The sequence below is a fragment of the Symsagittifera roscoffensis genome, chromosome 8, assembly GCF_963678635.1.
Source record: "Symsagittifera roscoffensis chromosome 8, txSymRosc1.1, whole genome shotgun sequence".
Classification (NCBI taxonomy): Eukaryota; Metazoa; Xenacoelomorpha; order Acoela; family Convolutidae; genus Symsagittifera; species Symsagittifera roscoffensis.
Window position 1 is genome coordinate 42,951,264 of NC_087069.1, and position 72,089 is coordinate 43,023,352.

Consider the following 72,089-nt stretch of genomic DNA (forward strand, 5'->3'; position numbering starts at 1 on the left):
GCAAAAAGTATTAAGAAAACAAATTAAAAACATTTACACCTTTATAGTTCTTGTTTTTATCAGACAGGAATTCTAGGAAAACATGCCAAGAATTTGAAATTATACTTAGCAACTGAACAAAACTTACGAAGCAAAAACAAGGCTGACAATCTTTGAGCAGACACCAGTTGAGCCGAAAAGAAAAAATATTATGTGCGTAACTTTTGAAACCTTCAAGTGCCCCTGAAACTACCCAGCAAAAACTAGTACCCAGCCAGTAATTAAAATTGAATTTTTTCATGTCAGCTGAAGAGCATGTCAGGTGACGAGCAATGTGCATGTCATGAGACTCAAACAATTTTGTTAAACTATTAGTGAACTAGAAAAAAGTCTTCATTCCGATTTGATAACGCTTGCAATTTGCAAGAGCGTAAATATCAATCAGAATTCTTTTTTTTCCACTTTTGATGAGTGTGGAATACATAATTTCTGCTAGTAAAGTGTAATCTAGAGAAAAAACTAAGTCACTCGCTTTTGTGAAAAAAAATGAAGTATGCTAAGCTACGAATATTCGATATCAAGTTTTACTATTTTAAACAACTGGTATGCTTTTGCTCGACCACAGTAAAAACATTGCATTGATTGCCTAAGCAGTTATTGGGTTAAATCAGAGTTATTTCGAATGAGTGCCGGTTTGCGCTCAAGCAAAGTAGATATGATTTATGTGACGAGTAATGAAGAGTACTGAACAGATGAGTTTCAATCAAATCCAAAAATTATATTCATAACTTGAAGAGTGAAAATGAAAAACTGAAATCACTAACCGATTTTTTGTCCCGATTGCATAGCAAGGCATATCCAAAACTCAGAAGAATTTACCAAACAGAAAACAATTGTGGTTCAAGTGTTTGATTTATGAAAAGTGTCTTATGTAATCTCTGCTTCTTTTTTGATCAAAGTATGACTTGGATGATTTGTTTTTCGAACAATCCAAAAAATTATAAAAATTTTTAGCAAAAAAAATTGTGATCATTTTATAAGAGATATTGGACAAACTAAATTCGAATTGCAACTGATCCAAGATTTGATTTTCAAATAAAAGGTACTTTTATATATTTATATCTGCCGTTCTGCCTGAAGTATGTCTTTAAGCTTCACTTACTGTACAGAAAAATTACATAGTGCTCAAAGAGTTAATCATGAAAAAAAAAAATAAATTAATTGAGAGAAGAAACAAGCTATTTCCAATTTAGAGCAGCAAAACACGAGAAACTATTAGAAAAAATATAAGAAGTGAATACAAACTGCACCATGTTGAAATGTGCACCAAAACGAAACAATTGACCAGAAGTTTTAACGATTCGACCGTATTAAATTTTTTCATGATCAGTGCATGCCAAACTGTTCCTCAAGGTGTTCACAAAAAAGCAAATGCATGATAAGAACTTTGATAAATTACTTAAATTGCCCTATCAGTAATTTTCTGCCTTGCAGTTCAAAAAGCAAACAATTAGGTAATTTTTCAAAATAGGCTTCGAAACAAATGCAGCTCAATTGCATCAAATGGACCACAATTGAAAAATTAATATTCGCGCAAGTTCATAATGTTATGCTTAAAAAAATTTGCTACATTAACTAGCTTCTTCTAAAGACTGAGAGTTGTTCAAATTGCTTTTAGAGAGTTTTGTTCATTGATTTTTATGAACGTTCTTGAAATTTTGTGTGTGACAAAATAGGACAATTCTTTTATTTTTTCTCGAAATTCTTACCCGTATGCAAGCTTCTTCACTTTGTTTAAAATAATCTAGAATGCTTTGAGAATTTTCATTGAAAATCTCAAGATTGAAAAAACAACAACACACACTTAAATATTAACTTTTTTCAGTCAATGAGAAATTATATTTTGCAAATCGGTGTCCGGATTGCTAAATCTTACATGTATTATATTGCAAGGTTCGGTTAACTAAAAGAACATTGAATAAAAACGTTGAAGCGGTTGAAACGTTTTTCTTTTTAATAATTACTGGTACCTTATGATAAAAATGTGTTGTTATCTTGATAAGATAATTTCTAATATGTTTCGTTTAAAAATTTCTTCTTCAAACTATTTTTTTAACTTTATTGCTTACCCGCACCGAATTTTCATGGGTAATAATCGTTTATTATGGATTTTCGTTGACTAAAAAGTTGTCAATATAATCGCTTATCATGTCAAATTTAGACCAGGTAATAGAATTTTTATCGATTATAATCGATTATTATGGAAAAATTTAAATCCATTATAATCCATTATTATCGATTGAAATACATTTTTGTTTTCATTATAATGGATTATTTTTTGTACATAAAAACCATGAAAATTGACTAAATTTTGTAAATAATGACTCTAATTTCTGCAACTTTCTGCAAATCTCGAACAAACACGTTCATCGAGGGGCGACCAATATAAATTAATTTTCCAAAAAGTTTTTGACTAGCTCCTCAGCTGGTCAAAAAACAGCATTTTTGACCAGCTCCTCACGTTAACCCCCTTCCCCACCAACGTACCGCCAACCCACGACGTACCCCCCTCACGTAGCCCATCCCCCAACGTACCCCCCCCCCCCCCCCAACCTACCCTCCCTTTTTGTAACTTTTCATAACTCTATTGAAAATGAGAAAAAAGTGAAATTCAGCGAGAGAATAAAATAACTAACTTAAGTTTAACAAAATTATGAAAAAATGAAAACAACAAGATTTGAATAAATAGATTATAATCCATTATAATCGATTATAATCGATTATATTGGGATTTTATTGCTTAAAAATTATTATCATTATAATCCACTTTCGATCGATTATAATCGATTATTTTTGTAATTTTGTAGAGACTGACAATAAAAATCCGATATAATCGATTATTATCCATGAAACCTCAGTGCGGGTAATGAGAGTTCTTGAACTATTATTGGCTTCTATGACTTTTTTCCCACACACTACCCCCATACTAATCTCTTCAAGGTGATCAAATACGCAGCTCAAAGTGTTCTCTGATTTGATGTCTCCATTCAGTTTTCCAAAATTAATCATTAACAGACGAGGATTTAGTGCAGCGCTCGAAATACTTACTTCTTAACTTAAAAAAGACGAGAAAAAAATTGAAAAAACTTTTTTAAATATCTCAACAATGAGTGCAACCCACACAGAAAGAAGCTCTGACGCCAATTTTTAAACCAATGATAGCTTAGTTTTTGCAAGATGTCCTAATTGTTAGATCTTACAGATATTCAAAGTTAAAACATTCCACAAAAGTGGGTTAACTTCACATACACTTATTGAAAGCATTAAAATTGAAAATAAGTCCTCGCTGTGAATTTTCAGCGTTCAAAAAAGAAGGAGTATCGTGAAGAAAGAATTTAACCAGCGTATTTGAGAAGATGCAAGCAAAGAAGCTTTGCGTTTTTGACTTTGGTAAGTCTATGAAAAGTTGAAGAACTAGCTGGTTTCCTGTACTTTTTGTTTTCAATATAAAACTTTTAGTTCCCTGTAATCGAAGTAGTGTGTGTTGATCAAAATGTGTTTTCAGCATTGATTAGTTAACTTACAAGTTGTTTTGTGTAAAAAAAATTTTGTATGAATTATTGTTCATTGATTGATTATGTGAGTTCTTGAACTATTTATGCTCACAGAGGATTAGTTTATGATCTTTTTTCACAATATCTATCCCCTTCCCCGACCTCCGGTACATCAACTATTCTACCCAAACTCTTTAGCCATGCAGCTCAAGGGTATTCTGAATTTGTGTATGCAATCAATCTTGCCAGCAAACGATCGCCAGGAGACTGAGAAATTTCAATTAATTTCAATTCTACGTTACGACCAGGTACAATGGGTTTCCTATACAAAATCTGAAAGCCATCATTTTTTAAATCAGTCAATTTTTTTATTTGAAACTCATTAGTTCGAACTTTTAAAAAAAAATTTCCAAGTTTTTGATTAGATTTGGCAATTTTCAGATCTGAAAAAACAATAAAAACTAAATTTCATATCTTATTAAGATATAACCTCGATTTCATTTAAGCCTGAAACAGATCAAAACACCGTCTGGTCAGGTGAAAATATTAAAGAGTATTTCACATTAATAACAGGTTCGAGCTTTATAGGGAAAGCTTTACAAATGAAGTAACAAAAGATGATACAACAATTGATACCTGCCAGTTGTCACTCTCCAGTGGTGCTAAAACAGTTGACCGTCTGAGTTGTTTTTACATTAAGTTAAATGTTCTGCCATTATTTATTTCGGAATTTACTTTGTTCGAGAATCGCTTTCAACATGGCGCAGTCAGCAGCGAACGGCGTTGGAGTGGAAACAATCCGTTGGGGATGACGGCCTTCTGATCAAGCAAATGCGCGGAACCTCCTATGTTGTGGGAAAATTGGATTAATCAACTCACGTGGAGTGTAATCGCTAAGCAGGCTTTTAACCTGACGTCTTTCTGTTTTGCAAACACGTTGGCGACCGCGCAAATAACAGCGCTGCCACCGGAGGTGCTTGGGAAAAACGGGTCTAAACTAATTTCTAATCTGTATGTATGCCTGGGAGAACGTGTTCAAGACCAGCTCCACAACCGGAAACCGTGCTTGATTCTAGAAACTACTAGGTACCCTCGGATACCGAATTTGATGAAATATTCAAAAATCAGAGATTACCAACTGTTGCCGCGTGAACAGCGGGAAGGGGAATCACTCGAACAATATCATTACGTTTTAAGTGGGTTCGCGGCCGCCCATGCCATCTCGGTACGCTGGAACGTCGGATTTAACGGGATGACTTTTTAGTGATTATGATTAATGAGGAGGCGCAAAAAGAATTATGCAGGTCTATCAAATTGCCAGACGAAAAATCCAAAAGTGCGCTATGGTACGAAAGGGGAGACAAACATACAAAAAATTACAAATTAACCTTACAAATAAAAGCCGAACCAATTAGTTCTATCCGAGAGCGATTCCGAAGGCCTTTATAAGGGGTTCATTCCGGGGAAATGCAAGGGGCGGTTCGGAGAGGCGCTGTTTTAACTGCGACCAGGCGAACTTTACAACGGACCATATTTCGAAGTTCGAAACGCAACATGCAGCTTCTGCAAAAAGACAGGACATTACGAGCAGACATGTCGCGGAAACAGAGGCGCAAACCGTGAACGCGTTGGGACTTATTCATGGCGAGACGTGAATGGAGGACGAATTTGCGGAGCACGATGACGCTTCATCCCAACACGACACCTCGGTAGGATGGGTAAAAATCCACCAACTCCAATCCCATAAATGGGTTTCGGATAGCTCCGAAGACTATGTGGTCGAGTCGATTCGAAAAAAAGGAGAAAAACGAATTTAAAGAAGCGGCGGTGCTATTGCCATTAAAAGTTAATGGAAGAAAAACGACGACGGCGTGGATTGATAGTGAGTCGCCGATCTTCATCTTTACTATCGGGGAGCTGCAGAAACCGATGGGGAAAGCGGGCATCAAATAATTGTTTTGGGGGCCGAATGACGACCAAAGCCGCGCTTACGGAAACAATACGTTAAAAAAATCGTGGGGAAGATGAGGGCGACGTTGACGTCAAAGAGATGGTCGGCAGAGACGTACATCGAAATGATCGGGGGTTGCAGGCCATTATTTATTGAGCGGGATCTGATATTATCACAACTGGGTCCTCAACTGATGCAAGCCGCCGAGGGAGACGTCATGAATATCCAAGGGTCTGCGGAGCACCAACAGGTTAAACAATTGGACGAATGGCAACTGCATTTCACTATTCAATTTCATAATTTGTTTAATTGGCTTGGGCGAACCCGCACCAACAAAAACACGCGGATTTCTTCAAAGCCGTAATTGCGGTGCAACAGAAGGGTAGACGCGTTTCGATTATGCTTCAAAATAAAATAGGTAAGGAAATTTAAAAGCTGCTGAGCCAAGGGAACATCGAACAATTTGAAGACTGTTCGGATAAATACTTTGTATCGCTGATCATTATCACAGTAAAAAGACAGGTCGGTAAAATTAGCACTTGAATCAAGGAAGCTATTAAAGTAGTTACATAAGAACAAGTAACAATGCCGAACGAGGAAGAACTAATGAAATGATAGGACAAAAAATTAGCGAGCAAAAATTGGGTACGGTCTATTTTACGACCATGGACTTAACATATGCCGATAAGTAATGATACGAGCAAGCATAGCAACTTTCCGATGGCGGGTGGAAAATCCACCGGTACGTATTGGTTCAACACTGGTTTCTACGCACTTACCACGATGCCTGCGGAATTCCAACGGGTAATGGATTCCATATTAAGCGAATTCCCAAAGGGTCAGGCGTTCATCAATGATAATCTGGTACTCTCGAAAGGCACTGAAATTGAAAAGATTGTCTTTGTTGGAAGAAAATTTGAAAATTGGATCAAAAGAATACGGCGCTTAAGCTCCCAAAATATGATTTTGCGAAGTTGGAATGCGAGTGGTTCAGGTATTAGTACGCTAGTTCAAAAAACGGATCCAATTGACAATTTGCAACCACCACGAACACTATTAAAATCTTTCATGGGTTCGATACACAGTTTGAGAGGGTTTGATACATTTTCGAATAATTGTCGGCGCTTGCAGAATCGTCGGCGCCGCTACGGCTGTTGCTAAGAAAGAAAAATGATTTTGCATGGTCGGCAGAAAGCCAACTCGCGTTTCACGCCATCAAAGCACAGGTGGCGATTACAGTTGAGTTACAGCACTTCAACGTAAACAAGGACACCTGTGTTGTGTGCGATGCGAGTCATAATTGACTAGGGGCGGTGCTTCAACAATTGAGCCCCCAGGGCTGGCGGCCGATATCGTTCGCCTCAAGATATTTGAATGCAGCGGAGAGGAAGTTTTCAACTAACGAAGTCGAAATGCTAGCAGTAGTATGGGGGCAGATTATTTCAGAAATGATATATTCGGGAAGACGTTTATGGTAAAAATCGACCATTACGCACTTGTTACCTTAATTAACGGAAACAGCAACAAAAAACGGTATTAAGTTGATAAACTCGTTGGTTCGATCATATATTTTCTTCGATTTCGTCATCAAGTGTATGCTGGGGACGAAAACCGGACCCACTGACTACCTTTCAAGACATCATATTGGCAAAGCCCAACGAATAAGTAGATATGATAACACATTTACATCGATTAATAAATTGCTTAGCTTTACTTCTGTAACATTTCGGCTTTACTTCTGTGAGATCAAAACCAGTGGCTGGAAATATGAGGTTCATCCCTATTTCAGCCCATTAGGTTGCAGCGGATGAGGGCTCACATGCATGAGGCGAACCACAAGCCAATCAAGACGCTTGTATTTGCATATTGGGGGACTTGAATGGGAAAACGACAAAAGAATTGGATTCATTATTGAGGTTGAGCTAAATAAGCCCTTAATATTTCAAATGTTCTAAATGAATACCTCCTTGAAGAAAATTAAGAAACTACTAGCTAAAAATCCAGAGATAGTGTCAAGCACTGAGAATTCATCAAAGATAGAGGTGGTGAACAAAAACCTAGAGGCCAGAACCAGAGGAAGGGTAGAGGTGAAAAGCAATACCGTTATTTCGATTCTTGCGAGATTTGCCAGAGAATTTTAACCGCCAGTGTACCCCGCAAACATCGTCACGAGTGTCATTCAACGAGACTGCAAAGTGGTCAAGAAACAGAAGTGCCTACCCGAGCTGTTCAGCCTCAAGTTTGTGGAGGTAAATTATACGGCGGACTCACAACTGCAAGCCCTCCGAGATATGCTGGTAAAGAAGTGACCGCTATTTGCCGAGAAAGTGAGAGCCATGGGTGGCTACCTGGGGCAGCCTACAACTTTCACGTGAGGGCCGGGTGCGTCTGGATAGACGAGGGGCTAGCCATTCCCATTTCCTTACGCCGACGCATCATAAATCAAATGCACAGCTACCATCACAAAAAGGCCAGTATGTTCGACACGGCGAGGGACATATGGTTCCCGTATATCCACTGGAAGCTGGCGTCGGCCGCCGAAGGGTGTGCGATGTGCACAGAGGCAGGTAAAAACTTGAAATCTTTATGCCGGAAAAAAAGATCTAGGAACAGTATTTGAACCAAAGGAACCAAATGAATGTATTCAACTAGATTTCTGGCGACCTGTAAAGTACTTGAAAGAATCGAAAAAAATGTTTTAGTTGCGGTCGATTGGCTTTTGCGATGGCATCGGCAATGATATGCAATAAAAAAAAACAAAAAACAAATCGGAAAAGGTTTTAAAATTCATTTCCAGTTACATAATTACCCATAATGTCCCTTGAAAGATTGTGATGAACCAAGGGTCAAACTTTACCCCTAGGATAATTAAGGAATTCTCTAACAATACCGAGGTAATCGATGTTGAGCATTCTCTGGTAAACGACCACAGAGCCACCGGTGTGTCGAAAGGATTGTAGGAAGTATTAAAATTTTATTCTAACCTACCTTAAGGGAGAAAAACTACGGAAATTTAGAACAAGTGTCGAGAGAGCCCTTTGCACCTAGTACTACGTTGAAAACGTCGCCATTCGAAGCACACCATTGCCGGCAGGTAAAACACCGTCCTAGGTAACCTAACCAAAAAGCCTACTCTTCAAAACGTAAATTAGGCAAAAATGTTTCGTCAAAAATATGCTTGCTTAAAGACTGACGAGCCAAGAGCGAGAAAATAACACGCCCCGCAGGAAAGAACTTGAATATGTGCTCGGACGTCGAGTACGACCAGCAGAATAAGAATCATCCGCTGAAACTGACGCTAAATCTCGTATCACCCGGTTGGATGCCCGGTTGATAGGCTAATGGTAGTACTGATACGCCAAGCAAGAAACCATCTCGAAGGTTTGAACTCCTTTTTCAACGAATACAAGAGAAAAACAACGGGTAAAAAAAAATAAAGAAAATGGTAGTCAGTGAATCTGAGCATACTATTACGCTTAATGAAGGTTCTGTGCCGAGTTTTGAATGTTTGAAACGGGATTCGGAATTGGCAACTGGGGCACACACTGACCCGCCTGTGGATAAAGTTGGAACAGCTGAATAAGTGCACCGGCACTAGCAAGACAACTACGCTAATCAAGCGAAATCCTGGGAGACGAAAACTCAGATTCGGAAAACGAGGCAGCATTTCTGCCCTGTGGGGTTGAGGCACTTGCAAAAGCGATCAAAAAGGGCCAAGGATCCATCGGAGCTGGTAGAAGTGCAAAAAACGCCAATGCAAAAACGTTGACGGCGATGTATCGGAGGCGGCGCGAAATTCCCCGGCGGACAAGGAACCGGACAAAGAAGATGAGAAAAAGTGAACGAAGGAACGGGAAAGCAGATGAATGAAGGAGCGGTGGGCGAGACAGTACACTAAAGCGAACTGGCGATACATGAGGAGGAGTGGGCGAAGAGAAGAGCGTAAGGACCGAGGAAGCATCGGCTGGTGTCGTAATCGAATCAGGACTCAAGCAGCCAAGACGAATCGGGCTTGGGGGAAAAACACGCGAAAGGGAACGGCCGTGTCCAAATTGGGAGCGGTTATGATTGATGCCATCACTCGGAACGAACGGGAAGGGGAGGCATCGCAGAAAGGACGGGAAATGGTGTAATCGAACGGAGATTGGAAGAAGATTCGAACTAGTCAAACTTTACTAAACATTAATAAAACGTGCACTTGAGCACGTAGCCCAGTAAGAGCGTTGAGAGTACGGTCTTAAACTCAACTTTCTTATTTTTCTAATTGCGCATTTTCAATTTTTTTCCAGAGAAGAGGGAATGTCCTATCTATACATATTCATATTATCATATTTAGTTGAGTTTATAGTCCGATTGTGTCAATGAGCTTGATGGTCAGTAAATGATACCTGTCAGCGACGTTTTCACTCTCCAGTGTTGCTAAAAAAGTTGACCGTCTGAGTTCTGTTTATCTTAAGTTTAGTGTTCTGCCATTACTGTTCTGCCATTAAAATTACTCTTCTGCCAAGAAAACGGTGAAAAACAAATAATTTCAAATCAAAGGCGTCCGGATTTCAGTTCCGATTGCAAATTAGCATTTTTATTTCAAAAAAACTACCTTTAACAGGAAATTACTGATAAACTTTTACGCAAATAGCTAATTTTAGTGCTGAATTAGCACTGGCTCAGAGCTGGAGAAACCATTTATTAGCGAGGAAATAGCCTGGAAAAAAAGCGATAATTTTGTAGCAATAAAAAAGCGATGAGTGAATGATGAATTAGCTTATTAGAGTATTTCAATACTTTCCCTCCCCTCTTTTTTATTGTCGAAAATATCAAACAAAATTTCTGATAAAACACAATGTTTTGGTGAAACAAAATAGTCTATTTGGTAAAATGATAAAATGAAAAAAATTATTATAATTTTTCCATATTTTTTTTAGGTGGTTCAGCTGTGAGCTTCGGCAATGAACTTGAGATGAATTAGCGACGCTTTTTTGACGAGGAATTACTAACTTTCTATGTCCAATATAGCACTAGGTTCTTATTTTTTTCAGCGCTAAATCATTGATAAACAATCGCTAATAAATCAATCATTGAAATAAATTCGAACCTCTTGAAAGTTCTATCTACATTGAATTAGCATATATTCATAGATGATTTTCACTAGGAACTCAACTTGGGGCTAGTATGAAGCAGTTCACAGTGATTCACATTAATTCCACTCATAGAAAAAAAGGAGCCGAAACTTTAAGAATGGGTTTTCAATTATAACATACCAAGCTTAACCAGCATACAAAAAAATCAACTTTTAAAAAATCGACTGTTCAAAGTTAATCACCTAACTCTTGTACATTGACTTAACCGGGTTGAGTTTATATCAATATTCGTTGCAAATTCCTTGATACAAAGCTCAGCAAAAATAAAAGAGTTGATACAATGATGAGTTATCGCTGGAAAATACAACTTTCGTCATTGGTATCATTACTTGTTTCTCGAATCCAGAGATATACATACAAGAAAATGTGCGCCTATCCAGTGCACAGTGTGGCATCGTAATGAATCAGAGAAAAACTTAAGATTTTATAATGTATGATTTTGCAATCATGCGCATTCAGTAGTTATTACCCAGTGGTTGACATGAAAAACCAATGTAGAGCAAAGGATAAATCTGTGACTTCCGATCTAAAGATACCTTTTGCTGCATTTTTCACTAAAACAAAAGAACAAAATCAGCGCTAATTTACACTATGGGAAACATTTGTGCAACTTTTGGGCAACATTTTTTTTAAACAAAAATGAGTTAATTCAGATATGAAATTATAATAAAACTGTCAAATAAATCATTTTAAGTTTTTTCCTGGCGAAAGATGTCTTTTTTTGTTGACTAAAAAATGCAACGACGGTGAATAAGTCGAAAAGTTGGCAGATCTAAATGCTGTTACTGTGAAATTACAATCGCAAAAGTAACAATCTATGACAGAAACTCAGGCCCGATCTTTTCAGAAACAGAGTAAATCCCGATCGCCCAGATCAAGAAATGAAATGCAAAAAAGAGACCCAGATTTCTAGCCAATTTGCTTCTATGAGCAGTAGAAACAATACAAAAAGCAATTGAGTTAGGTTCGAGGTTTAACTCATAGAGTAATTTCGGATAGGATACACCGTCTGCTCGTCACGCTATCTTATTTTCGGCCGGATAGATTCGTGCAACTTCTTCGTCTAATACCGATCCTAATCTTACTCTCATATCTGCTAGTCTCAGGGTGTTTAACTAGTCTCTGCTAGGCTCAATAGATCTAGAGTATACTGGCTTATTGCGATTGCTAAAGTTCTCTTGGAGAGGTAACTAATTTCTAAGTTAAATTCAAATCTCTCTGGTGCTGAAGTTACAAGTAATTTCAGCACTTAAAAATAAGTGGGTTGTTAGTTAGATAGATCGTGATTGATTTATAGAGATAAAATATCCAATTTAAAACCAATAATAAATATAGTTTATATCTGGTTCCACTCATCCGGGGTTTACAGAGTTTTGAATCTTAGATCTTCTATCTGTAATGAAGGATGGATGTTGGTCGTTGTTATCTGGCGAGCTTCTTTTCCTGTTTTGTTCTTGGAGAAGAAAGCTCCAAGAAGTTGGAGACATCGATAGGAAGTTGTTATTTATCGTTTGACAAAGACTATAACTGTCAACGAAACCAATCTGATTTCAAGTTGGTTTGCTATGATCGTCTGTTCTTGATTGGCTGTGGAGAACTGTGTTTCGATCTGGTTTCGGAATGGCGTGAAGATCGTGTTTGGTGGGGATGCCTTTTAACTCGGATCTGTACGTATACTTGAACATCGAGGTGGTCATTGGTCTGATTCGATGAAGTCCTTTTCTGCGAAGTCAAGTCGTACTCTAAATCCTTTATGAGTCGTGATTGTGAGCGGCATATCAGTTGTATTTAGCCATCCTGTAGGTTGAGTGTGATGGGGTCGTTTAGTCTTTGGATGCTCGTTTTTGTGGTTGTTCGTGATCTATGTACTGCATATTATAATTTACATTTTATAAAATTTTGTTAGTTCTATTTTTTAGTTATGATTTTTATTAATTGTTTTCGCAAAAGCATTTTAGTTTTAGCTCAGTTATTTTTAAGAGTTACTCACACTTGAGTACCTCTTGTCAAAAATAGTGATGTGCTCACAAAGCGTGGATGTAGCACGGTGGGTTCGGCCGACTATAGAGAATGCTCAGGACGTCATCTCTGGTGGGTTAGGCCAGGAAGGGGAGTATGATTTCGTGCTCGTTTTGTAAGGGGTCCTGTTTTGCGTTAACTTTTATGTTATATTATTTTTTGTTTTCCTTTTGTTTCGTTGGTTGTGTCCTTTTTCTCAATCACCAAATTGTTTTTGGTTTGGGTTTGTCTTGCGACTTTTTGGTGTTTTATTGTTTCTTTTTTTTTGACTTGGTCATAGTCATTAAAAGAATAAACTATCCAGTTTTAAGTTGTTTAATCCGGTGTGGGTACCGTGGGTTTTCTTTTCTTAGTCATGCTGTTAGTTTATGGTTTATGGTGTTTAGTAAGCTGCGTTGGTTAGTTTGGTTATTATATAATTCTATTCTAACCGGGTTAAAGGAAAAGTGGAAACTTGTTATTGCTTGTTTGAGTTGTTGTTAGTGCGTTGTTGTTCTGTGCGTTTAAACAGAAGTTATAGAAAAGGTTAGTACTGCATTGCTTTGTATGAATATACTGCTTTTAAGATTAACTTTTACTGCTTTTGGGATTTAAAAGTATAAATTGATTTTCTTTGTATGTAAATTTACTACATTTGGGGAAATAATTTAGAATTGAATTTACTACTTTGAGTTAACTTTTACTGCATCACTTAGTGCTGTTGGTTTAATAGAGTTTAAAATGGAAAACAGAGTTTATTTTTTTTTGTCTTTTCTTGTTTTGAAGGTGATCGTAATGTGAAGACTAAAGATAATGCAAATAACTGAATAAAATGGTTAGTTCTATTTTGAATTAGTTAGTTTGGAAATTATTAAATTCATAAATACCTTTAGTCGTCTGGGAAAAAACCGTGAGGGAAAATGTCGTGAATAGCGTCTGAGGTAGTTAGTAGTTTTGCTAGTATGCGTATTGTATTTTTAGTTTGCAGCAGTGGCCAAAGCAATTGCAGTGCTTTTGTGGTTTTTAGTTCTTCGGTGCCTACTGCAAATTCATGAGGTGTGTTCTGGTTTAGATTATAAATTTTAAGATTGTATTTAGTGTTATGGATGAATTTTAAAATGGGTACTTCTATGGGTTGAACATATTCATGCGGAATGATCAGAGGTCGGGATTCTTCGTCGTTGAAGGTCTTCGTGAGGAGACAAATATATACATTTGAGTGACGGGATCATAATTCCGGAGGATGCCTTGGAAGTTAGTATTTTTAATGCAATACGTGACGTTTAGAAAAAATGGTGAGCTGTATTTGGAATTAATAAACTGAAATTTGTGGTGAGGTTGTCGTGATGGTGTGTGTAAATGAAAATGTTTTTGGATAAAGCGATAATAAGTATAAGTATGTGTTTGCTTAGTTCTCAACATGATGTCGTGTGAGCAGTGCAAATCGCGTTCTTTTGGTGTCAGGAAGTGAAAGGTTAGTCGAAATGTTTGAAACTTTTCGTGAAAGGATTCATACGCTTGGATGTCTGATAGTGCTTCTGAAATAATGTGATCATGCTTTTTATCTAGTATGTTAAGTGTGAATATGTATGATGATTTAATAAAAAACTTTTCTGTGATTTGTGGATTTGCGAATTTATCGTCGTCAAGAAAATCGTCTTGATTAGATCTGATGATGTTATGATCGTAATATTCAATTGAGTAGTCGTTAGCGCGGGGTGCAGTGAATGTTTTTAGTAATTTTTTATATCCTACGTATGTAAATTTTCGGGGAGTGAGTGCTGTTGTTAATCTGAATAGTTCGTCTTTATTCCTTTTAATATCGATAGTGTTGTTATAGAGTGGTAGCTAAGGGGGTTAGTGAAATTATAATAAGCTATCCAATGAAGTGTGGGTGTTAATACAGGTTCATCTACAGTGGTTCAGGGTTAGAGTCGGATTGATTTAGTGTATATTGGGGGAATAAAGGTAGGGTTATTTGAAGAAAATTCGTAGTATTGGTGTGGTCTGGATGGTTGATATATTCTCGGGCGGTTCCGGGTTTGGATGGGAACGGGTGATTTGGGAATTTACGTTTAAAAGTACTATAAGCACGGTTAGTACTATTGGATGATTCTGTTGAAGTGGATGAATGAGCTAATGATGGAGTATAATCTGAAATTGGTGTGGGTGTTGGTGGATTTGATGATGTTATTGTTGATGATAATTGGTGAATAGTTAGGGTGTGGGGAGATAGCAATTGTTGTTGGAGTGTTATGAAATTATCTAGTTCTTCAGAAAATCGAATATTATCGGGGGAGTTGTTGGTGGAGCGTCCATTATTGAATGGGGAGTATGTTGGGATTACTTGAGAAGGAGTGTAGGGAGATGTATGTTGGCTATGGGATTTTATAGGTCGGAAAGCGGGTTTTGAGAAGGTTGTTGAGCTGGTCGAGGTATGTGTAGAAGGGGATGGTTTCGGGGGTTTCAATATCAGAATTATTAAATTGTGAAATTGTTGTATAAATTGTGATATCTGAGTTAGTGTCAGAATTCATGCCTGATGATGTCTTAGCTTGTGGTGAATCAGGTGGCGGAAAAGCAAAAAGTGGGAAATAGGGAGTGGATTTTGGAGGTTGCCAGGGTGGGAGTTTGATCGGTGGAGTGATCCAACTTGTCTGCTCATCGTGGGCTAAGAAAATGATTAATTTGAGGCTGAAAAGTGGTGGTATGGGGCTGTTCAATGATTTGTTCGTATGTACCGTCAATTGGAGGGTGTTTTGTCACCATATGTTGGATGGTGCTTTGTATGTCGCTGGGTCTTAAGTTTAGGGGGTTTGTGATTGCTAAGTTTCGAAAATTTCGTGAGACTAAAGATAATGGATGATTATGATGTAGATTTGGCAAGTGGGGTGCCGTAGGTAATGCGTTTGTACTATTATTTGAGTCATCGTGTGTCTTGGGATTTGTTGATAGTTTTGTATTATATTCTTTAATTTGAGCATCTAGGAGGATTTTATTGATTGATGATGAAAATATTCTAAAAAATCCTGCAAACAATATGCGTGCAACGCTGGCTTGTCGGTTTACTTGTGTATCTATTGCGCATGTGTTATAGATTCTTTTTAGTAATGAGAAAAGAAATCCAATAAAACTAAACATTGCGTATAAGATAGTCAATTTTTCTAAGATGTAATATGGCCATCCTAGAAAAGCTAAAACTTCGTTTTTGAGAATTACAAAACTAAAAATATTGATTGGTGATATATCTTGTGGTCAATATTTTTCACCGTTTAAATATATGTAATGTTTGATGTCTTTAAAAAATCCGCTGTAATCTTGTGGGTAAATATCTGAAAATCCTGCTGTTTCTACAAGTTTCCGTTAAATTATGGTCTATTGATTGTCGTTGTATAGCGTCCATTTGTGTTATTAGTTCTTGAAACTGTTGTGTTCTAATGTGATGTTGTATATTGGATTTAGAATATATACCGATTGATTGTAAATCGATATTTGGGTTGCAAGCAATATCTCGAATGCTTTCTGATGAAAACTTTTTTAGTGGCTGCATGAGTGTAGGGTATGGTGTAAGTAGATAGTATTCTTCTTCGTCAGGGTTTAATTGTACGACAATGTGGCTATGTTTTGATCCACATGGGACTGCGATATCCCAAAAATATGTTCGTCTTGAAAATGTATCAACAAAATGTACTTTATTTTGTAGAATATGGGGATTCTTTTGTAACAACGTTTGTCCTCAAAAACATATAGTGGTGATACTTTTTTGGTGCAAGTATAAAACCATAAAATGTTTCCTTCATAATCAAAGAAATTTGATCTATTTCCGGATAACAAATATCCTGCGTATGGTATTTTTAGAATTGCTAATGCGAGTGATTGTAGAATTTGTGTTCTCTCTTGTTCGCATAGTTGATGGAGTATTTTTAATTCAGAAAGTGATATTTCTTGGAAAATTCTACTAATTGTGTAGTCTAATTTGATATCTAAGTGAATGTCATAATGTATTGCGCCAAAATAAGTACTGTTCGTTAATGATAGTTCTTGTAAACGTGTGCTTTTACTGTCGTATGATTCTAGTCTTCCACCAGGATTTCCTGCGTTTTTGCGGAGGTTCACTGGGATGTATGATGTATCTTCGTTTATTAGGTGATGTGTTGCATAGGGGTCAAAATTTATTTTTTCAGTGGTCATGTCAAAACCTTCGTCGTATTCAACAAAAATTTCGGAGTATTGTGTTTTTTAGAGTGGGTTTTTGTATTTACATGCAAATTCTGTTTCGTGATATATTTGAAAACGTGTCAATTTATTTTCTATATAATGGCTGTTTCTAAATTTAGTACTTCTTCTTTGAGTTGGGTTTACTTTTTCAAATGGGATTGATTCAATAAAGTATTTTTGGTGAAATTTAATCATTCTAGCGTGTATTCTTGCGACTTGGAAAACTGTGCAGGTTTCTTCAGGAAACCATACTATGGTTGCTTGTGTGCGTGTTGTAGGATCGCAATATCCTTGGTCATTTTTGCAAGGAAATTGAATGCCTTGATAAAGGATTGTGAGACGGGTTCACTTGTTCGTATGGAATTGATTCAATAATATATTTTTCATTAAAATTTATCATTCGAGCGTGTATTTTTGCTACTTGAAACGTTGTGCATGTATCTTCGCGAAACCAAACAATTGTTGCTTGGGTTCTTGTTGTAGGGTCACAATAACCTTGATAATTTTTGCAAGGCAATCTAATTCCCTGATAGATCATGATGTTATCAGTTAAATATCGTGTGAGTTTTACTTTTACAAGTTGTATTTTCCAATCAAAAAACCTTATTTCTTGATAACTTTCATTTTTTGTATCAGCTTTGCAATTTGAGGGATCATTGATACCTATTTGTGGTATCCAGTGTTTATCAAGAAGATCGTATGTCAATATTCCGTGTGTTCCATGAAAGGGGAAATTTCTGTCTAGTCCAATGTGACCTTGGTGTCTTTCAAGTTCTGCTTGATGTGCTAAGTCTGGGAAAACTTGAAAATTTACAAGTGTTCTATTCGTTCCGTCGTTTTGTGTTAAGTTAAATCGTCTAAGTTCATTCTTGAGGGCTAAGATCTAGTAATCTTTCTGTATTACTCTGATAGAAAGATTCGTGGTCTAGTCGGATTTTAATTCCGTTGAGACTTGCGAGCAGTGTACTTTCTTTTCAGAAAATGATGCTGTAAACTTGTATCCTGTTAATGTTGGTGATCGGGCTTTCGAGTATAGTGTTGCTATTACAGTTGTGCTTTCTATAGCTTGTCGTTCTGATTCGCATTGTGTTACTTGGTTTATAGCGTATTTGTGTAGTGTTTTTTGTTCGTTTTCTTCACAATCATAGTGTGTTACTAATGAATCCTGAGGTCCTGTACGAGTGGATGGATTTGTATGTTATTCGGAAAAAATTTAAAAAAGATTGTGTTGAAACGTAAATATCTTTAAATTAAACAGTTGTATGATAATCCGGAGTATGGGTTATAAAAAGTGATATATCCAATTGTGTTTTTAGTGTATCTATCGTATTTATATATTACTTCAGTTGTTATAAATGGAGGAGGTAGTGATTGAGCTGTTATGTTTGGTGGACTTAGGGGAAAAGGGGGTTGAACAATATTATTAAGTTTGACTGTGATTTCAAATTTTAATTAGAGACTGTTTTGTTGAAGTATTTGAATGTTATGTTCTCGGATATCTTCGTGGAAATCTTGTCTATATTGAAATCTATTAAGTGCCCAATTATGGAGTCGGTTACTTTCTTGATATTGTCCAAATAGTGGGGGAGGTGCTACGAAAGTATTCCAATCTAATCGTAAAGGGATATTTGACGATGATTGTTCTCGGTATCTAGCGTCGAGGTTGTTTGGAAAATTTAAAGGAAAAATTGTTGGTGAGATTTGACTTTTTGATGGTGTTGATGGAAGTGAGAGTGTTTCTGGTAATAATGATAGTGTTGTATCAGAAAAAATATCTATTGGTTCATTTACTATATTCAGTTCACCTTGAATATATGAGTGTGTTGTCCAATATGGTGGTCGTTCTGTGGTGTCTGGGGGATTAAAAGGGTCTTCTCGGATTTGTTGTGCTGTTGGGGTTGAACCTAGGTAGTCTGAGGGTATGTTTGAGATGCTATGTTGTGAAAGAAGTGTGGGAGTCTCTGGTAGTGTACTGCTTGAAAGTTCTGAGGTAGTTGGTGTTGGTGATTGGGATATATCAAAATGAACTCTGGGGGTTTGAAAATTTCTATTCCTCGCGGATGTATAATTTGTCTATGTATCTCAGATGAATTTTGATTTTGGCTAACATGTCTGACTCGATTGAGGTCTTGTTGCAACGTGGGATATAATTTATATGTTTGTTCACTTAAAGATGTTTGTCGATGAACTGGTTCTAGTGGTTCTGATAAGCGTGCGTGTCGTTCTTCAAAGGTGTATAGATTTTCTTGAAAAGAAATGCGTGTTGATGGTTGGGGATTGTTTGTATTTGTAGATGTTATTGGACTTTCTTGGGATGTGGTTGGTGGGGGCTCGTTTGGTGGTGGTTGATTAGCAATTTTGGAAAATTATCTGAATTTTAATTTTTATTGGAAAATTTGTGTTTATTATAATATTCTTCAATAAAAAGTATCAAGAAAAAAAGTTGCTAGGGCAAAGGTGACTATTGCTTTTTTTATACATTTGCACATTGTCATGATGAGGGAGATTGAAAATATGAGGAAATTATGAATAAAAGAAAAATATCTGTTCGACTGAAAATAGTTCGTATCAATTAGATAGGTTATACGTAATCGTACCTGTAGATGTGGTCAAGGATTTGGGAAAGTTGGAGATATATTTCAAATAGGGACTAGAAAATTTAAAAAAGATTGCAAAAATTCATAGAAATTATTATTAGAAATTCGAAAGTTTCAATGAAAAGGTATATCAAAAATTTAATTAGATTGAAAAATTTTGTGAAGAGGTTTAGAAGTTTTTGTTTTATGTGATCAACTTTTATCAACGTTCGTCGAATATTTTTTAAAGTTTTGAGGCGAAATTCAAGTGTGGTTGGATTATTTATTGATTTTTTGACAAGTGGGTTGAGTTTTGTCAAAAATTGTTGAGGGCTATTTTTTCGGTGTTCGGGAGGTCTTCGTAGTATTGTTTTCATTTGTTGGATAAATGGTGGTATCTTTGAAAAACTTGTACTTTGGGCCAAGTGATCATGGGTCTTTTTTACTTTAGGTTAATTTGCCATTTTTGGTTGGGGGACTTTTGAGGTCTGAATTGGGAGAATATTGTTGACTTTTGCCTAATCTGATAGGGGAGGGTTATAATATTGAAGTAGTGTTTTTTCAGTTGTCAAGTTTTAGCAAGTTGCTTGTTTTTGACCTGGAGGTTGTAAAGTTATAGTTATAGATATGCCTGGAGATTATTTTCTATCGGCTAAATAAGTTTGTGTTAGAGATAGAAAGGTGACAATTTGAACAATTTTTATTGGCTGAATTTGAACTAGAATTGGCCGAGGTTATTTTCAGCTTGTTTTTACAGAAATGTGAAGGTGTAAAGTGATTTATAAGAATGTTTACCTTAATCTTAAATAAAGGTTGTTTCTGAAATTCAACGTTCTTTAATATTTTAGATCGTGGGATGAATGTTTTATAGTTTTTCCGTGGTTGACTTCAAAGGCGTGATGCTTCTCTATGTTCGGATTTTTGTTGTTTATCCTGTGGTAAAATTTTTTCTGTAAGTTTTCTATTTTTCTTTTTTCTTGAGGTATTTTTGGTTCTGGTGTGTTTGATCTTTGAGGGTCTATATTTTGCTGATTATTTGTTTTTGTATTTTTTGTGGTATTAACGTTTTGATTTTGTTCTATTTGAGGGTTATTTTGAACGATTTGTAAACATGTGAAAGAATATAATTGAGTTAATTCGCGAAGTGCGTATTACTTTGGATAATAAGGTAAAAGGTTGTTACGGTGTTGTTTGATTTCCTTCTTGCTGGAGTCAGTAAGTTTGTATGTTACCTCAGTAGATTTATCGATTAATTGGTATGATCCTTTTCGAAGTGGTTGTAATGTTTTGGATCTTCCTTTTTCTGTATTAAAATTAGGTATTGAAACGAATGTTCCAATTTTCAAGTCTGGGGCTGGCATGAAGCGTGAATTAATTTGGTTATTTATTTTTTACTCTTGTAACAATATTTTGTTACTTTTTGGTAGATTTCATTATGTTTTTTATCTGTTTTTAAAATCCATTCGGTATGTGTACCGGAAGCTAATTTCAAAATATGTGGATGATGAAAGTGGTCTTGATCATGTGTGTAAGGGTAGGTTATAACAAATTGAATTTTTGTTGGGTTGACAATAACCTTGTGCATTTTTAAAAGCGTTTGCTGTAAGCATGATTGGTTTTCGTGGCTTTTGATTAAAAACCATTTCGTATGGTAAAATTCCTAAAGTTGTTGTGATTTGTGAATTATAGGATAATGGAAATATTTTACATCTGTTGACCATTCAGTATATCGTGTATTATTTCCATTAATGATGCATCTAAGATATTCTTGTAGTGAACGATTCATACCTTCGACTAACCCATTTGTCCAAAGTGCATGAGATGTACGTGGTTTATGTTTAATATTATACAGGTGGCATAATTTGATGATTTCGTTGTTAATGAATTCTGTTCCATTATCTGTGACTAGTATTTCTGGTAGTCCGAATTTAGCTATCCAATGTTCGTAATGTGTTGTGTTTGCGTATAAAGCATTACAATGAGGTACTGGGTTGAGTGCTACGTAGTGTGTAAATGCACCATCAATTACCATAATATAAGAATTTCCTTCGGAGGATGGTGAAATTGGTCTTTTTGTGTCAAATGAAATTCTATGATTGAAATATAGACTTTGTCCTTTAAAATCTTGTTTTGTTGCTATTTGTTTTTGATTTGGATAAAGTTTATTTAATTGACATATTATTAAATTGTTGCATAATACTTTAATCCAATTGGTGCATTTGGGAAGTAAAATTTTTGTGTAAAATTTGAACATGTCTTTTCTGATCCTGAGTGTCTTTTTGTATGTTGTGTATGGGATATGATAAATTCCATCAGCATCATGCTGAGGGGGAGACTGGGTACTTTAAAATCGGGTGTTTGATATTCTAAAAGGTCTGTAATTTCATTAATAGTTGTATTATTGTAATTTCTAAAATATCGGAGGAGTGTTTTTTTTTCCTAATTTTGTTGTATTAGCCTTTGTTGGTTTTGTTTTATACTTGTGCCATGATTTGAGTTGTCGAATTACGGGATCAAATTTTTGATATTTTTGTAATAACTATAGTTTAATTTTTCTGTTGGTGGTAGAAAAATATTTTCAACTTCTATTTCTGATAAAGGAATTGTGTCGAGTGGATCATGGAGATCAAAAACTTGATTTATTGTGTATTTTGAGTCATTCATTGGTGGTCCTGATAAATTTGTTTTGTCAGTTAAATTTTCTTTTTCTATCAATGGAAAGGTGTCTATTTTGTGTGGTTGTTGTTTGATTGTTTTTTGTTTTATTTTTTATCCAATGTGAATAAGGAATTGGTTTGAATGTGGATGTTCCTAATAGATCTACTTCATAGTGGTCATTTTGACAACCTAAATAGAGTGGGAAATGTTGTAAGTTATTTATTTGTGACTGATCTATATCAGTTTTTACTGCATATTTGCATTCCAATCTTGGTGATGTTTCATTTTTTGCAAGATAGAATTTAATATTTTGCGGTATTTCAACTGTAGTTTTTCGTGTAAGTAGTTCAGGTGGTGTATTTCTACTTAATGTATCTGGTAATGCAAGATTTTTTCCTGCTGACCAAACTATATGTAAGTTTGGGAACTTCAATAAAATTAATTGAAATCAATAAACTCTATGTTTTGGGTTTGATTTCTGTGTAAAAAGAAATATTATAGGTTTATGATCTGTAAATAGAACTGTTGGATGTTCAGATTCAATTATTAGAAATTCATGTTCGGTAAGTGTGTATATTATAGCTGTGCATTCTCTCATGAGAGTAGAGAGTCGTAGTTCAGCTTGTGTAAATAAGCGAGAATTTGCTGATATAAGATTCATTTTGTTTGCTCCACTGTGTGATTGTAGCAATGCTGCGCCGATGCCAAAGTTTGAAGCATCGCACATTGCGTAAAATGGTTGATTTGGATCTGGGTTTGTATTTAATATTTGTTCTGTTAACAATTTTTAAATTTCTTTGAACCTTGTTTGATTTTCGGTAGTCCATTCGAGGTTATTTTGTTGTCTAAGGACGTTATAGAAAGGTCTTAAGTATAATTGCATTTTGTATACATATTTACTTAGTAAATTTAACATTCCAAGATATTCTTGGTTTTTCTTTCTATTTTGGGTGGTTGAAGTTTCTGAACCGCGTGTATTCGTGATTTCAATGGAGTTATAGTGTTTCTTTCGATAATGTGGCCAAGAAATTTTACGCTTGTTTTGTCTGGAGCTGCTTTCATGTTTTCATTTTTGATTCTTTGATGATATTGTTCTAAAATTAAAAACATTTCGTCTTTCTTTCGTTTGTGACTGCATGAAAACATCATCTAAGTATGTGATTGCATGTTTTTTGAGTATAAGTGGTCTAAAAATTTTACTCAAAAAAGCTGAAAAAGCTGCTGGTCCTATGGAAATCCATAGAATAATATATTGAATTCGTATTGTTGATTATCAATAACGAATTGTGTTAATCGTCGTGATTGTTCATCTAGTGGCATTTGATTGTATGCACTATTCATATCTGCGGTTGTGAAAGATTTACCAATTACTTTTGTTAGAATTAATTGAATAGGTTCAATGGGCCAATTACAATTAGTTTCGTCAATTAGTGAATTGAGGTATCTGGCATCTAGAACGAGTTTTAGTGATTCTCCTTTAGCTAAGATGATAACTGGATTGATAAATGTGTTAACTTTTGGTTGTTCTTCTTTGTTTACTGGTGATATAATTTCATATTGTTCTAAAATGTCAAGTACTCTGCTTACTTTATCTTGTAAGTGTATCGGTACTTTAATTGCTCTTTGTTGTTTGAAAACTGCGTCAGGTTTTAAAGTTAAATATAGTGGTGAACTGTTGGAAACTTTAATCATAGTTCGGCTAATTTGTCGAATTCTTTTTGTGTTTTTTGGGAATGTTAAAAATTAAACATTGTTAGAAACTTTTGTTGTTTTTCCGTATAATGTGATATTTTAAACGTTGTTTTAAAATATGGTGTTTTTGTGAAGTTGTCAGTGTTTCTTTTTTCGTTGCTTATTATGTTGGTTTTTGATAATTCTTCATCAAGAATTGTGGAATGACATATATCTAGTAGTTGTAGTATATTATTGACTCGATATGCTACTTCATTTGTGGGTGAAGTTGTAGCATTTGTTTCACAGTAACCTTAGAGTCCTAAGGGTAGTGTTATCTGGTATGGTGAATTTTTATATACGTGTAATGAAATAATATCTGAGTTTGAATGTCCGTATATTTTATAGATGAAATTGGAATTCGAAAAAATTTATGGATGGGTTTAAATTCAAGGTCTGACATAAAGAGATGCTGTTTGTTTTGGTCTTTATCGTACTGGTGGACTTGTTTGATTGAAAAGTTTTATACATTTTCTGATAGTGGTTTCAGGTATTTTCGTTCCTGATTGTAAATAGGATAAAATTTGGAGAAAAATGGTGGTTGTTTGTTTAATATTTGAAAGAATGTTAAGGATGTGTTTTTTGTCCTTGTGTATTTATCTTTTATATGAAGTTTGCTATTCAAAATGTTTATTGTGGGAATATACTTAGTTATAATTGGTATGCCAATGATATTGAGTTTTATGTCTGCAATTTGAAATGTTTGCTTAAATGGTTTATTTAGTATTTTATTTTGTTCCATTGTTCTAGTGGGAACAAGGAAAAATTGGATTTTGCCGTAATTTACTAATGTTGATCCTTGTGCTGCTGCAAATTTACTGGCGGTCTTTATAGGTGTTAGGATTGGATGTAACGATTAGATTTCATTCTAGGTAGGGATGTTAATAATATTTGATTCTGCTCCTGAATCAACTAAAAAATCTATTTCAAGATCGGGTGGTTGAAATTTTTTACTTTTTTACTTTTTGGGCTTTCTAAGAGAAATGGGGTTGTTCAAGTTTTTTCTCTTGGCTGTTCTTTTTGTATATTTTGGTAAATGTGATTTGTACTTGAGCGTTGTTTTTCGTTATTGACTACTGTATTTATTTCATTTACATTCTGTTCAACTGATATATCGTTTCTTATGGGTCTAGTATAGTAGTCTTGAAGAAGTTCCGATTGATTTTCGTAAATTTGTGAACTAAATGGTTGTTCGTATATAATGGGTTTGTAGCCGTTTTTGACTGTGATCATATTAACTGAGATAGTGTTATTTGTATCACTCTCGCTGTCTGTTGATTCACAATTAATGTGGTTTAATTGTAGTTCGATTGTTTCTGTGCTGTCAATACCAGGGGGATCTGAAGTTGTTTCTTCAGGTGTTTGTACCTGATGAATTTCTCGCTGATGTTTCGGTATGTTACTTCTAAATTTGTGTTTGGAATCAGGGTAACGATTGTTGTTTCTATAAGGGGATTGAGAATAATTTCTTCGATTGTTGTAATTGGGATTCCTATTTTGTGAGTTGTTTCGTGACCTATTATAGTAATTGTTATTATTTCCTTGATAATTAGATCTGTTATAGGAATTGTTTCTTGATCTATTGTTTTGGGGTAACACTGATTTCTGTTGTTTGAATAACTTCTATTTCTGTTATTTGAGTAGTTTCTATTTCTATTGTACGATGAATTACGTGATCTATCGTTTGAATAGTGTCTATTCCTAGATTTTGAATGGGAATTGGTGTCAAAAAATTCTGGTCTGTTTGAATTTGATCGTGAATAGTTGTTTCTATATTGGTTATTTTGGCTATTTGATCGACTATATCTATTTTGTGAGAAATTTCGTGAATTTCTTTGTTCTGGTGATCTACCTATATAACTAGAGTTATAGGGTGATTGGTTTCTTGAGTAATTTGAATTATTTGGGAGTGGTTTACCAGAGCTGTTATTAAAATGTATATTTTTGTTTGGTAAATTTTGATCCTTTTTCATGTATTGATAGAATGATTTATTTGGTTCTTTTTACTTTTGTGGTTTATTTTGGTTATCTTGTTGTTTTTGTCTACATTCGGCAATGCTGTGTCTGTATCTTCGGCAATAATTACACCATTTCTTGAAAGATGGTTTACCTTAGAAATTGGGATTTTTCTCATATATGTTCAAAATTTCAGTGATTTTTTCAGTTAGGTCTACATCTGAATCGTGTATGTTGTTTATATGTGTAGTATTTGTTTCGATTCTATAACGTATTGTAGTTTAAGATTTTCTGTTTCTTCGAGTTTCATTGTGATTTCTGCGTGTTCTAATTTGTCAACTAGTTTTCTGAAATCTAAATTTGGTTCTCGAATTGAAGAGGGATATGATGCTCTCTTTTTTATAGCTATTTTTCTTAAATGGTGTGTTAGAGTAATCATTAAAAATTCTGTCATTTTCTTGTTTTTATAATTATGAGTGATCAGTGAATATGCTTTTCGAACTAGTGTTTCGATTCTAACTGCCAATTGTTTAATTGTTTCGTTTGGTAGTCTGCGAACTTCATTGCATAAAACTCTTTGGTGTCGTTTATTTCTTTCAGAATCAAACATTTTTGAAAATTCTTGTGTAAATCTTTTCCAATTTGTTTTTATGTCTATTGCTAAAACTGAAAACCATTTCTGAGCTGCGCCATCAAGTGTTGTCTGGATTAACGCAGTGCGTCTATGTATCCAATTTTGATGGATTGGTGTTTTAATTGGTTCAGGTCCGACATTTAAAATTAAATTTGCCGTGACTGCATTGAAATAGTCTTTTACAGAATATTCAGGGTCTGTGTCTGTGAATACCATTAGTGGTTCAATTGATGTTATTGATGATCCACCCATAAGGTATGGATTTATAGTCATTTGTAGTGATTCTGCGGCATTTGGAATTTGTGAAAAATTTGTCAGATGATTTTTTGTTATTTCATGTTGTTGCAAATAATATGGTAGTGGTATTTCATTTTGCATTTGCGTTGGTTGATAATAATCAGTATTTGCTGGGTTTTGTGAGTAAAAATTATTATTTTGAGGTTCGTGTTTTGATCTAGGTTGTCGCATATGTTGTTCTCGTGTATATGGTTCAAAAATATCTGGTTGATTTACGTGATAAGAGTGGAGTCTTTGGTTTTGAAAACTTTGATGATGGTTTTGGTCATGAAAATCGTCATCATCTGATGAATGATAATTAGGTGTATAGTAAGGCGTTTTTGTTTATTTTGGTATGGCTGTTTACTATTTTTATTCTGTTGAAAAAATGGATAGTTTTCACTTGGGTCTGTTGGAATACGTGGGTTATCATTAAAATTTACGAAATTTGATGTTTGTTGTTGGGGATTTTGTCGTTGTGAAAATGAACGATTATGCGGATTTGTACGAGGAGGTTTAGATGTTTGTGATCTATTTACGTAGTTATAATTGTGTTCGGCAAAATTACTTCTGGTGAATATTCTTTGTGTTTGTGGCGGTTTCGTCATTGGACTAAGTGTTTGGTAATCCATATGTGAATATTTTGGAGCAACGAGGGTTTAACTGTTGATTGCAATGCTACTTGCGGTAATATTGAAGTCTTTTGTTTTGGCGTTGTAAGAATGAATGTTTTGGTGAAATACTTTGTTGTGTAGTTGTTACAATTGTTTCAACTATTTCCTTATTTATAAAATGTGATGGTGTTTGAATATCTTGTTGTGTAAGATTTCTAGTTCCATTTAAGTTTTCTTGTTGTACAAGAGTTGAATTTAAACAATAATTTTGTCTTCTATCAGGTAAAAATGAATTATAGTTCAAAGGTGTTGCATCTATTGTAAGTGGAATTACTTTTACATAATCTTTGTGAATTGTTTTTGTACTGATTGCTTGACTTGAGGAGAGGAGTCTATTGGTTTGTTCAGAAATAATGGATGAGACCATTCAGGGTACCAAATATAATCTGATTGTTCGGCAATGACAGTGTAATCATTTGTACTTTGGGGTCTAAAGTTTTTTCTTGCTTGTGCAATTAAATCTATTTTGTGGGTAAAATAGTCAATTATAAACCATGCTCAGATTGTAAATCGTGTTCAACATTTGGTGAAATTTCCTTGTTTGAAAAATTTTCACGGATTGTGTTTAAAAATGCCGAGAATGCGGCAATTTCATTTCTTACGTTTGTGTGTCTTGATGCTTGAACCGGTGATTTGCTTTCGGTTTCTGTTCCTTCTAGTATAGATAAATAATTATATATTATTGCAAAAACATCGTTTGTGAAAATTGAATTTGCTCTCTGTGAATTTTGATGTTGTATGTTTTTAATGTATTCTGTGAACACTTTTGAAAGTTCTATATCGACATCATCTGTTTGGACAACATATTTGCCATGAAATTCACTTGTTGTACTGAGTTCTATGGTGTAAATACCGTATATTTGTGTTAAGTTACATATTCCTTTTAAATAATGATCGACAATTTGTCTTTTGATTTTTTTTCTGGGAATTCTGCTTTACATAGGCTATTTCCTTGTTCAAATATATTTGCGATTAGATTATGGCAAAATTGTATTTGTCCTCTGTTTTCAGTGAGTGAAATGATGATAAATGTGAAACCAGAGTCTTCGTCTGGACTTTCGTCACTTGGGCTTTGACTCATTTTTTCGTTTTATGACTGTTAGTGCGTAATGTTCAATGTGTCCGATTGGTTGGTTCCAATTGTATAGACGTACTGGTATATTTTTGTTTATCTTTTTTATTCTTCTTTTTCCTTTTTTTGATGAATGTGATGTAGTTTCTGAATCGGAAAAGTATAATTGATCGTGAACTGGGTGGTTTTTATTTTTTGTGTCTTTTAGTTTGTAAAGTGCATCTAAATTGCTGACTTTTGATTGAGAGACTGCATTTCTACGCTTTGAAAATCTTTTTCGTGTAATTTGTTTTTGCTTACTTAAAACTTTTCTTTTTATTGTTTGACGTTTTGTGCGAATATATCCGACTGTTTGTTTGTGCGGTGTAATTACAAGATCGTATGTTTCGTAATTTATTTTACAATGGTGTAGTACGATTGTTTGCTCATTTCCTAAATTGTTCAGTGACACGAGGTTTAGGATGAAGGGTGCACGGTTGTTATTAGTGATTGTAAAATCCTAGACTGTTAGTCATTACGATTTTTTGGTTAGCCGAACTTGGGTCTTTTACGTAGGTTTGGAGAGAGAAATATATATCAATTCCGAAGAATGATTTTTAGTTTCTCGTGGCTATTCTAAGTTAAGGTGTTAACTTACTTAATCTTTCTTAGGGGTAGTGATTGTGTTCAAGGGTTCGAGAATAGTAAATCGATCCACAAAGTTTAGGTATAATTAGAACACAGGTAGTTCGTTAGATACTTTTTTATTACTTACTAAGATTTAAGGTTTAGCCTGGGTGTCAGGTAAGAGGGGGGATTAAGTGAAGGATGAATAACCGAAGTTCTTCACTGTTTAGCTTAATTTGAATGGTTAGTGTGATTGCAAAATATCTATTAGTCCTGGGTCTTTCAAAAGGTTGGATTATGAATCGACGTTTGAGGTCAATAGACACTTTATTATTGGGTGGGGGAGAACAAAATTGTTCTGTTTGATCCAAGGATAGGCCTTGATGATCAGGATATAATTTTTTATGGTATAAATTGGATTTTATTTAAATTTTAATGGAGATCCAAGGAAAGCTTTGATGATCTAGTTTAAGATTGAACAATTTGATATGAAAGAAAGGTAAAAATTTGGATCAGCTTTTAAAATTAATTTAAATTTATTTGATAAAAAATTTTAGTGTTTGATAATATTAGTGGTTTAAAAAATTGCTGTTATGTTTAGGTGATGAAGCTGGGGATGCCAGGATGATTTATATATACTAAAAATTAATGATCATGTCGACTAATTTTTATTTTTTCTTTCAATAAACATATTTTTCAGATATCTTTTTAAATTTTACTGCAGATTTAGGGGAAACGATTTGAGATAATTTTATAAATTGTTATTGTACAATAGTAAAAAGGATTTAGCGCCTGTAATAATCATTGAAGATTTTTCTTCAGGGTTTCTATGTTTGCAAATGAAAATCTTAATTCTTTGCTAATAAAATCCTAAATATAAAAGTTTGGTCTGGCTTTTGCCGAGGTCTTCTTCCAATGCCTGGTAGTTCTAGTACTGTGCGGAATAGCGGTTCTGATCTATTGTGTCGTAGAGACATTTCAATTAGATTATTATCATGTAACATTTTTGATAATGTTTTTGTCTAATTCTAATCTATCTGTTAGTTCTAAGCTAATTTGTTTTTTAAGGTCTTGATCGAGACTTATGGTCGAACCAGATGAGTTAGGTTCGAGGTTTAACTTATAGAGTAATTTCGGATAGGGTACACCGTCTGCTCGTCACTCTATCTTATTTTCGGCCGGATAGATTCGAGCAACTTCTTAGTCTAATACCGATCCTTATCTTACTCTTATATCTGCTAGTCTATGGGTGTTTAACTAATCTCTGCTAGGCTCAATAGATCTAGAGTTTACTGGCTTATTGCGATTGCTAAAGTTCTCTTGGAGAGGTAACTAATTTCTAAGTTAAATTCAAATCTCTCTGGTGCTGAAATTACAAGTAATTTCAACACTTACAAATAAGTGGATTGTTAGTTAGATGGATCGTGATTGGTTAATATTAAATAATTTTCAGAGATAAAATATCCAATTTAGAACGAATAATAAATATAGTTTATATCTGGTTCCACAATTAAGTGCGGGCAACGAAACTTACGAGTGGCAACGTGCGTGAATGAAAGCATAAACCCATCGGAGCGGCGGAATCATCAAGACATGAAATAGGAAATCGCAAAAAAAAACATCAAAGAATAATCATAAAAATAAACTGTTTTCAGGCTCACTAATTTATAGATTAGTATAAGATATTGGTATAAGAACTATATCATCTTGTGAAACCTGAGAGAACACCTTTAGAATAAATGGCAACGCTGAAACGATCAGAGCTGAAGATGTCAAACCCATAAGCTGAGTACGGGATACACAGAGCATCATGCGGCCATATGGCAGGAGACAAGGAAAGAAAAAATGAAGAAAACGTTTCAAGAATAGAGAACCCGAGTCGAGATTTTTCACCTAATTTGAAGCAAGATTTGAGCGGTTTGAGCGGTTTTTTTAGACAATTACGCTCGAAATCTTGCTTCAAAATTTTGAGCGTACCGCTCAAAAACCGCGCAATGCAAACCGCTCAAAAACCGCGCAAGATTTAATAATAAAAAGTCGACCACAGCGGGATTCGCACCCCCAATCTTCTGATTCGAAGTCTGACACCTTATCCGTTAGGCCATTCGGCCCTGTAACTGTTGTCGCGCAGCGAAGCCAATATAAATTACGCACCACAATGAATACTGAATACTCTGCATTCTAATTCATGCTTATGAAATTCCTGTGACAGTGATACGTACCTCAGACCACAGGTATCCATAGTACTGTGCATCGTATCCGTCTATATAATCTTGGTCGCACCGTCTCCGCTTCGGTCTGCAAAGACGCGCCGTCTCCACCTCGGTCGCGAAAGTCTTGAAAGTGCACATTTTGGTCGAGCTGGCCAAACGGTTGCGCCGTTGTCTTTGGAGTCGCGCCGTTTCCGCCTAGGTCTCGAAAGTCGCGCCTTAGTTTTTCGGTCGCGAAAGTATGGACATGAGTCTGGGACCTCGACCCGGGAAGACCGCTCAAAAACCGTTCAAAAACCGCTCAAATGTTGCTTGAAAACCCGTTCAAAAATCACCGCAAGAAATGAGCGGTTTTTAGCGGTTTTTTAAGCAAGATTTGAGCGGTTTGAGCGGTTTTTCCAAAAAAAAGCGCCCAAACCGCCCAAACCGCTCAAACCGCTCTAATCTTGCTGGAAAACCGCTCAAACCGCTCAAATCTTGAGCGGTTTTTGAGCGGGATCTCGACCCGGGAAACTGGACAAAAGAAGCTAAACAAAGGACCCGGGTTGACCTCCATACACCGAAAATACTTATCATACAATTCCATGCATCAAGTGTGTGGAAAAATGCTTGTCATACAATTTTCAAACAATTTCTAAAAATGGTTGAAAAAAGATATAAACTAATTTGTACGGCTGTTTGATTCTTATAAATAGTTTGGTGATTAAAAACCGCGGTTTTTGTTTTTTGAAAAAAAATGCTTATCATACAATTCTCATGGAAGTTTTATGACTGGCGTTTTTTAAATTTTCCGAAGTAATTTTGAATTTGCCCCAAAATTTGTTTGATTTTTTTTCAACCGCAAATCGATTTCCAAAATTTTTTTTGCATGCAAAATTTTATTTTTTGTGTGCATAACATAGTCCTGGATGCATCAATGTTGGGATTTTTTCCTTTTCGCTTTTAAATTTTTTTCAAAGACGCTGAAATTTTTTTTTTATTTTCTATGGCATGTTTATGTATGCCTTGATCAATGTCTGATAATTTGAAAATTCGAAAACTTAAAATAATCATCATTGATAAATTTTGCCAAAAATTAAAAGTTTTTTTTTGTTATATAATTTGTGAAAGACAGCTCGAAGAAATTTCACGTGGTTTTCTCTGCATTTTAAATGCATGACCGTGCAAACTTTAGTGCTTTGAGTAAACCAAGGTCTTTGTTTCTTGTGTTTGGTTACAAACACAACCGAAATTTTCCAAAATTTAAGTTAAGGAACAAAAATGCTTATCATAGAGTATTCATACAATTTTCTGTACGTATACAGTTGTATGAAATTGTATGACAAGAAATTTCTCATATATGGAAAATTTATGATAAGAAGTTTTGGTCAACCAGGGGAACCAATTCAGCTAGACGAACGAGGAGCGATAGCTGAAATAAAAAAAAGCGAGAGAGGGAAAAGTCTTAAGATACTTTTATTTTCGTGGAACAGTCTATATTTGTATCAGCCAGGATGATACGGCGTAACTGAAAAATAGGATGGCCAGTTTTGCAATTTATTTTTCAAATTACTCAAGCAAAAACCGCATTACTTGACATTTTGGAAGCAAGTCGGCCAAGTTGATTGAAGAAAAATCTTTTTGACTGTGCTCGACCCCGGTAATTTTCGACAACCACATATAATTGCATTAATCATAATGAAAACAAAATTGCTTACGAATCGAGCAAATTACTGAAATTAGGTATTTTATAATATCATTAATGTTCAATTGTGGTAGCGCCGGTTTGGTCATTGGAAGGTCAGAACCTCTTTTTTTTCCGACTGAACATTCAAGGATCTCATAAGCGGTTTTGGTTGTTGTTGATTTTTTTTTAAAGTTTTACTTTTCTAATGAAACTTACTGAGTACTCCTAAAAACATTAACCTAAAATTTACCCAAAATATTTACACTGAAGAATTAACGTTCAGGTAGAAGAGGTCTTTAAATTTATAAACAAGTTTAACCGCATCAACTGTTGATCGTATCATCTGTCTACTTGTATCAACTATTGATCATTTTGACAGAAATATTTTCAGTTCGTTCAAGACCACTGCACTTTTGTAAAACAATCTTACAATCATCCTGTATAACTCGTCTTTGTATAATTGTTCATAAATCGGTAGAAGTTACAATGGCTTGTAATTGGTGTATTTTCTCCCATTTTTGTCTATTGAAAAAATTGTAGCAACTTTCAGACAGTCCGAGGAATTATCTTCTTGTAAGCTGTGACTTTGAAAAAAAACTGTCTAAATTGAACAGACTGTCGGATTATTGGTTCTTATGAAAAAATTTGACGCTCCGTAGCAATTATGATGACCATGAAGAAAACGACCAATGGTTTCAAATTTTTTTTACTTCAAATGTCACTTTAAAAAGATAACAAGTATTCACTAAAAATACCTTTTGAAAATAGCATTCCGCTTAAAACTGCAATTTTCATTTTTTAAATGCAAACTGCAGTTGTCATTCATAAAAAAAGTTTTTTTTCTGATTTAAACTTAAAGTTTTGGTATTTGAATTGTGTCTCACGAAGGAAGTTTTCAGTAGTTTTTCACCATTTTGGTTTGTTCTAAGAACAGTAGCTACCCCTGAACATCTTAAGTTTTTTTGTGTTTATAAAATTTCGGGTTCATTGCAACATTTAACCTAGTTTCCTGTAAAATTAAAACAATCGGCTTGTTTCCAATTTTGTGTACACATGTTTCTAGTCATCTAAAGAAAATTAATTCGGAGATTATATATTTGCATCAAAATGAGGTTTCGTTTCATTTTTTGCCGTAACAGGTCATTTTTGCTTTTTGTGTAGACTTTAGTTGGGAAAAATTGTTTTGACTTCTATTTGTGAAAAATAGAGCTTTATTTAGTAGCTTGGAAATGTTAAGGTTTGAATTGGGTCAACGGAAAGAGCTTCTTGGATCCAATTTCTTAGAAATTTTACTTGAATGTTTGCTAATCAGGAAACTTGATTTTGTCTTATCGTCAACGTGAATCGGAATTTTGTCAATTTGAAAAAAAAAAGACTTTTTTGTTTGAGTTTCCTTTAGTTGCTTTCAGCGGAAGTTGCTACTAACTTCAAATCAATTCTTTCAGAAAAACTTCAGATTACATAAGCCATATCGATTCAAATAATAATCTTTATTAATTTACTGTGCGTCTTGTTTGTATCGATGTTTATCAGAAGTTTCTTAAATCAAACTTTAAAAATCTGCTTGAGAATGGTTCTGTCAGCATTTCGGGAAAATGGTTGGTGCTGGTTGTTTTGGTACACCCTGAGTCATCATTTTTGAATTTACATCACATTTAAAAACAGAAAAATTCACTTCACGAGAGTTGAAGTTATTGTCATTCCAAGTTTTGTGTTAAATTTTCCTTTTTCTAGGTCTTAGTTTCAGTTTGTTTTAAAACAATGTGATTATCTCCAAGGTTATTCTTTTAATTTCCTTATCTATTTATTCCTTGTATTTCTGCCCTTTCATAATCAGCAATTCTTGTTAACTCATAAGGAATCTATTCCAGTAGCTTCACAAAGGCTCATATTTACCAATTTAACTTTTATGAGATAAAATTTTGACATAATAATCGATCGAACAATTCAAATAATTTGCTTTAAATTAGACACTTTTCTTTTTCTCAAGTATATTTTTTTTAGTATTTGGCTCCAAAAACTGAGAAAAACAGACGACATTCAAGAGCAAGCGTTCGTTTTTTGTGTTTATTTGATTGTTTGGTAATCATGAAACTCGATTTCGTCTTACATTCAAAGTGAATCGGAACTGTGAGTTTTGAAGAAAAACGACTTGTTTCAGTTTCGTCTAGTTGCATTCAGCGGATCTTGCTTCTGCCTTCAACCACTTTTTCCGAAAAAAACTCTCAATTACAAAAACCATATCAATTCAAATCATATTCTTTTATATTTCAATGTGCATTTTGTTTGTACCGATGTTTATTCGAAGTTTTTTAATCAAATTTTTGAAATCTCTTTGAGAATGTTTCTTCATCATTTCAGAGAAATCGCTTTGTGCCGCCTGGTTTTGTTCAGTTTAGGTCATCAATTTTTGAACTTACATCACATTCAAAAACAACAAAATTCTCTTCAGGTGAGTTGAAATTCTTGTGATTCTAACTTTTGTTCTTAACGTTACTTTTTTCTAAATCTTACTTTCATTTTATTACAAAATAACAACCCTTGATGGCCCACAAGGAAGTTGTTCCAGTTGGTTCCACAGTGCCTCATTTTCATCAATTTTTACTTTCATGTGATAGTTTCTTGACATAGTAATCGATCGGAAAGTTGAAATAGTTTGTTTTTAGGTAACCTATTTCAGTATTATCAGAAAAAACTTTTAAGACTTGGCTGACTAAACTGAGAGAAACCGATGACCTTCAGGCGCAAGCACTCATTTTCTGTTTTTATCTGAGTATTTTTTAATCACGATTCTTGCTTTTGTCATACCGTCAACGTGAGTCGGAACGGTGATTGTGAAAAAAAAAAGATTTTTTTTTGTTTCAGTTTGGTAATCATGAAACTTGATTTTGTCTTGCCGTCAACGTAAATTGGATTTTTGTAAATTTGAAAAAAATGGTCTTTTTTGTTTCAGTTTCCTTTAGTTGCTTTCAGCGTAACTTGCTTCCACCTTCAAATCATTTCTTTCAGAAAAATTTAGATAACGTGAGCCGTATTGATTCAAATAATAATCTTTAAAAATTTATTGTGCGTCTTGTTTGTACCGGCGTTTATTTGAAGTTTTCTAAATCAAACATCAGAAATCTCTTTGAGAACGATTTTGGCACCACTTCGGGAAAATTGGTTTGTGTTGGCTGTTTTGGTCCACTCTAGGTTATCATTTTTGAATTTATATTTCATTCAAAAACAGAGAAAATAACATCAAGAGAGTTGAAGTTATCGTTATTCTATTTTTGATGTTAACTTTATTTGCTTTAAGGCCGAAGGTTCAATTTATTACAAAACAATTTAATTTTCTCCAAGGTATTCTTTTAATTTCCTTATCTAATTAATCCTCGTATTTCTGCCCTTTCATAATCAACAATTCTTGTTGGCTCATGAGGAATTTACTCCAGTAGCTTTACAAAGCCTCATGTTTACCAATTTGTCTTTTATTGACATAATCGATCAAAAAATTCAGATAGTTTTCTTTTCATCAGACTTTTGTTCTCAAGTAAAATTAATGGACTTAAGGGGATTATTGGACTTAAAATCTTAAGGACTTGGCTGCAAAAACTGAGAGAAACAGACAACGTTCAAGCGTCTAAAAATCAAGAATCTCGCTTTTGTCTTACCGTCAACGTGAATGGGAATGGTGTGATTTTGAAAAAAATGACAAAAATTGATTTCGAATAACTGTTTGATAAAACTTTCAATTACATGAGCCGTATCAGTTCAAATTATAATCCCTAAAAAATCAATGTGCATCTTGTTTATTTAGATGTTTATTCGAAGTTTTTTTTACTCAAACTTTTCGAATCTTTTTAAGAATGTTTTCTTTGCCATTTTAGTGAATTTATAAACAAAAAAATCACTTCTGGTGAGTTGAAATTATCGTGATTCTAACTTTTGATGTTAACCTTCATTTTTCTCTAAGTCTTACTTTCATTTCACCACAAAACATTGTGAGCATCTCTTAGCCAATTTTTAAATTTCTTCATCTATTTATTCCTTGTTGGTTCATAAGGTATTTATTCAGTAGCTTCCACAGTGCCTCATATAGTAATCGATCGGAAAGTTCAAATAGTTTGCTTTTAAGTAACCTATTTCAACTTCCTCGAATGAAATTTCTGAAGATTTGGTTGCAAGAACTTAGAGAGGCAGATGAAATTCAAGCGCAAGCGTTCATTCTCTTTGTTTATTTGAGTGGATAAGAAGAGGTAGAACTTCCGCAAGCGCTTATCCCGAACAATTTTTAAACATACAAAATTGGCTTCAATTTTTTTGAGCCGTGTTGTCGTTTAGTTCCAGCTCATTGGTGTTTTTCAATTCACTCTCTGTTGAATTTCAAATGTTACAGATGAATAATTTAATTGTAATTTAAGTCGATCGATTTACCTTTTCATGAAATGTCTCGATATATTTCGCAAAAGTTTTAAGAGTCAAAAATTTTTTCGCTGAAACCATTTGATGCTTTTGAAGGTTAATTTTAAAAATCAAGTACCCTTAAATTTTCAAAAAAAAGTTGAGGAAAACCAAAACTAATTTTGGAAAGTCAAAACTTTGTAATGTTTTGCTCAAACTGTTGTCTCTTCGTCTAACTAATCTGTGCGCACTTCCACGTAAGCACCGTAATTTTTATTGAAATAGTTTTTTTCTGACGTGTGAGCTCTCAAGTTGAACTTTTTTGAACCTGATGGATATTAAAGATCTACAGCTATCAAAATCTGCAGAGTCCTTTCATATCTTGTAAGCATCTTGAGCTCACATCAGATTGGCATCTTGAGCTCACATCAAGTACTAGAAGACTGAAAAAGGGCAAAAAAACTTTGTGACCGTCTGCACAACCAACACCTCTGTATATACTGGTCGTTAAAAATTGGGAGTATATACCAAAAAAAATATGCTAAATTTGGTCAATTCGGGCGGCTTTCATCCATTTAAGTATATTACACTGGGGGGGTTGTTCTTATATTATTCTAAATAGATTTTCTTTAAAATTTACCTACATATTAAAAATTTATTATATATATGTAATTATAATAGACTTTCTTTAAAATTTACCCCCCTCCACGAGATTCGGAAAAATTGCTTGTAAGTTTTTTTTCACTTTTTTTACGCTGATTACCACCAATGAAATTTTCTTGTTTGTCACGTGTCTTGTTTTTATCTAATTCTTTTCGAAAATTTATGAAAGAGAAATCGTTTTTTTTTTTGGTTTTTCAGAATAAAATTGAATAATTTCTAACAAAAGGAAAAAAAATTTTTCTGGAGAGAAAATCCGTCATGTCTGACCAGATATAGTCATGTCTGAATCAGGTACAGTCTTCAAACGGCAATGTTTGCAGATGTGATCACATGTGAAACAGATATGTCCAGAGCTGGAAAACAGCTTATGTTTGAAAATTGTATGATCAGACGTGAAATTGTGAGAAAAGTTCATGAAAGCTATGAACAGTCTTTTAACCATGTTAAAAAAGAGTGTATCAGAGCAAACAGGTCTTGTACTCCAATTCTTTGGGATTTTTTTTCTTTTAAACCCGGTTTAACAGAAGTTTTTTGGGACTTTTTTTAAGCTTTCTAAGCGAGAAAAAGTTATCATTTCATATTTCTCGATTCAAAAATGAGAATTCAATTTTTCTTTATTTCATTGGTCATTTTGATGACTTTTTGTTGCCTCTCCTGTGAATCGTTTGGGAATCCAAAGTTTAATGGTTCTAAAATTCAATACAATGCCTCTGCAAAACCACAACCAACAGAACGGTAATTTAAATTTAGCTCTAGAGGATAGAACTCGCTTTGCCTCCAAATTGTTTTAAGACTTTTTGTCTATGAACTTTTTTTGCCTTGGGAGTTCTGAATAAGAGCTAAGAGCTTTTTCGCTAATACGTGGAAGGATTAGCTTCTCATATCCTGCGCTTCCAAGCTGGCTTTTGGGATTTTCACATACCCCCCCCCCCTCTAACGCGCACCAAGAAACGTGTTGTTCACTTAGATATGTGCAGTAACTACATCGATTATCTCAATTTCAAGACTTCAACAAGTTGAACAAATTCAATATAGGAGGAGGGGATCCAATTAAAAGATTGAGCTCAAATAGTCAATAAAGATTCACGTGGTTGCCTCTATCCATCTAATGAAATAAACTGGGACGGAAACTTAGAAGAAACGACGAGTATCAATAAAAAAATTAACCAAACGATTTAACTGTTTAGAAGGATTGGAGAGTGACAAACGGTTCCTTATACACAATTCACACTCTCGACACTCAAACACACCCCCCCCCACACACACACACACACACACAACACTCTCACAAAAGCACGAACACATAGATACTTTTTTTCTAAAAATTTAAAAATATATATATAGCAGTGTCATAGAATCTAATTGTGTGCAGGACTTGGTTCAAAAGTTTCTTAGATTGGCCATGTAGCTTTAGAGAAAACGGGTGAAATGAAAAAAAAAATCAAAACGAGTGATTTTTAAGCTTCAACTGCAGTTTTCTTATAGAAATGACAAAAAATAATTGACAATTTTTTTTTAAAATGAGTTCTAGCTGTAAAAAAATTTAGAAGCACCAATACGAGAGAATAGCTACCTCCCTGAATCCTTTTAAATTTGTCATTTTTTATGACAATGCATCACTTTTGAAAAATCAAGTCAAAAACTAATAAGATTTATATATTCATTCATTACGAGGCCAAATTGTGCACTGGATAGATCACAAGTTAGAAAGACCTTTGTAACTCAAAAAAAGAATCACCAAAGGTTTGACCGTCTCGCACTTACAATGCATCGGAAACGGCCTTCATTGTATTAGTTTTGTTTCAGACAAACTGTATCATTTTAATTATTGATGCATTGATCAAGGCATACAAAATCAAACCATACAAAAAATAGGCATTTTGTCGTTTTTGCCACTTAACGAAACCACGTAACCATTTTCTGGAAACTTTATATTCAAAAATAAATTTAAACCAGTAACAATCAATTATATACATAATACTAGATTAAAAATTAATAGACAAAAATAATAGATTATATGGTCTAAATAATTGGTTAAAACACTCTTATTTTGTGAAAATTTTATTGGAATTATGTCTGAATTTTCTCTGCGATTAAATGGAGAAAAAAAAGAGATTTTTGTGGTACACTACGCCAAACTGTGCACTGGATAGGAGCACAGTTTTGTGTCTGTATGTTCCTGGATTCCAGAGACAAATCTTTAAATATGTTCCAAAAAGATGGGGCAAGGTACTTTTTGCTAATATGTTTTAAATTGATTCATTTTTTTTCTGTATACATTTTCTCTCAATACATCAGAAAAACACAAGAACTTACAATAGTTTTATCAGGCCCTGCATTTAAAAAAAAGTGTTTTTGTGTGTCAAAAGGGCTGCATCAAAACTTGAAATCGTTGGCCAAACCATCTGAATCCTCAAAACCAACGACCAAAAGCCGCCGTCCGAAAAACAAAAGAGATGTTCATATACCTGAACATTACGAGGCCAAACTGTGCACTGAATTGGTGCACAGTTTTGCGTCGGTATGTTCCTGGATTCCAGAGACAAGTCTTTAAATATGTTCCATAATGTAAGTGGATTCCACTAACAAAATTTCAGCTGATTCCGCATTCAAATACCTGTAACGTAAATTTTGTCGGCACATTTGTTTTTTTTTCTGCGGATTCCGCGACAAGCAAAAATAGCTAGTTGTTCTGGATTCCGCAACTGTAAGTGGATTCCGCAAAATTTGAGTAAAATCCGCAAATGCAAGGGGAAGCCACAAAATTTGTAAGCGGAATACGCAAAGGTAAGCGGATTCCGCAAATTGTAAGTGATTACGAATTTTTATTTTTTACTGAAATTGCATATGAAAAATTAAAAGCTAGAGGCGGAATTTTTATCTATAGCAACGCGCAAGTTGAAAGCAAGGACTTGTCCATTTGTCAGCGGAATCCACAAACGAATCTTAAAACATTGGTAAACTGTGCGGATGTCAAAATTTATCTTTATCTGATGATCGGATGATTTTTTGGGATCGAAAATTACAATCATCGAAAACCATTCAGGTTCTGAAATGGTTTGAAATGGGTTTGAAATGGCAGTTCAGGGTTTGAAATAGCAGTTCAGGTTTGAAATGGCAGTTATGTCGCTCATTAGTATTTGAGATGAGATTGTTCAGCTGGTTAAGAAATCATCATCAATATTTGAGATGAGATGGTTCAGTTTGATCAGAAATCATTATAGCACTCATCGATATTTGAGATAAGATGGTTCAGTATTTGAGACGAGATAAAAGACGGCTTGATTGTATTTTTGAAACCTGAACTGAAACATGCTCTGAAAACTGGATTAAATTATCTTCTTTTGATTAAGACTGAAAAGAAAAAATTATACAGTACACAAAATTCAGTACAAAAATTAAAACATTGTTTTCAAATTTTGTTGAGCAATTTCATCAATATTGATTACATAAGTTACTTGCATAAATGTTAAAAAGATCTTAGGAAATCTGATTTTAATTGTAGTAATCAATCGACATTTTAATGATTTCAATCGACAGTGGGTGAAAACACTGAGCTCATGGCCTCAAATTCAAGAAATACAATAATGAGAAAAAGAGGGACTATTTTGGGAAGTAATATCAAATATTCATTTAACTCTGAAAAAATTGTGGGTATATAGGTTGATTTTTTATTATAATTCAATTTCTTTGGCCTTACCGCATCGGGCCAAAATCTAAAAACACAATAAGCGTATCGAATTAAACCGACCATGGAGATTTTGGCGAAAACTTCGACACCTCAGACCCCTCTCAAAGATGCAGTAGATTACTTCACATCAGCCTTTTAATGAGGAGTTGAAACAGAAGATGATACAAAACACGGTTAATCAATCAAAATGCAAAAAAAAACAGAATTCAAAATCAAATTTTAGTTTGCCCCCACTCAAAAAGAACCGAACATACATTCAAAAGACATGAAACGATTATGAAGCCACCAACACCCAGTGGTTGATATAGTTACTATATCCTTAAAAGGTTACTGTCGCAACAAGCAGAGATCGAAACATCAATTTCTTTAAGAGGCATGAGGCGTAAGTCCATTTTCTTTGAATGATTGTTTTGCTACTTGAGATATTTTGCGAAAAAAAATTGTTCATGAGATTCTTTTTAAAACAACACTAATATTCATAATCAAAAATCATTCTTACTGAAAACTACCTTAATCAAATTTACTCTGCATAATAATCCTCGTCACTTTCTCTGTCCATCACGTCGTCGTTAGGTTCGTAAGAGAGAATGGTACCGGCGAAAAAATGGTAGTGGTGCCAAAATCACTTGCGCTCAAGGGTCATCATTGAGCGATTCTGTTTCCACTTGACTCGCAGCGTACTCATATGCACAGCCATATGCATAATTCAGCGACTGGTTGACGCCGAATACATTAGAAGGACAAAACACAAAGGGTACAAGACAACAACCAAAGCTGCGATCGATACCCTTGATGTCATCTTGTAAGTAGAGTCTGGCAATCCGAGAAAGACAGTGATCGCCGATCGGAGAAGAAAATCTATGTTCAAGAGTTTTACTGTGTTTCAATTTAACTTTGCCACAAATGACCAGTGCGAATTAAAAAACAACCCCTGAAAATGTATATGATTTTGATCCCAAACGACCAACAGAAGCGTTTGACCGTTTTTAAATATGGTGATCAGTTGAGAAAAACTTTGAGTGATTGCGCAAAATTAACAACTACTTGGCAATCTTTAACCCCCCATCACCTTGCAAAAAAGGAACACAGATAGAACATCTTTTGAAACTTGAGCTCAAGACAGCAAAAGTTTTTGAATGATATTAATATAATCCATCAAAATTGGCTAGTCAAAAAGTTGAAAATTGTCTGAGGAAATTTGTCTGAGGAAAACCACCCCAAGAACAGTTACTCCGTCACTTTCTTCGAAAGACGGAACGATAACAAAATGAACGCTTTTGATTCTTTAAAATCGTTTACTCTCTAGAAGAGACAGGTTTGATGATTTTAACTGTTCACATCTCAATCAAAGGACGGTTCTTTGTCAAACAAAATACATAAAAATTGGCATTTTGAGAAATTGACACACAACTCATCATTTCGCCATTGAACATCAGCTATCAGTTTCTACGTTCACTTATTTGAAAAAAAAAACGATTATCCATAGAAAATCTCTTCTACATTTATGGTGCATATTCAAAGCATTCCGAACAAAACAGTCCACTTTGAAACAGTCCAGGAATTGACAAAACAAACCATAAACCATACCAACAAACCATTTTGTCAGTGCGGGTAGCTCGGAAGTGTTTCTCCCAGTGTTTAGTGTAGCTCCAAAAAAAATCAAAAAAACTTGAGACAGAACAACCCAACTACGTAGGGTCGGAATCTGATGTCGAAATCCAAAAGTTACTAAATTTACGGATCCGAATTGAATTGGAGAGAAAGGAAAGTTGTTTAAGATGCTACCAATCAGATTCAGTGCACGGAATAGAAGGCTGCACGTCAATCGCGCTGTCCTAAAAGGTTGCAGGGTCTTGGGCTGTATGTGCCGTACAACCCCTAAGAGTTGGGCCAAGTTGCGTCAGCTTTACCGACGCTTTATATGAGGATACTGAATAGAATTTAATGGGCAGCACCGGGGTCAAGATACAGACCGGAAACAGGGAAAAAGAGAAGAAAAAAGTATATAGTCTCAAAATATTTGTCAATATTGAACGCTTTGAGCAGAAACCTGTTTAACCAGATATCTGTTGCAGCCATGGTTTACCTACGGGACCATCTCGAAAACCAAGTTTTACCAAAGATACCATTTAACCGATCAACACATTGGGAGCAACCAGGGCTGACAAAAATGATTTTCATACTATTTCATGTTATGAAAAAATGCTTGCCATACTATTACGTACTATTTCATATATTTAAAAAAATACTATAAAATAGCAAGATAAGTATATTTTCCAGACTATGAAATGTAATAATAAGCTTTTTTTCCACATTCTGGCATTAAATAACAAGCGTTTTGCCATACTTTTAATCACAAAAAGTTTATGAAAATAGCGAAAGCACAGTTTTTTTCTATGAAATTGTCAACAAGAGTTTTTTCCATAAATGAGAATACAAGTATGACAGTATTTCAATTACTGAAAACCCCTAATATACTCGTTTAAACTGTCCAAAAAAAACTTTCAATTGATTTTTAAATATTCTAATTTTTATCAAAAAAAGGGTTATCGTACAATTTCATATATGAAAGTTAAATGATAAGCATTTTTTCGAACAAAACTTAAATCAACATTTTGATATTTAAACTGCTCTTTGTCATTGAAAACCGTCATTAACCTCATTTGTAATTACCAAAACATGCTTTAGAGAGGTTTTTGAAAAATAATTTCTATAACAAAGTGGATTCCGCAAAATTTGAGTAAAATCCGCAAATGCAAGTGGAAGCCACAAAATTTGTAAGCGGAATACGCAAAGGTAAGCGGATTCCGCAAATTGTAAGTGATTACGAATTTTTATTTTTTACTGAAATTGCATATGAAAAATTAAAAGCTAGAGGCGGAATTTTTATCTATAGCAACGCGCAATTTGAAAGCAAGGACTTGTCCATTTGTCAGCGGAATCCACAAACGAATCTTAAAACATTGGTAAACTGTGCGGATGTCAAAATTTATCTTTATCTGATGATCGGATGATTTTTTGGGATCGAAAATTACAATCATCGAAAACCATTCAGGTTCTGAAATGGTTTGAAATGGGTTTGAAATGGCAGTTCAGGGTTTGAAATAGCAGTTCAGGTTTGAAATGGCAGTTATGTCGCTCATTAGTATTTGAGATGAGATTGTTCAGCTGGTTAAGAAATCATCATCAATATTTGAGATGAGATGGTTCAGTTTGATCAGAAATCATTATAGCACTCATCGATATTTGAGATAAGATGGTTCAGTATTTGAGACGAGATAAAAGACGGCTTGATTGTATTTTTGAAAGCTGAACTGAAACATGCTCTGAAAACTGGATTAAATTATCTTCTTTTGATTAAGACTGAAAAGAAAAAATTATACAGTACACAAAATTCAGTACAAAAATTAAAACATTGTTTTCAAATTTTGTTGAGCAATTTCATCAATATTGATTACATAAGTTACTTGCATAAATGTTAAAAAGATCTTAGGAAATCTGATTTTAATTGTAGTAATCAATCGACATTTTAATGATTTCAATCGACAGTGGGTGAAAACACTGAGCTCATGGCCTCAAATTCAAGAAATACAATAATGAGAAAAAGAGGGACTATTTTGGGAAGTAATATCAAATATTCATTTAACTCTGAAAAAATTGTGGGTATATAGGTTGATTTTTTATTATAATTCAATTTCTTTGGCCCATCCGCATCGGGCCAAAATCTAAAAACACAATAAGCGTATCGAATTAAACCGACCATGGAGATTTTGGCGAAAACTTCGACACCTCAGACCCCTCTCAAAGATGCAGTAGATTACTTCACATCAGCCTTTTAATGAGGAGTTGAAACAGAAGATGATACAAAACACGGTTAATCAATCAAAATGCAAAAAAAAACAGAATTCAAAATCAAATTTTAGTTTGCCCCCACTCAAAAAGAACCGAACATACATTCAAAAGACATGAAACGATTATGAAGCCACCAACACCCAGTGGTTGATATAGTTACTTTATCCTTACAAGGTTACTGTCGCAACAAGCAGAGATCGAAACATCAATTTCTTTAAGAGGCATGAGGCGTAAGTCCATTTTCTTTGAATGATTGTTTTGCTACTTGAGATATTTTGCGAAAAAAAATTGTTCATGAGATTCTTTTTAAAACAAGACTAATATTCATAATCAAAAATCATTCTTACTGAAAACTACCTTAATCAAATTTACTCTGCATAATAATCCTCGTCACTTTCTCTGTCCATCACGTCGTCGTTAGGTTCGTAAGAGAGAATGGTACCGGCGAAAAAATGGTAGTGGTGCCAAAATCACTTGCGCTCAAGGGTCATCATTGAGCGATTCTGTTTCCACTTGACTCGCAGCGTACTCATATGCACAGCCATATGCATAATTCAGCGACTGGTTGACGCCGAATACATTAGAAGGACAAAACACAAAGGGTACAAGACAACAACCAAAGCTGCGATCGATACCCTTGATGTCATCTTGTAAGTAGAGTCTGGCAATCCGAGAAAGACAGTGATCGCCGATCGGAGAAGAAAATCTATGTTCAAGAGTTTTACTGTGTTTCAATTAAACTTTGCCACAAATGACAAGTGCGAATTAAAAAACAACCCCTGAAAATGTATATGATTTTGATCCCAAACGACCAACAGAAGCGTTTGACCGTTTTTAAATATGGTGATCAGTTGAGAAAAATTTTGAGCGATTGACCAAAATTCACAACTACTTGGCAATCTTTACCCCCCATTACCTTGCAAAAACGGAACACAGATAGAACATCTTTTGAAACTTGAGCTCAAGACAACAAAAGTTTTTGAATGATATTAACAAAATCCATCAAAATTGGCTAGTCAAAAAGTTGAAAATTGTCTGAAGAAATTTGTCTGGAACAGTTACTCCGTCACTTTCTTCGAAAGTCGGAACGATAACAAAATGAACGGTTTTGATTCTTTAAAATCGTTTACTCTCTAGAAGAGACAAGTTTGATGATTTTAACTGTTCACATCTCAAACAAAGGACGGTACTTTGTCAAACAAAAGACGTCAAAATTGACATTTTGAGAAATTGACACACAACTCATCATTTCGCCATTGAACATCAGCTATCAATTTCTACGTTCACTTATTTGAAAAAAAAAAACGATTATCCATAGAAAATCTCTTCTACATTTATGGTGCATATTCAAAGCAGTCCGAACAAAACAGTCCACTTTGAAACAGTCCAGGAAATGACAAAACAAACCATAAAACATGCCAACAAACCATTTTGTCAGTGCGGGTAGCTCGGAAGTGTTTCTCCCAGTGTTTAGTGTAGCTGCAAAAAATTCAAGAAAACTTGAGACAAAACAACCCAACTACGTAAGGTCGGAATCTGATGTCGAAATCCAAGAGTTTCTAAAGTTACGGATCCGAATTGAATTGGAGAGAAACGAAAGTTGTTTAAGTTGCTGCCAATCAGATTCAGTGTACGGAATAGAAGGCTGCACGTCAATCGCGCTGTCCTAAAAGGTTGCAGAGTCTTGGGCTGTATGTGCCGTACAACCCCAAAGAGTTCGGCCAAGTTGCGCCAGCTTTACCCGACGCTTTGTATGAAGATACTGAATAGAATTTAATTGGCAGCACCGGGGTCAAGGACCAGACCGGAAACAGAGAAAAAGAGAAAAAAAAATTATATAGTCTCAAAAGATTTGTCAATATTGAACGCTTTGAGCAGAAACCTGTTTAACCAGATAACTGTTGCAGCCATGGTTTACCTAAGGGACCATCTCGAAGACCAAATTTTACCAAAGATACCATTTAACCAATCAAACACATTGGGAGCAACCCGAGCTGACAAAAAATGATTATCATACTTTTTCATGTTATGAAAAAATGCTAGCCATACTATTACGTACTATTTCATACATCAAAAAAATTACTATAAAATAGCAAGATAAGTATATTTTCCAGACTATGAAATATAATAATAAGCTTTTTTTCCACATTCTGGCATTAAATAACAAGCGTTTTGCCATACTTTTAATCACAAAAAGTTTACGAAAATAGCGAAAGCAGTTTTTTTCTATGAAATTGTCGACAAGCATTTTTTCCATAAATGAGAATACAAGTATGACAGTATTTCAATTACTGAAAACCCTAATATACTCAATTTAAACTGCCCAAACAAAGTTTCAATTGATTTTTAAACATTCTAGTTTTTATCAAAAAAAAAATGGTTATCGTACAATTTCATAAATGAAAGTTGAATGTTAAGCATTTTTTCGACCAAAACTTAAATCATAATTTTGATATTTACACTGCTCTTTGTCATTGAAAGCCGTCATTAACCTCATTTGTAATTGCCAAAACATGTTTTAGAAAGGTTTTTGAAAAATAATTTCTATGACAAAATGCTTATCATACATTTTTCATCTATGAAGGTTATATTCAACTGAAAAACATTGACAGACCTGAGATAGAATTTTCTGGAGAATTTGTTAGTATTTATGAAGTAGTGTTGAAAAGATGGTGTTGTAGCTATTGGTTTGTTTATCGACATATTAAGATGTCGTTTTTTCTGAAACAAAATGTTTGGCAAAAATTCACATCCGGCTAATAAATCCAATTTTCAGTTTTAAACGCTCATATTTTTTGTTGTAATGAAAGATTTCAATCAAAAACCTTTCGAATAAAACTAATTGAATGGTTGTTTATTTTTTGAAAAAAATACTAGTTTTGAACATATTTTGTCAGGTCATGCAGCCTTGCAAGAATCGAATCCGGTGAAAATGTGATACTCTGAAATATTTTTGCTAACGCACTTACTGGTAGTTTTTCTTTGTAGTAAGAAATTGCCTTCAGATGAGCCAAAGTTTGACAATACATCTCACTATTAGAGTTTTATTTTTGACAAAAAAATAATAACTCATAGGATATAGTTAAAATAATTGATGTGACAAAACTTTGGCAAAAAGAGCTTATAATCGATTGTAATCGATTATAATTGATTTTAAAAGTTTTTTGTATGAACTATAAAGATATATAATCGATTTAATGAGATTATAATCTCTTGAAAAACACACAGTTACAATCGATTATAAATATTTTAAACATCTAATTTTGGTATTTATAATCAATTATATTTGTCGTTATAATTAATAACCCGCTATAATTGGTAGCTTAGGCCCACATTGTGGATTTTTACGAGGGAGATTTTTTTTACAAAATTTAATTTGAAATAATAAGTACAAAAATTATTTTCTCTCCAATTATTATACCATTTATGTCAAATAGCCTGCTTCAACCAATTTGGAACAGATTTATAGGAGCGTGTAAATCTCCGCTTAATTATATCGCGCATTAATTATCCTAAATTGGCTGAAATTAAAAAGTTAAAACTTGTCTGGTGAAAAAAAAACACACCGAGCACAAATTTTTAGTCACATTAAGAGGCCAAACTTTGTTTTCGTGAATTGTAAGCGGATTCCGCAACAATCACGCTCCTTTTTTTCTTCTTTCGTTATTTCATTCTCTTTGATCTTATCGACAACATTTTAATATGTTTAAATACTTGTTTCTGGAATCCAGGAACATACAGACACAAAACTGCGCACCTATCCAATGCGCAGTTTGGCCTCGTAATGCACTTTCTTCAAAAGTCGGAACAAAAATCTTCTGTCGAGTTTGTATTAGGGTGTTTTTTCTTTTGCCAAATTTGTTTAACTCTGAGTTCTGTATTTAACTAACATCTGTGTTTTCCAAAAATAAATTTCAGTAGTCAGTTTTTATTTCGCTATTAGTTTCATGTCGACCAGCTTAAATTATCATTCAAGCATGGTTGTCGAGATATTGAAAAGTTGTATGCACTCAAGATATGGTGGTTTAGTTTTATGTTTTTTTTGTTTTAAACAGTCCAATACAAAACAGTCCAAAGATTCTGGAGACGACTAAAAAACAGTCCGATACAAAACAGTCCCGTTTAAGCTTCGCCGCGATAACCGGCTCTAATTTTGGTAAATGGACCTTGCTACCCTCTGTTGGCAAGCTCGCAAATTGTTGGCGAGACTGCGGTGGTCACTCTTTTGTTGCTGTTTATTTTGTTTAAAGAAAGGACTGTACGACCTACAGAATTTTGAAATCAATTTTCAATTGGGACTGTTTTTCGGACTGTCTTATATTGCTATGTTTTTTTTTCGCTCATTATCATAATTTTTCGGACCGCTTTGTATGGGACTGTTTTGTTCAGACATGGATCTTTGTTCCATATTACATATTTCTTCCCGTCTGATAATAGAAAGGGGAAAACTGTTAAGTATTCGCAACCAATTTTTCAGCCCACATAAACTGGAGGAGATATTAAAAATATGGAAGGAAAAACACAACACAACTTTCGGCAGCGAACAAGAAGAGGCTCAATTGATCCAAGCGTGGAAAAGCGCACTCAGAGATGCGCGCAAAAAACAACAAGACAGAGTTGCAGAAATGAAGGAAATGTTTGAAGTGTGGCAAGAAAAGTACAACAAAAAATACAAAAGCGAAGAAGAAGAAGCGGAAAAATTTGAAATTTGGAAAAACTCTCTCAAAGAGGTGGGCGAATTTTTAATTTGGAGTATTTTTACCTATCCCCCTTTTGCAAAGAAGGGGGAAATTCGTTACCAGGTACAGAGTTCACATATGCTTAACCATTGAATTAGTTCGTACTGGTGGCAATTCGTTACTAGGTACCGAGGCGAGATAGTTAAAGAGGTCCTTGATTTATTATTTGTTTCAAATAGTGCTACCCCTTCTCCATATTTGAAATTAAATTTCTAAAAAACTATTAGAAATCTGGCTTTTTCCTGCATGTTTGTGTTTTTATCAAAGCATACATGCTTAATTATAGTTTAAACGGCGAGAAAAATTCCAGACAAAATCTGACATAGTTCAGAAATCAACCAGGCATTCGTAAATGGGCTCTGTCAAAAAAAAACTAACTCGCATGATATTAGTTTACTAAAAATGCATCTTTATTCTTTTTTATATTCTTCTTCATACACCTAGAAAGTGTTTAGTTATACCAGCCCCACATGATGAAAAAAGAAAAAGAAAACTTTGCTATAGTTTCAGAGTTGTAATTTTAAAAGAAAAAAATTCAAGATAATGAAATACGACTGGTCAAGACGGAAAAGTTTTTTTTTTAATGTGGCCTGTAAAAAATGTTAAATTCCAAATTTTGCGCCGTTTCCTGAAAATAAAAGTCAAAAACTTGAGTCACTTTGTCTCATAAGCAGTTTTTATAAGCAGTTAATTATCAAAAATGTTTAGTTACAACTTAATCGGGTTGATCAAAAACGCTAGTCATACAATTTTCATATATGGAAAAATGCTAGTCATACACTTTTCATGCAATTCCATACGAGAGAAAAATATATCAAAGAACTTTGATCAGAGATTTTTCATATATGGAAAATGTATATTTAGCATTTTCCATAAATAAAAAAAAATGATTTTTTTTTCAAATTTATTTTCTCAAGGTTTTTCGAATGTGTTCGTAACAGTACAAAAGTGACAAAAACCATGGTTTACTCAACACTAGAGTCACCGAAGATTTGATCGTCCTGCATTTTAGAATTCATTGGAAACAGCATGAATTGTATCAGAGTCTGCTTATACAAGTTATATAGTGAAAGCATTAAACTTTTAGATTTTGGTGAAAACTTTAAAAGATAATTAATTTCAAAGTTTAAATTTTGAAATTACCAGAAATTGATCAAGGGATACATGCCATACAAAAAATATAGAAGTTACAGGCCTTTCAAAAAAGTGTTATCCAAAGAAACGGAAAAAAATCCCATTTTAGTGTATCCAGGACTACGTTATGCACACCAAACAATAAAATTTGCATGCAAAAAAAAAGTTTTTTTTTCGGAATATGTTTTTTATAAAAACCGAATTGCGGTTGAAAAAAAAAAACAAAAAAAATTGCAGCAAATTCAAAATTACTTGAAAAAATGTTTCTTGCCGCCATCAAAATATGCTGGTCATACATTTTCCATCTATAGAAATTGTATGATTACCTTTTTTTGACAAACAAATTCTATTTTTTAGATAGTATGAGACACTGAACTTTATGCCAAAACAAGAGAAAAACTCCTTGAAAATGCGATTGCACCCTTTTAGCCAAATATATATGAAAATTTTATGACAAGTCTTTTTTCATAGACTTAGTTAATGGAATTGTATGATTAGCATTTTCGGGTATGTAGGTCAACCCTGGTAAAATGTGAAGAAGCAGCCTTTTTTCATCAATAACCGATTTTTTGAATATCAAAAACTTCTAGCTACACACAAAAAGTTATTTTTTGTATAAGACTTGAAACAAAAATTATCATGGCAAAACACCAAATGCAGTTTATTTGTTGTAATTTCTTCTTCGGACAGAACACATAATTCAAAACACAACTCAGATGAAATAAATCCCTACCATAAACTTTCGTATAATTTTTTAAAATGAAATTGTATGCCGAGCCGTTTTTTCATTGTATGAAATTAATGAAAAGCATTTTTGTCAAACCGGGCATTTTATTGTCTAGTTATTCATGTTTTAACAATTTTAATTTAATGCTCTGGATATCAGTTCTGCATTTCTAAACAAAATCAAGAAATTTTTGTCATAAAAACTTTATTTTACTTTTTTAAATCGGTTAGGGTGGGGGTATAACCAATAAAACCTTACATATGTTCTAATCAGTAGCGCGCCGAGGGAGGGGGGCTCGATCGCCCCCACAATTCTGATAGCCAAATTTTTCCAAAGGGCCCATCTTTCTTATAACTTTACGACATCCATCTTTGCCTGACCAGCCCAAAATTTTTCGGCATACCAACCACGTTTTTTTGGACAAACGCAATTTTCTGGACAAACTTATGGAAGACCTCCCCCCCCCCCAGAAAAATTTCTGCGCACGCCACTAGGTCTCTAATCTGGGCTCTTTTTCAGTACCTCAGTTTGAAATTTCTGAAACTCAATTCATAATTCTAAGAAAAATAACCAAAAAAAATTGCATGTAGTTCTTAAGCAGGGGCACAACAGCGGTTGGCCGTGATGAGCTGTACAGCTCGTATGTTAGTCCTATCCCTCGTGGATAAATTATCTTAAAAAAATTTTGATGTTCTACTTGGCAATAAAACGTGTCAGCGTGAACAAGTGAACAAACTATTACAACTTGAAGGCGAATTGTTGTATGAAAAATTAGAAAAAAAAACTGGTTCTTTTCCCGTCCCCCCACATTTCAAGTTTTCCTTTTCTCAATTGTCTTACGTGTTAATATGGCTAAGCGCGAGATGTTACGAAGTAAGGAACGAAAAACAAATGTGCTCGGTGCAAAATTTCAATGCCTTGAGAAAAATTAGTTTTTCAAGTTTAAGTTTAGATGCGGAGGGAGGGGTTACGCGTTAAATTTTGATTATAATTAATCAGTTTTTAATTGGGCCCATGAATCAATGATCAATATCAAAGAACTCCTTTTCCCCATCATAAGTAGAGACAAAGTGAACTTTTCCATTCCAAAATGCAGATGAATTTCAATTTAAAACGACAATTTTTTTGTCTTTCAAAAGTAAATACTATTCGATTGCCCCACGTTTCGCCCCTTTTAAACCTAGTAGCACATTTCGCCCCTTCGCACATTTTGCCGCTAATAATTTCACACATTTCGTCCTTGCAAGTTTCGTCCCTAGTTTATTACAAAGTTAAATAACCGCCGCTTTCTTAATGTACAATTTGAGGGGCGATAAGTGTGTGGGAGAAATGTGTGTGCATGGGACAAAATATACCAGTAATTTTATGAGGAGCTAAACGTGTGAGGGGCGAAATGCGCGAGTAACATACCATTCAGATGGGGCTCAATAATACCAAATATAGTTTAAACAATTTATAAATAGTTTAAATTCAAAACAGTTGTATCATGTTTTGGTCTTTTAATCGAATTGTTTTTTTACAGGTGGCGATAAAAAAAACCAAATATAGTTCAGACAATTTATATATAGTTTAAATTTAAAATAGTTATATCATTTTTTTGGTCTTTTACACGTAAATTGTTTTTTTTGCAGGTGGCGATCAACAATGCCAAATATAGTTTAAACATGACGTCATCCACTATGGAGCTGAATCAGTTTGCCGACGTTTCTTTGGAGGACCTTGAGAAACTCCACACGGGATTTGTAACACCTGATGAAAACCCTGTTGAACCTGAATACAGTACCTATCCTGCCAGACCTTTCCCTTCTGAGCCCAGCGATAGAGCGTAGTAAGTGAATTTAAGCAAAAAGGTGACAGATATTCTCAATTAGTTACCCCTTGCAAAGGCGTGGTCTCATTGTAACTTATAAAATCAGCACATGATTTAACTGATTTGGTTTTTAAATTTTTTTGAAACTTTTTAAAAGTAGCAAAGCAAAAGTGAGTGATTTTTAAAGCCGATCAAGGAGTATTTGATTTGATAACTATGCTCTAAAATGTTCAAGAAAGAGACATATACCAGTAGTTTTTTATAAAACTTTTCATATTTTTGTCCTCCCACCCTCATCGCAAAAAATGATCCTCCCACTGCAATAAAAATGAATTAAGACTATTTAATAGTTGATTATTTATTTTAATAGCAAAACTGTTCGAAACAAACTTTCAAAAATAAAATTAATTAAATTTGAAAATTGTTGAGTTTTTTTGAAATCATCCCCCGCTCGCCATATAAAGTACATGAGTGATAGTTGTTTGTTCCTCGAGTGCTGATTTAATTAATCTGGATAAAACGACTAAAAATGAAAAAATTAAAACCCGTAAAACTGAGTTGAAGAGAAAAAAAATTGCTTAGGTTTTTACCAGAATTAATATGATGCATTTTATTCGGTAAAAATCATATCAAAATAATTTTATAAAATAGCAACCAATTTTAAGCTTTTTATTCAATCAAAAATTACGCCGTATGTATGGGTTCAATTGCCCAGAACACTATATCATTTTTAGCGTCAGATATATCCACAAAAAGTTTAAGAAGAATATGACTTTCTTACTTTTGTATGATACATTTTTTTCGTTTGTTAAACAGAAAATATATTTTTATCGCATGAAATACCTGTTTTTTTTTAAATTCAATTTTAGATCTTTGTGCGCTCTTTTTTAAAAATATAAATCCTTCTTAAAGTTTGTTGCGTTACAATAGAAGTACATTTGTATAGTGTTGTTAGCAATTGATCACAGTAAGCTAGTATTGTTAGCAAAGGTTAGCATAGCTATGGCTTAATCGGTGATTGAATGAAAAAGGCCAAAAATATTCGAGTTCCTTTCAAAAACTGTTTTTTGCAAAATAGCTTGCATCATTTTAATTTTGGCAGGAATCTAAGCAAGATTTGTACTCTTTATTTGTTTCTAACATTAACCAAACTTGAGAAAAACGCGTTTTAGTTTTCAAGTTTTGTTTGTTTTGTCCAGATAATTTAAATCAGCAATGTAGTAACGTAGCAGTTATGACGAAAAGTCTTGCTTCAACCAATTTGCAATAAATTCAAGTATGGATTAAATCTGCGCTTACGCGTCAATAGCGCGAAATATATCGCACCCCTAATTGTCCCAAAATGGACATATTGGCAATCTTTAAAGCCTCCTTACTCTGCAAAAAAAGGTGAAATAAAATGTTAAATTTGAGCTCAAGACAACAAAACTTTTTGGATTATTTAAAAAAATCAGTCAAAAGTGGCTAGTTGAAAAAAAATCACCGCAATCCCAAATATTCCGCCACTTTCTCCGAAAGTCTGAACAATCAGAGCAAATTTATTGCTTCAGTTAAACTTGGAATTATGGAGTTTGCAGCTGGCACTTCATTATGTGGAATCAATTCTTTTGCGCGTTAATTATCCCGGTTTCAATCGTAGTCGTCAAATTAGTCCCAAAATCAAACCGTTACAACATTGTTAAAAAAAACTCTGATATGAATTTTGTTTTTAGCCTTGATGCCTTACTGCTAAATCAACAAAAATGGATTCAAGACAATTCAGATGCTTCATCAGAAGAAACCAAGGAACATCATTTCGGGAGAAAGTTAGATCTTTTCACATTGTTGAAGCTAACATCGTCTGTTTCTTCTCATTGTTTCATGAAATTGCCCTGCTTACTGTAATATGATAAAACAAGCAGAGTAATAACAAAGACTTTTTTATATTGTATGTTGACCAAAAGAAACTTTTTTGGCATATTCTCTGTTGAAAACAGGATAAGTGAAGTTCCACAATAGTATAACTAACTGGAAAATTATGGTTTGCTTCTGGTATTTTAGGCCTTCAAAGTCGTAATTGCCTTCCGGTTTTTAACTATCAGAGATTGTTTTTTTTTCTCTTTTTAGACCGATCAAAGAAGTAGCACATGAAGCTTGGCTTAATAGACCGAAAAAGTTTGATGGCCCTTCCATAGAAAATTCAATAGCCTCAAAGGTCAAGTATTTTGTTTTATTCACATTTGTGTTTTTTTTTCTAGAGTTTCTGTAAAAATGATTATCAAGGTGATAAGAAATAAAATCATAAATGAAGTACGTTCATTTTTTCAGATTTACTTCTCATTAGTTCTCATTAAGTTTTTCGTCGAAAAAAAATTTGGAATTTGAATTCATAAAAAACGGGAAACTGGAAAAGAGCCCAAGTCAATTTGTGAGGTAGAAAAAAAACAAGTATAAAAACGCGAATACCAATTGCAACAAGAAGAAAAAAATCATTTATGGAATTTAAGAAACAAATAGAGGCTCTTTTCCAGTTTCTCATTTCGGCTCTTTCCCCCCCCCCCCCCCCCCCCACCATGAATTTTATGGTCTAACGAATTATTTTACAAGGTTAATTATGAAGACCAATATGTTTGTCATGGCCTAATCAGTCTGTATGTCAATTTTCATGACTATCGGATAAGGTTAACAGTAACTTCAAATATACAAATTTGCAGGTGGGTGGGGGGGGGGGGGAGTGGAGGAAAAATAGCCCCCATTTTCTCTTAAAATCAAAAAATAAAGCGGTTCAGAAGTTTTGATGCAGTGTTTAAAAAAGAGCTGACACGTTTTGACGCAGTGTTTAAAGTTAAAAGTCTTTTTAAAAAGACTTTTATAAATTGAATTTCAGAAAAAATCAAAGGGGGGGGGGCAGTGGTAAACTGGAAAAAAAACCCAAATAGATAGTAAGATAGAAGCCGTCGAATTCAGAGGAGAATGACAACATCATCAAAATAAACGCGTTGCCTGAGTTGAAATCAAGTTTGTTTTGGACCATTTAAAAACGGTAGAACCGACAAAACGTCAATTTATAGAGAATAATAAGCACACAGACACCAACAAAACGGCAAGCGCATTTAATCATGGGTGCAACTGAGCAATTGAGCTATCAGTTACTTCAAATTTTTAATTGAGTTATTTGGAAATTTTTAACAATCTCCGTCCCACCTTCAAAAAAGGAGGGAGGGAGACATTGTTAGGTAGCTTAGGTAAGTCGAATTTTCGACCAATCAGATTGCAGCTCTATGCATAACTCTCAATGCAAGATCCAATACTAACTTGCTGTATTAGTTTATCGGGATAGAATTTATCGATCAGATACCATAAGGGGGAGGCGGAGATTTTTAAAGAGATTCGTATATTTAATCACATTTATTTGAGAATACTTGCTGAAACAAACAAAAATTGGAAGCGACAAACAAAAACTTTCGAGGACTTTTTGAGGAGAAAAAAATCAAGACAACGAAAAACATCAGAAGTTAAAGTAAAAGTCAAATAGAAAATTCAAACATTTTTTGTTTTTTCTTTTGAATAAAAGGTATCTAATGAAGCCGTAAAAAAATTCGAACGTAACCTGAATTATTAATGAACATTTTTGCCGAATAGGTCCATTAATTGTTTCATTAATTGGGGCAAGCAAAAAATTTGAATTTGTTTTCTGTTTTTTTTTGAGTGACTTTGAACGGGTGAAAAGTCTTAGACCTGCATGTGAAACCAGGAGCGGATCTAAAATTTTGTCAAGGAGGGCTGACTTTCAACAAAATTTTGAAATGATTTGATTTTCGAGCTCTCACAAATTACTATAAAGAACCTTTTGTAACCAATTTTTGTGCGCCGCCGGCGAAAATTTGAAAAAAAAACAGGCCAAAAAATGCATTTTGAGCATTCTTTGTGTAAATTTTGACTACAAAATTGGGTTTTTTTTTGGCGCCCGCTCCCCCCCTCAACAGTATTATATATTTTTTTTATTGGCGCCAAATGCGCCTTTAGGAAATTTTTAGGGTCAGTGAGCCAAAAAGGTATATCTCAAAATTTTACGAAGGTGGGACCCTTTGAGTAGACAGGGGGTCAAATCCCTGAGAAACGGGGAGCGTCTCGCCTAACCCCCCTCTTCCCTCTCCCCTAAGTCTGCTGGTGTGTGAAACAACTACAAAACTATTCTTAAACAAAGTTTGTTAGAAACTGAGCTTACGAAGAAAATGAAAAGCAAAGAAAAGCAGTACACGATTGACCTTCACAAAGGATCCTGAAATTTTTGTAAAAAGTGGTCCTATCAGTGTTCCTATTTTACTCAATTTTATTCTTTCTTCACTTTTTCAGCGAAACTCGCAAAATAGTCGTCGATATAGAAAATAGTTCCACTTTTTGGGAGAAATTTATACCAATTTGAAGTTCCAAATGTAATTTTTTCAGTTTTTTTCCATTCCCCCCACAATAAAATTTTTCATTTCAGTTGTTGTTATCGTGATATTACGATGTAAAATATGAAGACCAAACCAGCTCACAGTTGTTGGTTTTTCAACCTGCAATATTTTTTTACATTATGACAACGTTGAAATAGTTTTTGAAACTTGAATTTTACATGTGGGGAAAAAGTGGAAAAAAGCCTTCTTTCTGGTAATAGGTGAATAGTAATTTATTTTAAAAAATTTCTGTTTTTAGGCTCTTTTTGGATAGATCCATTTTTTTACCCTTCGGTTTCTGTTTTAATTTGTAAAAACTTGGCAATGGAAATTTTATTTACCTCAATTGATTTTTGATCTTTTTTCATTGATCTTGGTTGTAAAAATCAATTCATAAAAACTGCCAAAAACATTTAAGCTTACGTTTTTCTTCTTATTGTAGTTTTCAAACATGTTGTGACAATTTCCGATTATATCATTTGCGTGCCCGTCAGAGGCAAAACTAAAGCCAAAAGGATTTGTTGCAATAAAAAGTGAGATAAAAAATTTAGTAAGCAAATTATGACATGTTATGGTTCGCTTAAGTTCATATATCTTCTCTTTACCATTGAACTTTCTATTGAACTTTGAACCTTATTACTTGTATTAAACGGTTTTAAAAGTTTTAAAACCTGAAGGTAAAGCCTAAAAGAAGACGCAATTGTGAGAAATAAAGTAAACTGCATTTGAGATTTTGAGAATAATGAAGAGCAAAAAACATGGTATGAATAGCGCAAAGAAATTATCATGAATAACCCACACTGTCCGATTCAGATGTACCGAAACTTAAAAACCGCAACTGGATAAAATATGGATAAAACTTTTTAGTTTTTATTTAATTTGCAAAAACATTTGTAGGCACAAATAAACACATTTCGACAAAAAAAACTAGCACGCAAAATTGGGTATTTTGTTGCCTAAAACGTAGTCGAGGCACAGTTTTTTGAACAAAATTTGAGCAAAGTTTCTTGAACAAAATTTGAATTTCAGGTTCTTTATGTTAATTCTACTTAGTGTACAGATAAAAATATTGGTTAAAAGTGAATTAATCTCAAAGTCAAAAAATTAAAAAAAGAGAGAGCTTTCTCTCCGACGGAGAGAATAGACGTAACAAGGTCATAGAATGAGTACCAAGTACCAGTTATAAAAAATAACAATTAATTATAAAGGTATGATTAAAAAACTGCAATTCATAACATTCCCCTTAATAGGAAAAAAAATCTTACTTAAAGGTAACTGGCCCATTTCTCCCCCTGAACGAAGCTGAAGAAAAACTTAATACTAAGTAGCGAGATACTCAAGTACGTGTTTTTGGCAATTAAGATTAATGCTCAGTGAAATAAGCATTTAAACAAGATTCAAACCTAGCATGGCATGAGAATTCCGGCGGAATATACCATCAAACTACTTTAGTATCAACTGAGTGATGAGGTTAACTGACTGAAAATGCACTAAAGTTACGTAAATAACGACTGAGTGATACAATTAAATAACACTGAATATGCACTAAGGTTTCTTAGACCACAGGAGAAAAATAACAAGTACTAAAACAATTAATGAAGTTTTAAGAAAGTTTTCAGTTTTATTTTCTTTTTCATTTTCAACAAACTTTTCTAGTTCGGCGTTGAAAAGTTCGCTGTCTAAATCTTCTTATTCGTTAAAACTATTCAGGGACTCTCTTAGGGACTATTCCGTTGAGGAAAGAGAAACTATATCCGTTCATGAGGAGTTTGAGGCGTTGACTGAACTTTCCGGTGATTGAATTGTAAAATGGGAGTTTTCTTATCCGAAGGAACTGAAGCTTGGATCGTTTTGTCAGAAACTGTTTGTTTAAAACTATCTAACGGATTCGGGTTTGATGCTAAACCAAGCTGGTCGTCTTTGCTATCTATAATATCTATGAAAACAAATTTTACCATAAAATTGGGGAGGTCCTGCTTTTCGGCTCGAGCGTCGGAGTTTGAACTCATTACCGGTGGTAGTGTTTTCTTCCGTACAAGGTTCTACGGCAGCTCGAGGAATCAACAATCTCGTAGATTGAGAAATCGACCGATGTGTCCCTCTCTGATTTCTCACGTAAATCTGACGGATGCTTGGTTCTCTGAGTCTGATGGGAGTTGTGAGGTTAAGTGGGGTTGATTCAGACTCTCTCCTGCGGGAATGATACTGATCGGGCAATCCAGCAGGTCAGAAGATGGGGTTTGGCCCTCTAAAACGTCAGTTTTTATGTTACTCAGGGTTATTTTAGGGTCTGGACAAGAGATAGAAGGTTCTTGTTGTCTAATATCATCTGAAATATTACGTTCTCCATTCAAATCACTGGAACGGAAACCTCCCGCGATCCACTCCCAGTCGCTAATAATTGCTGTATTCTACGGAATCCTCATTGATTCATCACAAGCTAACTAACCTGCGTTTGATGTTTGTGCTTCATTGTGTGTTTCTCTGCTTTTGGCGGGCTTGATTAAGGGTTAGACATTCTGGTCCTAGTGTTGTTGCCTGATGAAGCTAAGTCCGTCTGTAATCTAGTCTTTGGACCAGTTTTCCTCGTAGGTTGGGGTTTTACTTTGATATTCCGCTTTAAACCTGCTTCAAAATTATGGTTAAGAAAGAATGAAAAGAGATTTTTCCTCTACAAGACCGTGTAGTGGATTATTTCGATTTCAGAATTGCGATGTCAGATTTTCTGATGATTTTTCCGTCGGATAGTTCTACCGTAGTTTTTTCAAAGTGTTTATATTTATCTGGTTGAGTTCTTTGCAGAAAGGGTTTCCGTTTATGCTTTCCTTAGTTTTCCGGAGTATTTTACCTTTGAAAGGTTTTGCAGGGGGAAACGTGATGAAGAAGGCTTCGAAGGTGAGGGATAGTCCGATTCGTATCCTTTCTTCAATGGGCACTGGTTTTTCTTTTGGATCATGGTGTCCAAATATCCATCCTTGACCCTGTCAGCTGATTTCGAGTCTAGTGCCCGGCCTTTGCTTAAGACGGATTTGCCTTTGTCTGAAATTCGATCGGATAAAATATTAGAAGCAAGTTGTTTCCAGATCGTAATACGTTTTCTACTGAAGAGTAATTCGATGGCTGACCGCTTTATTTTTGATTGAAAAGAAGAGCAAATATTCCATATAACTTTCGAGACAGCTTTTGTAAAGTAAGTTTTTGGAGTTCGAATGCCATTGCTAATAATTTGATTTGAACAGTTTGTACAAATTTTTCTACAAGACCGTTAGAGAGATGGTCGTCAACTGTTTGAAATATTTATTTAATGTTATTAGAATCGCAAAATAACTTAAAATCTTGACTAGTAAAACAGGAAGCGTGATCAACGCGTATAGAAAAACGAAAGCCGTGCATGTAAAAATCATAATGAAGAAATTCAATTACTGTAATTGAAGAGGTGGAAGATGTTATCTTAGCCGATGGAAGCTTCGAGAATCTGTCGATACATAGTAGAAGGTATTTATTCTTCCCCCAATTGGAATCCAATGGGCCAGCAAAATCAAGATTTTATTCCTCATTAGGTTTGGATAATGGCGGTAATTCGCTTATTTGAATACTAGGGAAAATGCTTTTTGTATTTTACCAGATTTTCGCATTGTCAACCATTTATCCCGTAGAAGTAAACCTGATGATTTATGTGAGCCCACCATATAGACTGTGCTAAATACTTGTGCATTCCAAATTGTCCTGGATGAGCTTCAAGTAGAATCTTCATGACCGCGTTTCTTAGAGTAAAAGGGATTACCAGTTTTCCATCCATGTTTAATAATCCGTCGAATTCGTGAATCTCTTTAAAGAATTGTTTCACATAGTGAGAATTCGCAATAATCAAATCTACTTTATTTTGGAGCGCTTCGACGATTGGACTTAACATTGGGTCTTCCTCTGTTAGTAGGGCTACCAGTTTGGCATTGAAAAACGTGTTTTAAACCAAAGGGCCTTCCGGCAGCTTCAAATTTTCACGATATTTAGTCACTAGTTTTTCGTGTTCAGATAAGATGGGAAATTTGAGTGTGACTTGAATATCGGATTAATTATAATGGATGGATTATAGATGGATTAATTATATTTTGATAATTGGACCTATTTACAGTATTTATTTTATAAGATCCTGTCGACTAATAATAAAACTACAATTAAGAATTAAAAAATATAAAACTGCCGAAATTGATAAAGAAGTTTTTGTGGAATCAATGTTCGAAACATCCAAAGGTGTACAATAAGAATTACAGAGTTCAGTTATATAATGTTTTAGATTACAAATCGCAAGATTCGATTTAATGATTTTAAGGACTGAAGCGAAAACATAATTAGGTAATCTGACCTAATTGAAATTTTCCAAATTTGAACCAATAGCGTTACATATCAATTTCCGTTATCCGTTGGATTCAAAGCTTTGTTAATTTTCTTGATTAGAATAACTACAAATTCTTCGTCGTATTGTGATGAAGAAATTGCTTTCCCCGAAAGAGATCTTAAATCTAAGTCAATAAAACCCATGTCTTTTCTTGCTAAACGTTTTATTGTAAAATTAAACGGTGAAAGCCGATCAACCCACCTTGTTAGGCGACTATGGTATGATTTATTTCCATGATTAGGTGAGAGTGCAGAAAGGAGGGCTTTGTGATCCGTAATAGTTTCAAATTCCGAGCCAAAAAGGTAATTCTGATAATATTCGACCACCCAGACAACTCCTAAAAGTTCCATTTCATTTATGGAATATTTGGGTTCGTGTGGGTTTTTACTGTTTTATTTCGCTTCACGTCGAAATAGGTGTTTTCAGTAACTTTGACTATTTCTAAGTTTATCTTTTCGAATGTCTTTTTATGTTCTCATTCCATGAAAAGATTGATTTCTTGTTTAGTAAAGATCCTAAGGGACTTCCGAGTGATTGAATTGTAAAATGGGAGTTGTATTATCCGATGGAATTGAAGCTTGGATCGTTTTGTCAGAAACTGTTTGTTCGTTACTATCTAACGGAATCGGGTTTGATGCTGATCTAAGCTGGTCGTATTTGCTATCTTTAATATCAATGAACACCCTTTTACCTTAAAAATGGGGATGGTGCTTCTTTTCGGCTCGAGCGTCGGAGTTTGAATTCATTACCGGTGGTAGTGTTTTCTTCCGTACAAGGTTCTTCGGCAGCTGTACTATCATCCAAGGAACCAACAATCTCGTAGATTGGGAAGTCGACCGATGTGTCCCTCTCTGATTTCCCACGTAAATCCGCCGGATGCTTGGTTCTCTGAGTCTGATGGGAGTTGTGAGGTTAAGTGGGGTTGATTCAGACTCTGTCCTGCGGGAATGATACTGATCGGGCAATCCAGCAGATCAAAAGATGGGGTTTGGTCCTCTAAAATGTCAGTTTTTTTTGTTACTCCGGGTTTGTTTTAGGGTCTGGACAAGGGATAGAGGGTTCTTGTTGTCTAATATAATCCAAAAAAATACGTTCTCTAATCAAATCCCTGGTAAGGAAACCTCCCGCAATCAATCCACTCCCAATCGATAATAACTACTGTGTCCTACGGAATCATCATTGATTCATCACATGCTAACTAACCTGCGTTTGATGTTTGTGCTTCATTGTGCGTTTCTCTGCTTTTGGCGAGCTTGATGGAGGGGTTAGACATTCTCCTAAAGTCCTAAAGTGTAATTCGATGGCTGACCGCTATATTTATGATTGAAAAGAAGAGCAAATATTCCATGTTTATTTCGAGAAAATTTTTTGTAAAGCTTTGTTTTTTGGTGTTCGAATGTCATTGCTAATAATTTAATTTGTACAGTATGTACAAGTTTTTCTACAAGACCGTTAGAGCGATATTTACCAACTGTTTGAAATATTAATTTAATGTTATTAGAATCGCAAAATAACTTAAAATCCTGACTAGTGAAACAGGAAGCGTGAACAACGCGTATAGAAATTGGAAAGCCGTGCAGGTAAAACTCATGAAGAAATTCGATTACTGTATTTGAAGAGGTGTAATTTTTTATCTTAGCCGATGGACAATTCGAGAATCTGTTGATGCATAATAAAAGGTATTCATTCATCCCCCAATTGAATCCAACGGCCAGCAAAATCAAGATTTTATTCCTCAATAGGTTTGGATAATGGCGGTAATTCGCTGATTTGAGTACTAGGGGTAGCGCTTTTTGTATATTACCAATTGTTCGCATCGTCAATCATTTATCCCGTGGAAGTAAATCTGACGATTTATGAGAGGCCACCATATATACTGTGCCAAATACTTGTGCATTCCGAATTGTCCTGGATGATCTTCAAGTGGAGTCTTCATGACCGCGTTTCTTAAAGTAAAAGGGATTACGAGTACTCCATCCATGTTTAAATCCGTCGAATTCGTGAAGGTCTTTAAAGAATTGGTTTAAACAGTGAGATTTCGCATTATTCTTATCTACTTTTTTTGGAGCGCTTTGGCGATGGTACTTAACGTTGGGTCTTCCTCTGTTAGTAGGGCTACCAATGTGGCATTGAATAGCGTGTTTACAACCAAAAAGCGTTCCGGCAGCTTCAAATTTTCACCATATTTAGTCACTAGTTTTTCGTGTTCAGATAAGATGGGAAATTTGATTGTGATTTGAATATCGGAAGTAGATGGATTAATTATAATTTGATAATTGGACCTATTTACAGTATTTATTTTATAAAATCCTGTCGACTAATAATAAAACTACAATTAAGAATTAAAAAATATAAAACTGCCGAAATTGATAAAGAAGTTTTTGTGGAATCAATGTTCGAAACATCCGAAGGTGTACAATAAGAATTACAGAGTTCAGTTATATAATGTTTTAGATTACAAATCGCAAGATTCGATTTAATGATTTTAAAGACTGAAGCGAAAACATAATTAGGTAATCTGACCTAATTGAAATTTTCCAAATTGGAACCAATAGCGTTACATATCAATTTCCGTTATCCGTTGGATTTAAAGCTTTGTTAATTTTCTTGATTAGAATAACTACAAATTCTTCGTCGTATTGTGATGAAGAAATTGCTTTCCCCGGAAGAGATCTTAAATCTAAATCAATAAAACCCATGTCTTTTCTTGCTAAACGTTTTATTGTAAAATTAAACGGTGAAAGCCGATCAACCCACCTTGTTAGGCGACTATGGTATGATTTATTTCCATGATTAGGTGAGAGTGCATAAAGGATGGCTTTGTGCTACGTAATAGGTTCAAATTGCGAACCAGAAAGATAATTCTGATAATATTCGACCGCCCAGGCAACTCCTAAAAGTTCCATTTCATTTGTGGAATACTTGGGTTCGTGTGGGTTTTTACTGTCGTATTTCGCTTCATGTCAAAAAAGGTGTTTTCATTAAGATTGACTATTTCTAACTTTATCTTCTCGAATGTCTTTTCATGTTCTCGTTCCATAAAAAGATTGATTTCTTGTTTAGTAAAAGTCCTAAGGGTTTTCCGAGGGATGCTAATTTTGGGACAAATTTAATATATTGCTTTGTGGAACCAAAGAATGATCTTAGTTCCTTTAAGTTTTTCGAAGTTGGAAGGTCTTTAATGGCCTTGGTTTTGTCAATGAGAGGGGCGATTCTTCATTTCGATTTTTTAAATCCGAGCCAATCACTTTTTTTTTGAAAGAATCTAATTTTATCTATTTGACAGCAAAATAAACGTCTAAAATCGATAAAATTTTGTGAACAAATTTTTTTTGTTCTGAAAATTGCCTTTGGAAGCAGCTAAAATGTCATGCATATAACAATATGTAAACGAAATGTTTCCGATTGTTGAGTCCATGACTCTTTGAAAATCATTTGGCATATCGCCAAGTCCGTAAAAGCCTGTTAAAAATTAATATGTGCCGGGTATGTTTCCGCCTACCAAGCTAAAATTGCTCTGACTAATGGCAAAATTGTCTAAAGAAAGTTTACTATAGGCGTTTCTTAAGTCTAGATTGGTAAACCAAACTTCTCCGGTGGAATAGTTTGAGATTTTCGAGGCGATATTATCAACTAATTTGTGTATGTTAGGCATTTGGTATTTGTTCTTGTAAATTTTTTTTGTAATGAGTTTCGAATCGAGACCTAGTTTGACCGATTTGCCATTTTTGCAGGTGATAACGGTTGGACTAATAAATCTCAACTCGTCGCATATTTCTAACTTCTTGATGTCCTTCGAATTTGAGTCGGTTTAGTTCTGTTTTTACCGTCTCGAGTAAATGTAAGGGAACACGTCTATCTTTTAGTTCTATTGGTCTTAGAAGCTCGTGGAAATGGGTGATTTTTCCCTGATTTTTGTTTTTTTTTGCAATCCGAAGGAATCGTGGTTTAAAAGTATTGCTTATAATATCCATTTCCTTTTCTTTGTTGGTTGGAGACATTAGATTATTGGACTTACAAGTTTTCTTGTTTAGGTAGTGTTGGAAGTGCTTCTAAGATACTTCGATTCCCACTTTTGGCAAATTCGTAGCCCTCTGTCAGAAAAAAATAGCATTGGCTGTGAGACCATGTCGTTTGAGAATATAGATAGAATTAACTTTCCAGTGATGCTAATCGCGTTGCCTGTGAATCCACAGTATAAATCTTTCGTCGATTAACCATCAGATAGATTTTCAAGTACGGATCTCGTAACTTTAATTCGTGGAGAACATTTCGCTTTAGGAAACTCACAGGACTGGATGAGTCAACTTGAATATTGAAAATTACTTGATTTTTTTCCCCTAGACCGATGTTGATTAACTTTTTGAGTTCTTTTCCTTGGTTGTCCTAATTAGTTGTCACGTTTAATACAGATTAATCATCATTGTCTTTCTGTCCTGATTCTGACTACGCGATGATCACTCCACAGCATTCTTTATTTTCACGATCGTTATTTACATCCGGTTGTTCCGAATGACAATTACGATCTGTATTATTTACAATTTGATTATCTACTAGGTTAACATTTTACGGCAAGACTTACATAGTCTGGTGAAGTGTCCCCGATATTTACAAGATGTACAGGTTAAGTCCTTTGCTGGGCACACCGCTACATATCCCTTTGAAAATGAGCCGCCGCATTTCGTACAAGTGTTACTCTGTTCGATGTTTAGAGTTGGTTCCCTTTTTACATTAAAATGATCAAAAGGTTTGTTTAAAGAATTTTCGTTGGATATAAAATTATTTGTCATTTTTACGTGGTTCGTAACTTTTTTTTGGTCGAGTAGGGCCACGTTTAGTGCTTCTAGAATTGGAAGAGTTTCTGTAAGGAGCATCCGTTGGATTTTTGAGTTTTTCATATTTATGATGAAATTATTTCGTATCCATTCGTCTTCGCCTGCGGATATGTCGCTTTTCTTTGCCATTTTGGCGAAGGCTCCCCATAGTTGCTCTGACGATTCTCTTTCTCTCTGTTTCATATTTTAAAGTTTATGTCTTTCGAACGAAACGTTTGTCTTCCTCACGAATGCTACAGAAAACTTTTCCCAGAACTGTTTGAAGGGAATTTGGAAGATTTTTACTCGCGTGAATTTTTTGCCAAAGTCTTTCTTTCCTTTGTTTCCGAGGGCTTAGTAAAGGGTTGATCGGAGTTTTTTGTCAGCTTTTTCGAGTCTTATGCCATTAAATCGTTTTGTTTCTGTCTTTATAGAAGCTGTCTCTTCGTCGTCAAATCTCTTTTGTTCTAGGATGTTTCTGTCTAGACGAGTTTTTTTTTGAGATTCCGTTTCGCCGTCCGGTGGATTTTCTAGAAGTGGAAGTTGTGGATGATATCTTTTTATCGGGTTCAAAAGGTAATCACTGTAAATGTTCTCCTTTGCGATTCTTGCTAGTTGGAACAGATCGCTCCATTCTTCCCAGGAAATTGGTGGCCCCACCGTATGGTTTTGCAAAATAAAAGTTGGATTCGTTACTGTTTGACTGCGCTATGATAAAGTATTCTTTTGTTACAGCTAATTCTACTTAATGTAGAGATAAAAAATATTGGTTAAAAGTGAATTAATCTCGAAGTTAAAACATTAAAAAGTGAGAGAGCAATCTCTCCGACAGAGAAAATGAACGTATCAAGGTCATAGAATGAGTACCAGTTATAACAAATAACAATTATTTATGAAGGTATGATTAAAATACTGCAATTCAATGTATGTCAAAAAACAGGCCGCGATTTACAAGCACTTAGGTTTTTAAAAGTTCTTAAGCCAAACACAAAAAGTTTCACACTTTCTTCAATAAATCTAATTGTGAAATTAAAACATTCAATTACATGGCAATTGGTGGGATTCTTGTCACTCAATTTGTTGGGTTTCTCTTAAGAGAAAACTTTTGGTTATAGTGTTCAGAACTGAATACAAAAATTTTAACGCAAAAGTCAAAATATTAGCAAAAAATGCTAGTCAGACAATTTAATACAACAAAAAAACTAGACACACGAACTCATCCTGCAAAAAGCTCGTTAATAATATGACACTGCGAAAAATTGCTAAGTCGTAGAATTATCAAACAATTTTTATAGACGCTGGGCAATTTTCTAGAAATGCTAATGTCACAACCCGAGTTAACAAACAAAAACTACTGAAAAACGAGTCACTTGATAACATAGAGTTCGAAGTATTCTTGAAAATAAAAAGTTTATGAAGAAAAAAAACATTTCAACAGTTGCCATGAATTTTATTTAGTTTATATTAAACTTCCCTTGGAATTGATTGCGGAAATATTTTCAGCAAATATATCTTGTGTTTTTAGCAAACCAATTGATATAGAGGGGCGTCTCTCTGGAAGCTACGAAACCGAACAACAAATGATTTAAATAAGTTTGATTCCATTCTATGAAACTATAACTGGAATTGACAGAACTGAAATTGGTGCAGGATTCGGTTTGAATGACATTTTGACAAACTGTATGTAGCTATTAATAAAATTTGACGGTTATCTGTTAACTACTCAGTTATACCTTGAAAACTACAAACCTCATGAACGCTTTAACCTGATTAGTTAAAGAAGTGGGTTGCGCTCATATCAAGGTCTATTTTTACAGTATTTCTCCATGGGAAGGGCTGAATGAGACGAATCGAGTTCCAAAATCAGATCTTCAAAAGTTCAAAAAAATGGTTGCATTCACCTAAATCTATAGATAGAAAGACGCAATTTAGAAAGTTAATTTTCAAAAAAATAGGTTTTTTTTTCAGCCCGTTCATAACTTTTTTCAGCCCGAAAAAAAAAAGAAAAAAAAACTTCGTGTAATTTTTTAAGAGCTTTTTTTGGAGTTATCACTTCATGAAAAGATACAGTGGATGCCTTAAATCAACTGGGTTCCTTCATCCACCTCAATGACTTCTTGTTGTCTCAAACTCAGCTCTCAACTTTAAAATTGTTGTTGAAATTTGCTAGACTCAGTTACAAAGTCGAACAAAAATAATAAAACTTATTTCGGATTTTGTCAAATTTAGCAAAACTGTGAGACAGATGAAAATAGCAAAACAATCCAGTGCATACTTATTTGATCCAATCTCTGAAAAAATAAAAGAGCTTTTTAAAAATCTACCAGCAAAATTATCAAATAATTTCACCCAAACTCAGCGGAGTGAACCGAAATTAGACTGAGCAAAGCTCTTCGATAAAGAAACTAAAATTAGATAAATTTTAAGAATTTGGTTTCTATACAACCACGAACAGTGTAGTTTGATTAGGAAAACAGAGGTTGATTATTACTTAAAAAAGACTAACAACGCGACTGTTATAACTGATTATTAGGTCGCGGATAATGTTGTTAGTATTCTTTAGTTCAAATATCCTCAAGTCATTTTACGTATCCTCAATGAATGCAGTTGGTGAGAAACGGTTATAACTGATTGTTAAGTAAAAAATAGTCTACAAGGTCACACGTTATGTATACACTGAATGCATAATCACAGGTATCGCGAAGGTCACCGCATAGACTTGGCCTTCAAATTCGAACGTAAATATTCTAGTAATCAATTAATTTAGGATGACAGTGTAGATATGATAATAATGAAAATATTTAAAAATCAGGATGGATGACAATTCTCGGGTTATGTTCAAAAATAATTCAATTGTTTTTCATCAGTGAGTTGTATTCCCGTTTCCCTTACTTCTTCTTTTCATTATTGTGCTCTCTTTTGTTGTCTTTTCTAATTTGTCACGTGCCTCTCTACTTGCTCGTTTGTTCTCTCAACCTATTGTTGTTCACCCTCCGTTGTCGTTGTAGCCCTCTGTTGACCTGCCTCAATTCCTTGTGGTTTGTCCAACCCACTCGATTCGCACTTTGATGACAATTTGATCACTTCCATCTTGTCCCGAGGTGGTCCTTGATTCCAGTGTTTGAAGAAATTCTAGACAACTTTTGACGTCTTCACGGTTTGCTCGACCTTCTTGGATGATGAACATTGCTCCCCCTGGGTCCTTGATATGCAGTGCTTCGTGACAATCTGAGGATGCGGAATCGTTCTCTTTTCCCCATCTGTATACAGATCAAATGATTAATTTTTTTTCGGAAAAAGATGAGACAAAGAACTTGTTATTTCGATGCTTTTCAATAAAATCTCGAATTAGATAACAAGATTAAAAATTTTTATATTTTTTGCCTGAAAAATGAAAAATCACTAGCCCTCTGAGACCTGGTAGGTATGGAACAAGAATTTGTACCATTCATTTTGATGCAGTGTGGATAGCAAAAGCAAGTGGAGCCAAAAGGCGTATGGACAAGTTAAAGTCTTTGTTCTTCGGATATTGATTGGCATAACCGAATTCAAGAACATTTTTGTAACTAGTCTAAGAAAAATTAAAGACGCGTCACGTGATTCCGGTTTCTGGGAAGTTGTCCCCGAAGGAACCCATCAAAGCCATAACGAAATCCATCATAACAGAAATTAGTTCTTGTACGTTTGAATTCAGATTAGACCACACTGCACTGTAGTACACTACACAGGTCGCCGCATCCTATTCGATGTTTGCACTGTTATCATGCGTTTCAATCATCAATCAGTAAGTTTCTCGGTGTAAACAATAATTAGCATTGTATGTTTTATTTAATTGATCATTTCAGAGTGAAGTGCGATTGTTCAATTTGATATTTTTTGTAAATAAACTCAATTATTTGTACGGCTGATTAGGTTATTCGACGTTGTTGAAAGCTTTACGAACAAAAAAACGACAGCAAAGTGAAGACAAAGTAACTACACTCGGTAAGTTCCTGTGGTAAATTTCTGTTTTTTTTTAAAATTGTTAATTGGATATAACGAAATAGTTTTTTTTCCATCGTTTATATTCATGTAGCACAGTTAGAGCCTTCAGAAGGAATCATGTATAAATCAAAGTGGTTTTATAAAATTCAGTTTCGGTTTTGAAGCCGTAAGTTTCTCAGCGTAAGCAAAAACCAGTGATTTTTGTTTTGCTTAATGGGTCATTTCAGAGTGAAGAGTTATCCTTTTATGTGATTTTTTTGTAAGGAACACTGATCATTTTGTTTTGTAAAGCTTTTTTGGCTATTAGCCTTTTTGAAAAAAAATTATCAATTAATCGCATCATACATACGACAAAAAAACTACAGCAAAAGGAAGATGAAGTAAATACGCTCGGTAGTTTTCTGCCGTACTAGCACAGAAAAAACTGACTAATGCATATTTTTTGCAGGTTGTTAATATGATTTTATTCCTGTCAAACTTTAGACTTATAGGCTAAACGAGACGAAAAAAGGCGAGATATTGAAACAAAACAAAAAAACATTTAACTACAAAAACTTCTTCCGGCTTTCAAAATTGTTCAT